General features: G+C 36.3%; 2 protein-coding genes and 1 long non-coding RNA gene across 3 annotated transcripts; all 3 read left to right on the top strand.

Moving 5' to 3' along the window:
- The first annotated feature begins 6221 nt into the window (after positions 1-6221).
- Positions 6222-10517, top strand: LOC143575689 (mediator of RNA polymerase II transcription subunit 17-like). The gene is made up of 7 exons (XM_077059986.1): positions 6222-6354; positions 6443-6556; positions 7429-7514; positions 7584-7956; positions 8399-8779; positions 8891-9181; positions 10194-10517. The coding sequence occupies exons 1-7, from the start codon at positions 6292-6294 to the stop codon at positions 10515-10517; spliced, it is 1632 nt and encodes a 543-aa protein (XP_076916101.1). The 5' UTR covers positions 6222-6291.
- Positions 10518-14856: 4339 nt separating this feature from the next.
- On the top strand, positions 14857-18834 carry LOC143575688 (uncharacterized). Its single transcript, XR_013142816.1, has 3 exons — positions 14857-14931; positions 15271-15357; positions 18548-18834. It is a non-coding gene; the product is annotated as an uncharacterized LOC143575688 (long non-coding RNA).
- Positions 18835-38658: 19824 nt separating this feature from the next.
- LOC143575686 (uncharacterized) lies at positions 38659-43479 on the top strand. Its single transcript, XM_077059985.1, has 5 exons — positions 38659-38701; positions 41445-41637; positions 42968-43132; positions 43217-43268; positions 43393-43479. Exons 1-5 carry the CDS (start codon positions 38659-38661, stop codon positions 43477-43479), a joined length of 540 nt encoding a protein of 179 aa, XP_076916100.1.
- Positions 43480-72089: the final 28610 nt, after the last annotated feature.

The raw sequence follows: 72089 nt of genomic DNA, 5'->3' as shown, positions 1-72089 counted from the left end.
CAAAACGGAATCTTCATTTAAAATGCCTATAGTTATTGATTTGCAGGTTCAAAGATTAGGCTAGAATGCAAGGACGGTGCACAAAAACATTATGTACATAGCTGGCATAACCACTTATGCAACTAGAACATACTACATCAAGGTGAACGAAGACCATTGCTTTAGGGAAAATGGTGGTCAACATGTAGAGGCTTGAACTGTGACAATTGAGGTATGCTCATGAATTAAAAACACATTGTCTTATGTTAATTATTTTGATTAATTATTGTTTTATTTTGTTGGTTGATTGCACTTATCTACTAGATTGCTACAATATATATTAAAGTTTATGTTGGGAGACGGTGTTTGTATCTATTGCATTTATATGGATCAGCCTTTTGGTATACATAGCCGGAAAATGCATTTGGTTGGTGTTTAGTTTTAATTTTTTTTGCAAAATGCATGAAAGCTTTATATAAATTGTCATTGTATTTAATAAAATTTATTTTTAAAAACTTGTTTTATTGTAATATACAACATGGAGAAATTGATGGTCAGTTGGTTCACGACATAGAATAGTTCAGAGGGGTAAACTAGTCATTTTATACAATCATTTAGAGGCCCAACCAAACATCGCTTGCTGATTTAACAATTACTAGCTTAGAGTCTCTTAATAATTCATACCTCTTACTAGTTCAACACTTAATGGCTCAACACTTGCCAAACATCTCCTAAGTGTGCACTCCACACCTAACTTATTTTGATTAATATTTCGATTAATTTGATCAACAAGTTATTAATCCCAGCTACACTAAAACAGCTAACATAGATCTCATCGTGTCGTCACCCCCACGCGTCTATCTACCTATGATTGATCACCTAGCCAATGTTAAAAGAAATGGTGAGTCAATGTTCAATTTTACAAAAAAAAAAGTGTGGTCAAGATGTTCATTTCTATGACTTAAATAGAGATTTATTTGTTCTGTTTTAAAAAAAAAATATACTTGTAGCATATTGTGAAGTTAGATCTTTTATAGGATGGATGATTATTATGATGTTTTGTGTGTATTTGAGTTCAGGGTTTATTGGTTTGTGTTTGTTAAGTTAAAATATCATTGTCTTCGATTGTTCAAGCAGGATTCAAATATAAAATGTTGAACAAAACTGTAGAGTGTACAAAGTTACAACATTAATGTCATATATTCATATTCATAAGTTATATTAATAGTATATTAATACGTGTTGCTGAATATGTGTTGCACGCCAGGTGTTCGACGAAATTACGACTTAAGTTCGGATAAGTTAAAGGTTGTTTACTTGCATTTGGGTGCTTAAGGGGGTATTTTGAGTTGGAGTTCTACCCAATTTGCTTTATTTTGGAGTTATACCTCCGTCCTCTTATGCCTTAGCAGTTGTTGTGGGGTGCTAGATGGGGGGTGAGCAACCCGTAGTTGCTCCCCTCCTTCGAGTGTGAGGGGTTTGGTCTTTGATTCTTGCTCTAACTCATCTCTAGTCGGGGTCTTTAGGGGTCCGGTGTCTTTTGTGATTTGTTTGTTTTCTGTTCTCGTGTGTATATGGCTACCATAAAAAGAATTCGAAACGTAAATACAGGAGGGCTTGGTCCTAACTCCACTTACGGTTTAAGGCCATGCCCCTTTAAGCATTTCCACGAGTGTAAGGATAGTAGACCTGGGTCCTCGGGGTTTTTCCGCCTACTTGAGCACATGCAAAGTACCCATTTCAAAATGGATACGCGGAAGAACCTTTTAAAAGATGCTATCTCCAAGGATTTGAACCTTTTTATAGATGTTGGGGAAGCCCTTTGAGCGGGGGATAAAAGGTTATGTGGGAGGTGCATGACGTTGCATGCCCTTAGCAGGGGGTGCAAGCATGCTGATGGTGTCTATTCTTTTTCTGTGGATTCTGGAGATGCTAGAGAATTCATCGTTGGGATCCAGAAACCTAATTGTGTGTCTGTGGATAAGGACCCAGGTCCATCTGTAGGAGTGGTTGGGGATGTATCCCTTTTAGAACGGGTTTTCTCCCTTCCCATTCAAACGGTTAAGAGCATCCCCCCAAGTTGTCGTTTGGCGTTTGCTCAGACTTTGGCATGCGCTTTACGCAAGGTAGTGGATTCACCAGGCTCGATTGAGAATTGGTTCAAATTACTATTGTTGCCGCGTTGTACTTTAAGGGTGGTGAAACCTTCCACTAGGCAGGAACGCAGGTCAGGGAATCGAAAGTCTTTGCAATTTAGTAGCATTCAGCAAGCACTTGCGGTGTGGAAAGATGGATCTGGTTTTGCTGACTTGGTTCTTTCTCTCTTTGGTAGCGTGGGGGGAAGCACTTTTTCTAAAAGAGAGGTGGGAGGGGAGGAGGGTTCTGAAAACAGCCTCAATATTAAACAATGTCTCAGGAAGTCAGGGATGGTCATTTCACAGCTGCAATCAAGGTATTATGCTCAAGTGGGGTTGCCCCTCTCGGAGATTCAACCATGAAAGCCCTCATTGATAAAACCCAGTGGTGCCGCCTCCGTCCTTGCCTTCTAGATCTGTCGCCCTGCCTACTCTCCCTGTGGATGGAGACTGTGTGCTTCGATGTATCCGATCATTTCCTAAAGGGACCTCATGCGGGAGAGACGAGATGCGGGCACCACACTTGTTGGACGCTCTTAGTGGTGAGGGATCAGTGACTTCCATGGGTCTGCTCTCAGCCATCACTGAAGTCGTCAACTTATGGCTAGGGGGTCTGTGCCCCAAGGTGCTCGCTGAGTTTATTGCTTCAGCCCCCCTTACCCCTTTATTAAAGCCGAATAATGGAATTCGGCCCATTGTTGTGGGGGCTATCTGGCGTAGGTTGGTTTCTAAAGTGGCTATGAAGATGGTTGGGAAGGAAATGACTCGGTATTTAGGGGACTTTCAGTTTGGGGTAGGGACCCCTAATGGGGCAGAGGCGGTGCTTCACAGCGCGAACCGGTTTCTTAACTCCTTTCACGCGGACGGTTCTTTAGCTATGCTTACCGTGGGCTTCTCCAACGCCTTCAATTTGGTCGACCGCACAGCCCTTCTCCGGGAGGTTCATCATTATTGCCCGTCTATCTATCTATGGGTGCAGTTCATTTATGCCCAGCCGGCTAGGTTGTACGTTGGTGATGACTATATAGGGGCTACTACTGGGGTTCAGTAGGGAGACCCCCTTGGGCCCCTCCTCTTTGCCTTAGCTTACACCCTCTTGTACTCCGGGTACGAAATGACTGTAACCTCCCATTCATGCTTGGTACTTGGATGATGGGACTATTATTGGTGGTGCCAACGAAGTCGCTAAAGCCCTAGACATTATCAGCTCGGAAGGGCCATCGTTGAGGCTGCAACTTAATATTAAGAAAACCGAGGTTTTTTGGCCATCGTGTAATGGGGTGAAAGTCAAAGACGGGCTTTTCCCTAGTGGGATTGGTAGACCAGAGAGAGGGGTAAAGCTGCTTGGAGGGGCTGTTAGTCGAGATCCCTACTTTATTAAGGAGTTGGCGAAGCGGAGAGCATCTCGTGCGGTTGATCTTATGAAACTCTTACCTTGCCTTAGGGATCCCCAGATCGAACTCCTCCTGCTTAGGTCTTGCATGGGGGTTGCTAAGTTGCTTTTGGGGTTACGAACATGCCACCCCCATATGATGGATGATGCGGTATCCTGTTTTGATAAGGGGCTTCGAGAAGCCATCGAAGACATAGTTGTATGTGGAGGCCTGTTCTTTGGTGATCTTCAGTGGCGACTTGCATCTTTACCGATGCTCTTGGGGGGTTTAGGCCTTCTTTCGGCTCATGATGTTGGGGTTTACGCTTTTGTAGTGTCGAGGGCTCAGTCTTGGAAGCTACAGAATCACATCTTAAGGAATAGCGGAGTTTTCGACCGGGACTCAGACTACGTGCAGGCCCTGGAACGCCTAAATGGCGCTCTCCCAGACTTTGACGTTGGCGGTTTCTCTAATAAGGACACCGCCCCACCAAAGCCTCAAAAAACTTTGGCGAATGCCCTTTTTGGCAAAATCACTCAGAGCCTGGGAGAAGTTTTTGGGCTGTCCCCCCGACAGAAGGCGGTTATTGAATGCTTACAAGGTCCTCATGCCCAAGATTTTCTGACCGTTATCCCGATTGATGGCTTGGGCCAAAGCATGTCTACGGTCGAGTATAGGGCCATTCTTAAGTACCGTTTGATGGTCCCAATGTACCCAGAAGACGAACATGTCCGATCTGTCGTAAGGCTTGCCTGGATAAATTCGGAGAGCATGCGGTACATTGCAAGGAGATGTATGGGTTCAAATACCGACATGATTGGGTGCGAGACGTTCTTTGGGACATCTTAAGGCGAGCTGGGATATCAGCTAAAAAGGAAGCCCCTGTTAACTTCCTTACAGACCCCACAGAAGGGAGATCCACTCTACGACCGGCAGATTTGCTCGTCTTTGGTTGGGCCGGGGGAAACACGCTTGTGTTGACCTCACAGGGGTATCTCCCTTAGCTGGTTTGAGGGATAATGGGTTTGTAGCTGGGCAAGCAATGAAAAGGGCTGAAACGAAGAAGGTGGAGAAACATGCTAAAGCCTGTGAAGAGAACCAACATGTTTTTGTCCCTCTGGCTTTTGATACCTTTGGCTCCTTGACACCGGAAGCTATTCGTTTCCTAACCAGGGTCCAACGGGTTGTGCATAGCAATGTGTCGACTCCAAAAGGGCAGGGGTATGTCTTTAGCAGGTTAGGGTTTGCAATTCAGAAAGGGGTGACGGCGCAACTTGTTGCCTGTCTACCTGCTATGTTGATGTAATATCTATGTTTATAAAGTTAAACAAAAGTTTAGATTAATAGTACAACACAAGTAATACTAATTCTATAAAGTGTAGAAGGGGGCGGGTTCGGGCACAACAGTTCTACGACAAATGCATTCTGGTCAAACATTCACCATATTCGGTCCATTTATGAAAGAATGTCTCCAAAATGACACATGTATTCATCTCATTTAAAATGATTAATGGGTTGGTGGATCAGATGATTTAGTCCATGGGTTGAAACAGGCCGGGTCGGGTTGGTTGGCCCGAAACAACTTTTTTGTGCATTTTTTATAAAGAATTAATATGCTAAAGAATATTGGTTTTAAATAATCAACTATGCCCTATTAGCAAATAACAGTTCCAATTTTACTCTTGCCTAGTGGCAGTCCCAACTAAAGATACATTGTTTATAACGGTTCGCGACTAACGGATGACTAACTCTGTTAGTTGCGGGTCGCCGGAAATTTTTTTTTGCTGGAACAATCACACTTTTTCCTCGGAAAACTCAACATTTTCGTCCCAAACATCTTTGTAACATTAAATCAGACATTTAGGAATCTTGTTTTAGTAAAAACCCCAGTTATCAAGGTCGCTGGAACCATATTACCACTTTAAAATCGGTTGATGGTGCTTAAGTGGTGGTGGTTAAGGTTGAGTTTTCTGGTAAAAAGTGTGAGTTGGGGTCTATATGTTTTAAGTTTCATATTGGGTCCAGTCCTGGGGGAACCGGGTTTTATCCCCCACGGAAGGCCGATATGAATCAGGCCCACATCCTGTTTATCCAAAAAGAGTAAAAGATCCGAGACACCACCATCCTCTTTCTTCCGATCGGCCGTTGTTGGACCTTATGAATTTAGAATCAATCTAAATAAATAAAACGAAATCAGGTAAATGGCTTCTTCTATCTATTATATTATGAATCAGTTTGCATGTATGAAGTTGTTCTAATTACTTTACTTAGAGGGAATGGACGCTGTTGAATATTAGGGTTTATGAGTAGGTGCTTGTTTAATTAAGAAATAGCCCATTTTGAAGTGATAATTAGTAGGAGAAAAGTTAAGCCTTAATTAGCAGATCCTTCTTCATTCATTTAGGTGTCGCTGTTTTACAATTCAAGTTTGCACTGAATTCAGAAGACAAAAAACTCTGTGAGAAGAAATGGACGATGATTTGAGTATCTCTCTCGACAAACTCCCTGTCAAACGTTTAGAACTAATCGAAGATAACGGAGCCGAAAGATTCCCCCCGTATTAACATCATCACATCCAATTTAACGTAACAGCTTTCCACTCAATCTTTCTTTATATAATATATTTATTTTATTGCAGGGATTTAAGTTATGATGATAATCGAGAAAATTTAATCCGCCGAGTAGACTTTGCGTGGGCCGTACAGAGACAAGATACAAACAAAAAGCAGAAAAAAGGTGAAACAACCGCTTCTTCAAAGGATGCATCATCATCATCATCATGACAACCATGGCCGTGGCAGAACATGATTGAGAATTTACAGTTGGCTCATCAGGAGCTTTCTGTTATTATTGATCTTATTAACACCGTAAGTCAAATTGTTATTGTTAATTTTGACTTATGATATGTGTAGAAACAATGTGTTATCATGTTACATTTATAAGTTTTGTTTGTAGGTTGAAGCTAATGATGCTGTCACGGTGGCTGGCATGACCAGACCAAAACAGTTGCCTAATGAACTCTTGTCTGACCTTGCAGTATCTACCGCTACAAAACTACAATGCTTCCAGGTATAAAGACCAAAACACCCTTATGCATTTTTATTAAGGGTGTAGAGCCTAGCTGAGCTACACTAGGCTCGAGCTCGGCTTATGTATTATTATTTTTTTATACTTTGTAATTATTTTTATATGTATTTTGTTTACAATTTTTCTATATAGCATAATATATGTTTTTTATTATAATTTTAAGTACTAATAATTATATTTTTTTCTTAAAAAGTTACGTACAGCTCAAGCTTAGTAAGTGAAGCTCGGGCTCAGGCTCGTTTGTTAATTATAATTTTAATAAACACACTTATTTTTGGGCTCAAGCTCGACTTGTTTAACATTTTAGAGCTCGAGCTTGGGTCGATTTTATTTATCAGTTTATATAATAATTACTATAAAAATTTATATCTAACATATTAAATATAATTTCTGTAAATAGCATATGTTAGTTTAGGCTCCTAAGCCGATATATGAAGCTAGGGCTTAAGCTTGGCTCGTTAATTGTTCATTATTTAGTCTATTTACATTTATATTTATTAAAATAAATATATATTGTAAGTTAGTTTTCTTCATAATTTTATAAAAAATATTAATTAATATAAATATATATTTGATACATTAAAAGTTATTATATAAATGATAGGCTTGTGAGCCGGCTAGAGCTCGATAGATGAAACTCAAGTCCAGGCTTGTTTACTAGTCAAGCTTGTTTTTAGGCTTGACCTCAATTAAGCTCTGCTTGATTCGAGCTTTTAGCGAGCCAATCTCCAGTGGCTCATGAGTGGCTTGGCTCTTTTACACCCCTAATTATGATTATGCGAATCAAATACCCTCATTTACAAAGCTCATAATAACATGATATATTTGAAAATTTGTCTATTTCTGTATTGCAGCACCTTGGTAAGTATTTTAATCAATCTGCCAAATCATTAGAGAAGCAAGTTGCCAGGGAGGCTCGATTCTATGGAGCTTTAATTAGGTCAGTTATAATTTAACAGTTATTATTATTATTATTCTATTTTTTTTAATATCCTAATTAGTTTAACAGACTGCAACAGAACTGGAAAATTAAAAGGCACCGAATGGCTGCAACTGCTGCTGGGAACGAAGGGTTTTACATTGATTTATTTGATTATACATTATATGATCCAAAATCTGTGTTTCGGCCAACTTCACTATCAACGGTTCGTGTTGAACATGATAATGCTGGAATGCTTGTGTTGAACTTATCTTCAAAACCATGTCACACTCTTCGATTTGGGTTCGTTAATGCAAATTCCAGTAATATTATACAAAGATCAAATACAAGAGTTTCAGAATATACAGAAGATTCTGATAAAGAAGATGAAAGTGACGATGGCAGTGTAAAACAAAGGCATTCTGACCTTCGTGAAGTTCATCGAGCCGTTTTTGATGAGCAGGTAATTAATAATTATATTAAAGTTAAAGTTAGTTATAAAGATGGTCCCTTTGGTATGTCCATATTGCTAGTATGGTCTTTAACTTTGATAAATTACATCTATGGTCCTGAATTGATAGTATGACACAGATGGCCCTTGAAATGGACGGGCTTTAGTTTTTCCAGTTTTAGTTTTTTTTTTTGTTTAATTTCTGTTTTTGAGTAGTAAGGGTATTTTACTATTTTAGTCATTTCACATGCTTATTTGGAGAAACTAACGCCCATCCTTGTTACATTTTAAAATATTTGGGACTGTAGATGTAATTTCTCAAAGTTAATGACCATGCTTGCAATATGGATATACTACAGGGACCATCCGTGTAGTTAACTCTTAAAGTTAATATTAAAGCAGCGAAGATGGATAAAATTTTATACCTTAATTTTTATATGTGGGTTATTTGCAGGTTTTTAATTTGATAAATCAAGAGGCATTTGTCCCATCATTAGGTATGAATGTGACGGGTATTCGAGAAAACCATTTGCAGGTGAACATAGATCAAGAAGCATCTGTTTTTGTTATACTTGTGACATCATCATCTAATGAAGATGATGTCATGCCGATGATTGAAGGTGAAGAAAAGCAGAAACAGTTATATCTTCCTAACAGAATTAGTTCGGAAATTCTTCTGAAACAGCTATTTCATGAACACGTGTTTGTTCGAGCTAAGAACCGAAGTTTGTTTGGTCAACCGCCAAAAGATGGGCCAAACCTTCTCGGCTATTTTTGCATGTCGTTGGCTCACAGAATATTTTCATTCAAAGTTCTAACAAAACTAGAAGATCTGGTAATAGCCTTAATTTATTATTATTATTATTATTATTATTATTATTATTATTATTATTATTATTATTATTATTATTATTTGTTGGATTATATTATTATATGATACATGTAGGCAAGGAGTGTATCATATGTTGGTTTGATGTCTCATCCTACATGGCATTCTCGTACGTCTACGTGGACACTGGTGGTTGATGTTCCTCAGTCGATCTTGCATACCTCATCTTACGTGGCATCCTCGTCACAATTTTTAACCAAAGTTGTGGTAAATGATGATTGCATAACCATAGAAGGGGAAGGTGCTCCAAATGTGGTTGGTCTTTTTAAAGGGAAATCTGAAAACAGTTATTCGATTAACCGATTTGAATGCAATCTAGCTGATCTTCATGTCATACTTCTCCAGCAGGTATGGTTTGTAATGCACACACACAAAAAAAAACATGTTAATTTGAAAAAGTTGGAAACAATCTGTGCCTTTAATCCATGATAAAATTAGTTTAATGTTTAAGATTAGTTTGGTGGCAGTTCTGTAATTATTTGGAAGTTAGTAAAGGCTGGAAGGGTAAAAGAGAAAAGTGGTCACTTGAGCTGACTTTTTGCATGAAATACTAGTTCCTAGGCCTGTAAACCAACCGGACATTCATGTTTGTCTATGTAATACTAATAGCAAATTTCAAGTATGTATATGTATTAATACTTTTATATATTTGTTGTATTTTTTTAAATTTTAGTTTATAACTTTAAATTACAAGCCTATATGTTCGTTTGTCTTTGTTAACATCTGTTCATTTACGTTTGTGAACTGTTTGTTTAGATATTTAGTGAACGAACGTGAACGAACATGAACCTGTTCAATTTCTTTTTCTTAACGAATGAACGGGGACATGTTCTTTAATGAACGAACGTGAACGAACACGAACGCCTGTACACAGTGCGTAGAAGATATTTAGATGTGGGAGGGAAACATGTGTGGTTGCATAACTGTCTTGTGCGGTTCTTGCTGTTTTTAACATATTATCCGTTCTATAACGAATCAATCAATCAATCAATCATGCCCAGTAAAATCCCACCGACAGCAAAGCTATAAGTAGGGTCTGGAGAGGGTGGGATGTAGGCACACCGTACCTCTATCCAAAGGAATAAAGAGGTGGCTTCCAGAGAGACCCTCGGCCCTAAGTACATGTGTATGAAGCACCGTTCTATAACAAATGTTCTCTCTATATGCGTGTATCTAGGAGTGTTAGCTTTAGAACAAATCATATTTAAATGCATTTATACCTATTGTTGATATGAAAGACGGCTATGTAACTGTTATTATTAGTTATGAAACGAACGTGTCCATGTATGTGTCAAGGAAAACAAGATTACTACTTTTGTTCAGAAATAAAATTATGCTCAATTTGTGATTTTGAAAACAGGTTGCGAGTCAAATAATCCGTTGGTTGCATGAAGAAGCTTTGATCGTGGGAATGAAAGCGAGCCGGGATTTTTTAAGTTTATCTTTTGAGTTGGATCAAGGTGAAGTGGTAGGTCTGGTGGCACAGGTGGATCCGGAAGACACTGAAGGCGGCATATCGTGGTGGTTGGTGGCGGAGAACGAGGCGGGAGAAGAATACAAGCTTCATAAAGAGAATTTGGATGGTGAAACAAAGAGATATCTAGGTCATTTGTCTTTAGATGTGTTGTATGCAACATTGTTGGACCTTGTGACTATGTGCAACAACAATGGTGGGAACCTTTGAGAGGTTTTTAATGCTTTATTTTAGAAGTAATTTGAACGTTAGAATATATTATATTATCTTATCTTTTATAATTATTTGGGTGGTGGTTTTGGACGGTGAAATTGAGATAAGAGTGTGGCGCAAGCATGTTATTTGATTGCTTTTTTATCCATTAGCGGTTAAAAAATAGGTGTTCTTGAGTTTTTTTTAGAATGGAAAGGAATGGAGTATGAGGAGTTAGGATGGATCAAATTAATGTATTTTTCCCAATAAGTTATCCTCCCAATAATGAGATGATTACTAAAGATAACTATTTTTTAACGTAGTTATCTTTTCATTTCCTTTAATTTCTTTCCAATTCAAGAATACACCTAATTAAAAAAAAATTCTTCCCTTCCCTTTCTTATCATTCCCTCTCCTTTCTTTTTCTTTTCTTGATTAAAAATCTCAAGAACAAAACGTTAAAGTAGTCTGTTTTTTTTTTTTTTTCAATTGCTTGTCTTCCAAACATTCGGATTTCATTGTTTTGACTTTTGTATTTTTTTTAAATAGGGAAACAATAATTGTTTGAAACTTTAGGCAAATTGACGTTACGGTCTAATGAATTGGGGTAACGGTTAAGGCTTAGGATCTCATGTTAGAAATCTAACTTAGGTTTGGGATAATTGACATCTCATGTTTGAAATCTATTTCAAGGGGTTTTCATAATAATGGTGGGTTTCCTCGATGGTGTTCTTTAATGTGCTAGACCTGGAGCTTTAAAGTCAATATAAACGGTTAACATTTTTATTTAGGAAAAGTCACTTAGGTATTAAAGGTAGTTTAAAACGCTCATTGAATAAAGAAAAACATGTTTTAGATTTGATTTATGAACCAACATGTGTCGTGTGCTCTTGCTATTAAACAGGTCATAAGTCCTTATTTCACACTTCGTGTGCATCGATATCTAACAAACAAAATATCCTCCTTGTAACATGGAAATTTAATTAAAAAGAGTTAAAAAGAATTATAAAGGTATAAATCACAATATGATATTACTTTAAATTTATATTTTGAACTTCTATGTTGATGTATTCTATATGCAACGTGGAATGCTAAATTAAAAGTGTAAATTAGTGGAAGCAAAGAGTCCAAACTTAGTTATTTTCAAACTCCATGTTAAAACTCCGAGTTTAGACCGGGTGTAGTGGTCACGTTGTTGGCCAACGTTATGTTGAAAACGCGGGGTACACCCCCCCCCCCCCCCCCCCCCCCCCGCGTTATGTTGAAATTCTTTTTTTGTGCGTTTTAGATACAACGCGAGAATGGCACGCAGATCTAAAAAAAATACCGTTGGTCTTGGAGCCGTTGGGGTTTTTAAAAAAAAATAATTAATTATATTTATACTATATAAACAAACCAAACTCATATTTTTTAACACATTCCTTCCAATCTACCAATTTACACAAATATTTATATCTTTTACACTAATATTTCTACCATCATGTTTCCAAACAACAACCAAAATATTCTCGGTTTCGGTCAATATGCCCGTCAAGCCAACCAAAATCCACAACCGAACCAATCTACCGCCCCTACGCCAACCGTACCCGTCCCGCAAATGTATGACTCGCAAATGGCCGCGTACTTTGCACTTCTACAAAACTCTATGCCAAATGCGGTGCCCGGTTTCCAAAACCCAATGACAAACATTTTTGCGGGTTCGGGTTCCCAACCCGCCCCGGAGACCCAACCCGAGGTCGAGTTCGTGCCGGAGACACAACCCGAAGGCGGTTCGAGCCAACGCGGACGTTCGAAAAAACACGCAAAGAAGCCCGCCGGTGAACCTCGGGTTAAAAAGACGGTGATAGCGTGGAGTATCGACGAGTGCGTACTATGTGCTCGTGCTTGATGCCAAATATCGGAAGATGCCAAATGCGGTAGGTTTTTAAAATGCATATATATTTTAAAATGCCAAATATTGGTGTTGGATGCCGAAGCCGAAGCCGAAGGTGGTCCGCGTAAAAAAAAGTCTAAAACATCTTCTTCGGTTGATCCAGACACGCCCCGTTCCGACGCTCGAAACTTAACTTAAGCGATAATGACCCTGTGAATACTACCGACATGCCTCGGCCGGGGGGTAGAAGAACCAAAGACAAAGGAAAGGGGAAAGGGGCCGGTTTGTCGTCGGCAACGGGTTCGAATCCCGAATTGGAAAGCCAATTCCAATTAATGAACTCTCGACTCCAAGATTTACACCAACTTGGAACCCAACGACTTCAAGTAAATTTGGACGCCGTCGACCTACTTCGAAGGAATGAGATGGACAAAGATATCGAGATTTTATCAAATGAGCTATCCGAAGACAACCCGATAGTCCAATCTCTAAAAGCCACTCGACGAGCGAAAATTTTAGAAAAATATAAATGAGTTTTAGTTTTATTAGTATTATTTATGTTTTTTTATTTTTAATTTGATGTATTTTTTTTAATTTAGTTTAATGTATTTTTTATTTGGAAGTTTAATGTAATTTTTAATTTTATGTTAATTTATTTAAATGATTTAGTATTTAAAAAAACAAATAAAATTAATAATGACAGAGCGTCACGTGGCGCATAACCCCTGGTAGTGGAGAGTTATGACTACAGCCTGTTTTTGTACAAAATCATAACTCTGACTGGGCGCCAACGTGACGCATAACCCCTGATGGTGGAGCTTTATGACTACACATGGTCTTAGTTCCCAAGTAACTTTACTAGCTTGAGTTTCAACAAGACTCAGACTAGGTTTTTATTTATTTATTTTTTACCTTTTTTTATCAGTATACCTTTTCTAAATACGTGTGGTTACTTTTATTTATATTCGAATATACATATTCTAATAAAGTAAAATGATGACGGACACATGTTGCTTTATGGTTAATTTCTCATAATTATTTTCTCCCCAAAACTAATATATGTTATAGATAAATAATTATTCATTTTTCTTTTACACTATATTTATATTATATTTATAACATGATTAAATTATTCTTTTTTCCTTTAAGCTCTATTTATATTATATCTATACACTTTTATAAAAATAAATATTTACATATTATACTACTATATATACGTTGTTAGAATATATATATTTCACAGCAAACTTGGTGAAATTCAAAAATCAACGACAAACCATGTTTGTTAAAGATTGAAAATAATATAATTTTCAATTTTATAATTATCATATTATACTATGTATATTGTTAAAGACTATAACTAAAAAAAACTCTAATATGTTTCATTTTACGAAGAAATTTTTTAAATTATTAAATTATAAATATATGCTTAAAGGTTGACCCCATTTTTTAAAAAATCAATCCATTTGTCTATAGACTTATTTTTTTTACATTGTCATATAAATTTATAAATTATAAATTATAAATATATGATTTAAATCTGTCCATTTATTTGTTCGGTTAATTCAGTAAGCTCTATATATTAATCGTCGCCGTGTTCAGTGCGGTTATTTTTTGGAGTGATTTTAGGGATGTTTAGGGAGATTATTTGACGATGTTACCCTTTTAGAAGAATTCAGGCGCGTGTTTTGAAATTTTGATCGGACGCTTGAAGTTCTCGCATGCCTATCGTACGATAATACATTATCGTACAGTAACCGCGATATATATATATATATATATTAAATTGCAACATCCCAAGTTTCATAAGTATTTAAATGATTTGAGTTTAATTGAATTATAGAAGATAAATGTAATTATCTAAAGTATGAGGGGAATAAGTGTCATTAGATGAAAAGTTAAACATGAAACCCCACCATCTAATCTAACTATCTATATAATTGTCTACCATAAAATCCTACGTGTCGCTCTCATGTTGTTCCCCACCTCTCTAAAATCACCAGATTTTTCTTTGATTTAACCAAAATTCGCGGGTCACGGGTCTATTGATTGGGGTTTGGATCGGGTCAAACAAAAGGGATTTTGTTTTCTCTCCTTCACGTTCTCCATCACTCTAAAACCCTAAATCACCATAATTTCTGCCGATACCTCTCCTTCGCTCTTCCTTAATCCTCAATCGACGACCTCCTTCGCACATCTGCACCTTCCACAGATCCTTGGTAAATGTTTGAACCCCTCGAAACCCTAACGACGGCTGAAACACATTCAGGCGTCACTAATTTCGCACCTATCAACGCAACAGAGGTAAAAATTCTTAATTGTTTGTTTGAGTGTTAATGCTATGTTTAAGTGTTAGGATTATAGTGGGTTTACTAATTCAAAATCTATAATTTTTTTTATGACGATTGAATGATGAAATCTTCACAAATCAAGACTTTGTTAATTCACTAATGTTTATTTGCATGTTGCTTTTAGGTATGAAAAACTAGAGTTGATTTTATCAGTTTTAAATTGTCATATATGCAATTTCTTTGTTGACTTTTGACTAAACATAATCTGGTGAGATATTTGCTAGACTCGAAAGATGTCATTACCTCATTACAGGACTTTTGTTGTTGTTGTTGGTAACACCCAACATTATGGGTTTTAAAGGTTCTCAAAAGTCAACCAACAAATATTTGTTGTTTTCTTTCATAAATTTATGATATTTTTGTGAAAAACGTTAATGTTTGCTATGTTTTCGCGGGGTCGGTGGTCTAAGCTAACTGCAATTATGAAACTTCAACAGTTTCAACACTTTTAACTGTTTCAGACTTTCAAAACAAAGGTTTGATAAGTGGAATTTGATAGTAGTTTATTTAATTCTTATTTTTGTTTATATATTTATTATTATTTCAGCTTCTATCCATGGATTTTCCATTGGTTCTTTTGTTGACTTAAGTGGGCCTGCTAATGAGCACCATGAACCAGCGCTTATTACCCCAGGTATATCCTAAAACATTTAAATATACTATAATGATCCATCATATAACAAAGAAAAATTGGTTTTAATTGGTTCCAACTATCGTCTTTTGGTCACTACCGGTCCCAACTAACGAATTGGTCACTGACAGTCTCAACTTTTCCCGGCCAAAAACGTTTTCCCGGCGACTTGAAATACCTACAATTTTTGCGTAAGGTAATTCAGATTTAATAATGAGTTTGCTATAGGCCATTTACACTTTTAACATGTGTCATTGTGTCTACCAAGAATTCAGTTTAGATTCCCTGAACAAACATAAATGATAAGCAAAAAACCGGTTTAATTTGTAATAACCAGTGTTAATTTCAAACCCAATATGGTGTTTTTAGGATTATAAGACCTTTTAAAATTAAAAGGTGTAGATGTCTTCACGTAAGGTAATCCCCTCTCTATCATATAGGGTTTCATAATCTCGTCATATATGATATATGTATTTTGGTTTTTAAATTAGGCCTACGAATCTGTCAATTGTTTGAAAAACATCGTTGATTATGCTCAAAGTGATTATTAAGTTGATGTTAATCTGGATAGTTATACTCTAGAAATGACGTACGCCTGAACTGATAGTGAGCAGACCAGTTAATTAATCTACAACTTTGAGAGAGTGGTTACATACCGCACAAAAAGACATACATGTAGCTTCTGAGGTTTGTTTATTGGGCTTTGACTTTCGATTTAGGTATTGGTTTCTTGGTCTATCTAATTTCGTATTTTTTTATGCTTGAAATTGTGCCTCGATTGCTTGCATTGTCTTTAGTTTCTTGATTTTTCAGTTTGTTAATAGTGATTTGTTGCATATATATACCTTACTCAAATTGCAGGTAATAGTCATTTACAAAGTAGTTTTTTCGCTGTTACCAGTATTTTTTTTATTTGCGGGTCAATTTTGTATACACCATATTTATTTTAGGAAGTAATAACTTATTTTGAATATATGTACAGTTGAGATGGATAGGGGAGCCGGACATATTCATATGAATGGAACTGAGTATCAGCTTAATCAAGCACTAGCACATACCTACTGAACACACCATCAATGGTAGAATGTATCAAAATATATATCTTTTAGAACGAACTTAGAATTCATCTCTAAAATTCATTATAATCAGCAAGAAGCTAACTTTTCATCCAACTACAATATTTTTTGAATGCATAGATTTAATCTCGAGCTACACTTAGTTCATCAAAGTATAGACGGAAAGGTTGCTGTTGATGGAATCTTATACAAAATTAGTCGTGCAGATTCATTTCTAACAACAGTATGTTAGTAAGCATTTTCTTTCACCAATACTACAATTACCGTATAATATACCTCTAAGTCATAAAAGTTGATTAGCTAAGTTATATGTATTTTATTATAGAGATATTTGGATGGGTGGGTTGATACAAAAAGGTTCGTGCGTAATATATTCCACGCATGTGAATAGAGAAGGGAACTCAGGAATCAATGAAGAAAGCCTTGGTAACTTGGCGAATGAAGAAGTGCAGACAATGAGTTAAAGGTTCATACTTTATTATTATTATTATTATTATTATTATTATTATTATTATTATTATTATTATATATGTACATGTTTGTGTAATTTGAGGTGCTAAAAGATTTCTTTAAAATACTTATGTATTTTCAGATATATTTCCACCCTTTGTAGTGAATTAAAGGACCTTGCTATCATATAAATTAATTAATTTATTTTTATTGACAGTTTGTAGTAGAATCCACCTTTGTGATCATTGTTGTGAGTTGTGACTACATTTTCACCTTCTGGCAATCTGGTTTCGCTCTAAACATATGTTTAGACAATCTCAAGGTTTGATTTTTAACTTATTAATTGCATTGTTGTTAGTGATTGTTGTAGATTTTGTTCTTATGTACATTAAGATTATACATGTCATGTCTACGCATTAGTGTAGCAAGGTGTACTACTTTAATTTTTGGCTTACTGGTTTACTCTATAGTATATTTATAATGTCTTTATAAGATTTTATTGTGACACTTTTGACACTCAACTGGTCAAACGAGTAAAATTTTTTAAGGAAGTAAAAATTGAAGCTTTGTCCATTGATGGGAAATGTTGTAATATTAAATAGTTTTTTGAATTTTTTTTAAGTCCCTATAGGGTATGAAGGGAAATTTGTTAATAGATTTGACTGGTCAAAGCCATTGGCAAGAAAACAGTTTAATTTAACACTTATAAATGTTGCCAATTTAGAAATTGCGTAAATATTTTTTAGTTCTTTTTCAGTATTGATGAATGAATTAATGTTTGATGTGTGATGTATCTAGCCAAGCGGCATGGTGCTAACACCAAGAAGCCTTAGAAGTTACCACCTAAATAGTATAAGAGGTAATTAAAACCTTTATTCTAAATGTTGCAATATTGTTGAGTCCGCTAACGGGTCAAAACTGGTTGGGTTCGCTACCTGGAAAAAATTGGGTGGGTCGGCTAACGTACAAAACTGGTTGGCTCTATTAACGGGTCAAAAGTGGCTGGGTTGGATAACAGGTGGGTTGTCTAACTGGTTGGAGATGTTGGATTTGACTAACGGATCTAACCAGTTGGCAATTGGCATGATTGGCTAATGATTAGTAATGAATTTATATTCAAACATCATGATTAACTGTTTAATTAATTCAATCTTTTTTATCACAATAGTGAAAATATAAACAAAGAATAGAAGTAAGTTTAGAGCCTTTATGCCAGTCTATTACTAAAATAGTGCACTTGAGTCTTTGTTTTCTAATCATGTTACAAGGGGTAGCTTTAATGTCAGATGATTCTTACATATGTTTCATTCTAAAACAAGATGATCAAACCCAAAATTGTTACTGTTAAATTTTACTGGGTCCCTTTATATAATTGAGTACTTTTGTTTCAATATTGGAAATATGATTTGGTGTTTTAAATGGAAAATGAATTCAAACCTTAATGTCGCAGGTCATCAAAACAAATGAAACAAGGCCAAAGACATAAATACATATAACAAAAAATGTCTACCCGTAGACACATTTATTGTGTTATGCTTAATTGATGTTACATTTTTTTTATTCCACTTTATTTTAAGCTGACGAGAACAAGTTCAAAAAGGGATCAGTAGTTGAGATATACGAATTAAGTTGAAAATTTGAAAGAGAAATATGTCACATTGTCGTAGCTGAAGAAGAAAAAAATGGAACGACTGGGAAGTTGATAGAAGAGAAAGTTAGATGGTCAATGAAGTTCTTAGGCGAAGTACCAAAGTGATTAATTTTTCAGTTAGGGTAGGATTGCTTAGTGTAAAACGTGAGTCTATTAACAATATATGATAATTTTATAATGTATTGTATTTCGTTTAATTAATATTAACAACATATGATGATTTTACATCATTATTTTACATTTTTTAAATGTCGATTTTTGGCAGAGTGTTTGTGAAGCAATTGTGTATTTGTGGATGCTAGTGATATGGACCATATCTCCCTTGAGGATGATCAACTTATGGTCCAAATGTCAGAATGATTACATACTTACAATTATTGTGTAAACATTGATTAATTTTTTTAATTTTGTTAAAGCCCATATCAGAAAAAGCTTATCCACTCAACAACTTGCAGAGCTGGAAAGAAAACATGTTAGTACGTGAACATGTTCATGTTTGTTTAAAACATAACGTACTTCATATACTCATATAATCTTTGATTACAAGAAAATTATATACTCACAATTATAAAAAAAAAAAAAAGAAAAAAAATCTAAAGTAACCCGCGTGACACGCGGGCTAAAAACTAGTCTTCCTATAAATGTAGCCACAATCTCATTCATAACCATCCTAGCCTCCTAACTCCTTTACCAAATTCCTGTTTTTAAGAAAACAACCCACAAAGACACGAGGATTCCCAGAGATCTAACCATCGGATCGGTCTCAAATTTTTACAGAGTATTCATGACATGTAAAAGAAGATTCCCACCAATCAGATCCTTGATTAGATATTGTGAAGTCCAATTTTAATCAAGCAAACCGTAACATTGGAAAATGGAATTTTCGGGCAATTGTTCAGCTTCTCGACGACTGTAGCGGCGTTTTCCGGCGACGAAGAGCTGATGGGTTTGTAGATCGGGGGCGAGACGGTTCCGTAGCCACTTGGATCACTCAGTTCCGAGTTCTTTTGATATGGTTTTGGTCTATTCGAGTGATTTCGAGCATAAACATCAAATGCACGTTTTTGTTAAAAAGGTTTACTTTTCGTGTACGGATTTGCATGAAAATTGGTAGGATGATAGAACGGGCCAAAATTATTGATAAAGTAATGAACTTGCTAGTAAACGGGTTAGTTGGTTCATTTAGGGTAAAACGAGTAGCGTTCAGTTCGTGAAAAGGACGGGTACACGAAGTCGTTTTTGCATTAAACTTGGTAGGATAGTAAATTGGACCTTATTATGTGAGAAAATGTAAAATTGAACACAAACAAGTTATTTGGAATGAAACGGGTAATACGGGTGACGTTTGGACCAAGTTAAAATATGAAAACGAACTTGTTATGGCTCATAACTCGTTTTATCATTTAAATGGGCATAATAGGATGTAAAGATGTGATTAGGAAGAAAAGATACAAAAAAAATGTTTGAATCGGGTTCTGGAGAAACGAATCGAATCGAATGGAAACCATTCGAATCGTATCAAATAGAAACCAATCGAATCGAATTGAGACTCGATTCGATTAGAATTTCAGACTCGATTTGATTAGATTCAGTGATTCGATTAGAATCAGTGATTTGATTAGAATCAATGATTCTATTAGAATGGTCATTCGATTAGAACCGTCATTCGATTAGAACTATTATTCGATTAGAAGTGTCATTTAATTAGAACTGTCATTCGATTAAAATTTCAGACTCAATTCGATTAGAATCAGTCATTCGATTAGAACTGTCATTCGATTAGAACTATCATTCGATTAGAATTGTGATTCGATTAGAATGGTGATTTGATTTGAATTGTGATTCGATTAAAATGATGATTCGATTAGATGATATAGTTAGAGGTAGTTAATTGATACTTATAATTATTACACAGTTAGCCGTGCACAGCTAAGGAATGGTATTACTGTTAACTCGGAGAAGAACATGACTCAGGTGAGGTACTAGCCCCATTTCCTTGTTATGTTTTCGGGGCTGTGTGCATACTCGATGTGATTGTTTTATGAATTATGTATGAATGATATATGAATGCTATAGAAAATATTAAGAGTATGCATGAAAGTTAATAAAATAATATAAGAAATGTATGTATGGTTGTATGGTAAGAGGGTGGCAGACCCTAATAATATTTTTGAAAGAAGGGTGGCATACCCTAATAATATATGTGAAAGAAGGGTGATATACCCCAATAATATATGTGAAAGGAGGATGGAAGACCCTAATAATATATGTGAAAGGAAGGTGACAGACCCTAATAATATCTGTGAGGTTATAGGGCGAAATGCTCTTTAAGGGTGGCAAACCCTAATAATATCTGTGAGGTTATAAGACGAAAGACTCTTTAAGGTTGGCAGACCCTAATAATATATGTGAGGTAATACGTATACGTATGCATGTAAAGTAAGATAAAATATGAAAGTATGAAAGTATGAAAGAATGCAAGTATAAAAGTATGAAAAAATGCAAGTATGAAAATATAGAAGTATGAATGTATGCATGTGTGTATGTATGAATGAAGAAGCAGGTTAAGTATGTAATATGTATTTACGGATACATATAAATATATATGAATCTAATGTATGTTTCCTGATTAACTAGAACTTACTCATCGTAGCTGACTTTTAGTATGTAAGCAGGCAAATAGGATGAAGGAGCTGGCTTAAGGGGACACATGGCATGGGCTAAGCTGACTGACATATAATGAACAAAAGTTATGACGATTTATGTTAAGATAATTTGAAAGATTAAAGACAAGATTTTAATATTTTGTAATGAATGTTTGATGTTTTATATTTTGCGAAAAGTTTTAATTAACTATGATATTTAGAACTATGTTTATGAGTAAATCCAACGTTAATGTAGGGCACCGGGGACTGGGCCTTACATAAATTGTAAGGATATTATATACTAAGCACTTTCAAATATAATAAAGTGTACCATATTTAGATTTTGGTTTTTTTTTATCAAATATTGTTTCGGGTTTTTTGTGGAATTTAAATTTAACTATTACGGGCCAAAAGTTGGTAATTAGATTGTTTTGTACAAATTAACTACATTTGGCTCAAAATTTGTTACGGGTAAAAAAAGGGTAATCTAAATATTTTAAAAAGTTTGAGAATGCAAATAGATTTATCGTCAAACTTTTTACGAGTTCAAAGTTTTTGACTTGAACATGTAAATCAAATGAAAGTTAGAATTTTAAATGTGATTGACTTTCGAATTTATTTTCAAGGACATTTTTGGAAATATTCATTTCAGGATTTGGCAAATTGAATATTTTTCCCACCACTATTAAAATTTAATAAAAAATGACAAACACTTCCGATATGCCACCTCCAAGCCTTTCAATACTTCTAACTTTTATCAAATTTAAAACAATTGTGTCAACATTGACTTTTTATTGAATAGTGATCAGAATATTGTATATGAAACATGTCATACAAAATTATGCTCAAGTGAAGCAAAACATTCACAAAATTGAACGGGTTAACACATTATTTTTTATGTTTGCATTATGGCAAAGCCGAGAAGCCCCTCAAACTTATCAAAATATTTTTTATGGTGTAGCTCAAAACTATTATTGTATGAAAAGTATTATTCGAAATTGGTTCATAACCAAAATTCTTTCATTTATACCTATATGACACTGAGAATTAAATTTCCAATAGATGGAGTATTTTCGGGTATGTTTTTGCACGTGCATTATTATTTTTTTATTAAGTTCATTTTTTTTTGAAAAAAGTCATTTTGTGATTTAAATAAAATTAATTTATATACATATAGTATTGATACAAGCATATATGAAATACATTTTTTCATATACATTATGTATTGCTTTATTTGTAACTTTATTATTAGATCATCACGTGTGTTACACGAGCTCGAAAACTAGTTAGATATATAACAATATATTTTGTAAGTTATATGATATTATATAAGTATTATTTTTACAAGCTTATATATATTTGCGAGTCTAATCAAGCTCAATGCATAAAGCTTGAACTTTTGTGAAATCCCACTAGTTTTCTATTGAGGTTGCTAATAAATATGGTGTTATCGTTAAGCTTGACGCGATTAATTTTTAGCGAGTTGATCTCTATAACATATAACTGATTTGATTCATTTACACTCATAAAAATCACTAATAGTAATTGGGGTTGTACATAATGAAAATACATTATTTGTATTGCTTGCATACAACTCTCCATTACAAACTATGGGATATCATTATGTGGAATGAACACATTCATCACCATGACCACTGGTGATCTGGGATGAAAGCAATGGTGGTCCCTCATTACCTATTAAGTATGTATTAAACTTAAAAAAACAGATGATGATGCCCTCATCTTAAATATAGTGTGATCATTAATCATCATTCTTGTTATTTTGTTTTAAAGTCTAAAATTATTTAAGTTGTTTTTAATGTATTTGATGAAAGTCACGTAAACAAACAAACATATTCAGTAAAATCTCACCTATTATGTTACTGTTAGGGTCCAAGAAATGTAGGACAAGGACACACGCTAGCTATATCCCATGGGTAAAGAGGTTACAATATAGCAAATCATGTGACATAAAATATGGCTACTAGCCTCAAAACAAAAACCAAAAACCAAACAATAGTATCAAAATGACTATAGTAATATATTCATAGGGGATAAAGTTGATAAAAATAAAATATCAACAAATAAAATAAAGAAGCAAAGGGACAATAAACAAAGCACCAACCTCTGAATTACGGACTCCATAAGACATGCTAACTAAGCCTATAACAAGTTCTATATGCTCTCTTAGACACCTATAACCTTAGTCCAATGCCTCAGGTATGATTTCGTCATTCAAAATCATTTAGGGACCAAACACGGTATTTTTCCATCTTCAAATCTGAGATAATATATTTCCGAATATAAGATGACTGTTGGTGTTTTAACAATGCTTATAGATTTTTACAAAGTTTAGTTCATAACTTTAAGTTTAAACCATTTAAAAAATAGTTTATAATTAATTAATTTACCTAAACAACTTTCATAAAAATTTAGGTATGTTTTAAAAGTACTTTTAACTCCCAATACTTCTTTTACATATATGCATTGTAACGTACCTCTAATAGACGTACTTAATGAAAATATTCATACACCATAAAAAATAACTATAACCAACCATATAATATCTTATCTTAAATATATATAAACTAGTTTTTATCCCCCGTATTACGAGGGTTGTTTTATATTGTTTGTCCTAATATTTATTTAATTTTTAAATTTATATTTTTTTATTGTATGAAAGTTAATAATATACTTATGGTTTGATGATAAATTATTTCACAAATAAATGAGATGTTATAACCCGGTTTAAAAGCTATATAGTTTTGATGAGAACCAAGACCTGTTTATTTTTTTTACTATGAAATTGGTTTTTTAATTATAAATAATATTTATGAAAATTAATAATATACTTATGGTTTGATAAGACCCAAGACCCGTTTATTTTTTACTATCAAATTGGTTTTTTAATTTAAATAATATATATATATATATTTTAAAATAAATAAGATATTATTTTTTAGGGTAAAGTTAAAATACAAAGGACAACAAAAATAAAAAGGATAAGAAGGAATCCAGTCCGTTGATCTTAGATTTGAATGGCTGAGATTAATTTAATAAATAAAAATTGAAGAAAAGGGCATTAAGATAATAACCCACATTTGTTGACTTTCTCTCTCCACATGCAAGGCACATGTCAATTCCCCCATCATTTTAAAATGTTCATAACTTTTTCATACGACATTATTTTTTTTTTTAAAAAAATTCACCATAATAATAAGCGTTTTTTTATCTTTAATATGAGTATCATATTGTTATATAAAAATAAAAAAAAATTAATGGGTTTTTTTAATTGTGTTTTTTTTGTTGTTCATTGTGTCATTGTGTAATATGTTGTTTCCATTGTGTTTACGTTTCAAGTCATTGTGTTATACGTATTCACCATTGTGTCTTACGTTTTAGGTCATTGTGTTATACGTATTCACCATTGTGTCTTACGTTGTAGGTCATTGTGTTATACGTATTCACCATTGTGTTTTACGTTTCAAGTTATTGTGTAACATGTATTAAACATTGTGTTTTATGTATTAGATAAAAAGACACATGGTGTGCGAAAAGACACAATGACGAAAAAAGACACAATGGTGTGCGAAAAGACACATTGACGAAAAAAGACACAATGATAAGCGAAAAGACACAATGGTGTGCGAAAAGACACAATGACGAAAAAAGACACAATGATGTGCGAAAAGACACAATGGTGTGCGAAAAAAAACACAATGACGAAAAAAATACACAATGGTGTGCGAAAAGACACAATGGCGAAAAAAGACACAATGATAAGCGAAAAGACACAATGGTGTGCGAAAAGACACAATGACGAAAAAAGATACAATGATAAGCGAAAAGACACAATGATAAGCGAAAATACACAATGGTGTGCGAAAGACACAATGACGAATAAAGACACAATGGTGTGCGAAAAAATACACAATGATAAGCGAAAAGACACAATGGTGTGCGAAAAGACACAATAATAAGCGAAACGACACAATAACGAAAAAAGACACAATAGTGTGTGAAAAGACACAATGATAAGCGAAAAGACACAATGGTGTGTGAAAAGACACAATGGCGTGATTTTTGTTGTAAATTTTATATAACAAAAATCATACTCATATTAAAGATAAAAAAACGCTTGTTATTATGATGATATTTTTTTTTAAAAAAAATATCATACGAAAAAGTTATAAACGTTCTAAAATGTTGGTAGTATTAACATGTGCTTTGCATGTGGAGAGAGAAAATGTGTACAATTGTAACGATTCCGGCAAATTCAGGTATACCCTAGCCGGTATATACTATTTATATGTTATTTATTAACGAATATATGAATTATAATGTGTTTATACGAGTATGTATGATTCACATTACGGATTATACTCGATTATACAGTTAATCGTATTGGAAATACGATTAACCAAATAACGGTCATTGAAGCCCGAACGAGTCGATGATACATTATAGACGAGATATATGATACTTAGTGATGTTTACGAAGTATTAAAGCTTCGGGATAAGTGAATTAAAGCACAGAAAAAGAATTTTCGATTTAATGATACGTCGGTACGTTAAACGAAACCTTTAATACCAAACCGAGCAAGAGACGATCGATCAAGCCGAAAAAGATGCGCAATTATTAATAATATGATGTTTTAAGTTAATGAAAGTCATGGTTTAAGTTTTTTAAGTTTTTAAATTGGTTTTAAATAAATTTCATTTTTTAAGCCGAAAACGACCGTTTTAACCTTGTTTTAAGCCGAATTAAACGTTTAACCGAAAAACGAACTGAACCAAATTATCCAAAACATTATCCAGATTACAGAAATCAAAACATGTGGCTAAGAATGGAGAAGTGGGTCCCACCCCACTCCCCCCTTTACACCGATCGGACCCAAGGGTCCAACCCCATTCTCTCATTTCTTTTTATTTTGCACAAACACATCAAGATCCTCATCTCCTCTCCACTTTAAGATCCCAAAATCCGGAATTCTAGCAAGAAAACCGAGGTAAAAATCGTGTTATTCACGTGTTCATCTTCGTTTCTTGAGTTTGTTTGCAAGAAAATGAGGTTTCAAAGACGAAAACCGATTCTTGCATGATCAAGTGATGTATACGGGTTATACAAGGGATCTTGGTCCAAGAAAGGAGTTAAACGAACCAAAAACGAATTTTTACGGTTAAATCTTTGTTTTTAAAGCATAACCGAAACCATGAAAGAAATGGCTTGATTGTGGGTGTAACTTGATTGGTGTGGTGTTATTGTGCTTGTAGGTGCTGTATCTAGTTGTTAGCAAAGACTAGAAAGCGAGATCCTTACGATTTGAAGCTAGAAACACAAGGTAGTTCGGTTTTTGTACGATGTTTGAGTTTTGGACAGATTGTGATGTATTAGAGTTAGGTCACGAAATTTCACAGAGATGATCTACACATGAAAATAGGAGATCTGTGAAGTTTTGGTAATTTTTGGACAAAGGATGAATATTTGGTGAATTTAATGCTCGGTTTTGGCTAAAAATGGTGAAAAATAGTTAAATATCATGAAAAATTCTGGAAAATTTCAGATAAGCTTTTTATAACATGTATAAGTCACACACAAAATTTTAGGTCAGTTGGAGAAGTCTAAGTAGGCTTATCGGTTAAACGAATTCTAGGGTTTTCTAGCTCGGTTTTAGTGAAAATGGCATGTAAAAAGGGATTTTGGTTCTGGAAAAATTATAGGGGACTATGGGGATGGCAGGGGTCATCCAGGAAATATTTGGGATTTTTCTAAGGTCGTTTGGTATTTACGACATATTTAGTGTTTAAATGGTGTTTAAAAATAGATAAATAAAATTTAAATATAAAAATTAATTCTGGAAACATTTTATAAAATTTCCCACTGTCAAAAAGTGGTTTGTGCAAAATTTCAAGATCCGAGATTAAACGGATAATTATTTGTGCAAAAACAAACTTTTAAAGCTTAAAACGCGTAAACCGGTAAAGTTCGCCTAGGCGAGCTGACTGGTGTATAAAAACCCTAAAAATGAACTATTTTCATATAATTGAGTTAAACAAGTAAAAATAAATCATCCGAAAATAATTCGGATGATTTGAGTAATTTTAACCGACTTAACAGTTTCCGGTACGCTAATGACGGAAACGGGTCCCGCGGCCAATCGGGGCGTCCAAACCGAGCTCTAATTTCACAACTATAATTAAATCATCAATCAACCACTATTTTTGGGTCGTGTGTGACCAAACTCATTTTTGAAACGTAAAAACGGATAACCGTGCTAGGCACGCAAAACGGGGAAAACAAACTATAGTAATTTTGACTGTTGAACTCTAAATGATATCACAATCTGAGTCCGGAGAAGTGTTTCTGGGTTAACATTGCCCCCAGAACGGGTACAGTACTGGGTTAACAGTGTCCCCAGATGTACCGGTTAACACGGTTAAAGTTATATTCATAGTGATTGTATAGTAACGAATTTAGGGATCGTATTACAGATCCGAATTAGTAGCTGTGTATTGTGTTACTGCTTGCTACGTTAAGGTGAGTTTCACGAGCCCCTTTTTCTGAACTGTTTTTAAATATTTTCCCGGGGCGGAAAGCATGTTATTATTGAAATGTTTAAGTACATACTGAACGCATGGATTTGCGTGGATTTATATATATTTTATCGTACGGGAATCGTACGGAAATGTACTAAGATGGTAATTGTCTGAGTTGCTAACATTGTAAGGCCCCGCAACACGAGTGATTAACTGAAAGCCGGTAGAGTGTGAATAGTACTATTGGTCTGACAAACCCAACTGGTCCGGCATGGATTTGCTGATGTTTCCCAGCCAGTTGCACATGTCTATTTTGTTGTTATATATATTTTTGCTATGTAATGTTAGACATAGCGGTTTGGGGCAGGTTCGTGGGTGGAGTATGCCACGGGATTGTTTGTGGTTAGTCAGAGGTTTCACTTGTGGGCTCAGCATAATTACATCGCTAATATATGATTATTATAATGATTTGTCACTGTTGTTTAAATTAGTGAAACTCACCAACTATTCGTAGTTGACCCGTTTTCTTTACATGCTTTCTAGGTACTCCCAAACTAGAATAAGTGCTACATGCTTGATGATGCGTGCTTTTGTGGATACTTAGTGATCATTTTGTATTAAATATGTTAATGTACTGTTGGTAAAACCTATGTGTAACGCCTAGACGGTAACTAAACTCGGAACAATGTAATATGATGTGAATTAATGTAGTGGTGTTTTCTTTATAAGCAATGCTGTTGATATCAGACGTGTCTGTTGCATCCCGTTTACGTTTCCGCTGCGGTTACGGGGTGTTACAGAACTTGGTATCAGAGCCATTGGTTATAAAGAATTAGGATGTCTTTAAAAGATACCTAAAATATAACCAGTAGCTCATGTATTATAGGATCTGAATATCAACTAATAATTTATAGTGACGAGATCTGGATGAACTTGGATGGACAAGTGAGTTATTATGGTCCGGAACATAATAACAGACTTGTCCGCACGAGGGAATTCAGGGGAAGTCACGGGGAACATTAATAGGTAAAATCGGCATCATATGTGTAAGTATATGATAATAATTTTACGTGACAAAGTTGTATAAGTATGTGTATATTAATTTAATTATGATTTACATTATGGAAGGAACTATATGTTTGTTAACTTGTGTACAGGTAAGGATGTCGAGATCACGAAGTCTGTCAGTGGAGGAGGACCCGGAGGAGACCAGTTCCGGGGACTCTAGAAGCTTACGTCTAGTATCCAGCACTGAGCCTAGTGAGACTAGCCGTAGGAGTACTAGCCTGTCCTTCCCTGCTAGGGTTGCCAGATCCCCCACCCCACCCGCACCACAGGTCACCCCTACCCCTCCCAGACCCGGACCCCGCCTCACGGCGCGGTTCAGTGTTCCCTATGTCCCACCTACCTCTACCCCACCCAGACCTACTTTCCACAGGGGCGAGTCCTCCCGCCCCCAGCCCGAGCCTGTGCCTCCACCCGTGTGGGGCACCCCTAGACTGGAGAGGGATGAGTGTCCCTCTTCCGAGGCTGCATGGCTCCGAGTGCTCACCGAGCAGGTGATTGAGCACACCTCCGCCTTGACGGTGGGTATCCAGAGGAGGAATCACTTGGCGGACTGCATACTGGACAGCTAGTATGCGATCGCTCAGCTGAGGAGGGAGGACGCATACTCCCAGTGGATGATTGACCCGATGGAGACACGGATCAGGGGTTTGATGGCGGTGTTGGTGGTGATGGTGGCAGTGTTGGTGTGGTTGGTATACCTCCATGTTTAGTTGTGTTAGGGTGGTAGTAGTCAGGGTCCGCTTTTTGATACTCTGTGTAAGCAGTTTGTGGCGATGCTAACATAGAGTGAATCTTGGGTAGTTATAGTACAGCCACTAGCCCATAGGGGGTCTCTTTTGGGGATATCGTTGTAGATACTTTTGGGCATCATTCAAGCACTGACCCATAGCGGGTTATGTCGAAATGATGCCGATGTAGGACCGATGTATGAAAACTTAATCTATGGGCTGATGTTTATGTAATGTGTACTGATGTTTATGTAATATGTACTGATGTTTATTAATGAATGGAATATGTGTTGTGTATTGAGATTGGAATTTGTATTAATTATATGTATTTTCTTAATGTTGTGTAGAATGGCACCAAAACGGTCAGCTCAAATGTCAAAAGTGGATGTGAGTCGTCTGATTGCTCGACAGTTAGAGGCGGCGATACCGGATAGAGTATCGCGCATCGCCGCTAGTATTAACAATACGACCAATCCAGACCCTGCGAGCAATCAAACGACCACCAATAATGTTGGGGAACAAAATGTTAATCCTCCACCGAACGGTAACCCGATTCCGAGTAATGACGCGCCGCCTAGGGTGGTCGTTACAGGCAGTAATGGCCCTATACCTAGTGTAGAAACGAACCGCACTGAACCGACTCCTGTAACAAAGGGATGTTCAATTAAAAATTTTATGTTGTGCAAGCCCCTAGAATTTAGCGGGTCTGAAGGACCAAATGGGTTGGTTAAGTGGATTGAGAAAATAGAGTCTGTTGTGAACATCAGCAACTGCCCTGAGGATTACATTGTTAAGTATGCTACCTGCACGTTCACGGACCATGCCTTGACATGGTGGAACACAATAGTGCAAACTCGCGATCAGGCAGCGACAAACCGCATGACCTGGGCAGAACTCAAAGCCCTTGTACTGGAACATTTCTGCCCGAAAAACGAACTGCAGAAGTTAGAAAACGAGTTGTGGAACCTGGAGATGCAGGGGGCAGACCACTTGGGTTATACAAACCGATTTAATGAATTGTCGCGATTGGTGCCATGGTTGGTCACCCCAGAGTCAAAGAGGGTTGAGCGTTATATATGGGGACTAACTCCAGTAGTAAGGAGTATAGTCAACGCTGGGGGACACCAGACGTTTGAGGGTGCGGTGACGCAAGCTGGTATCGTCACATACGATTTCGTGAGGAGTGGGTCACTGAAGGTGGCAGGAGAGTCTGCTGGGGGAAAGCGAGGTACGTATGACAATAGGATCCAGGAGAAGCAACAAAATAAACGTGCTCGGCCCGCTGCCCAGAACTATGCCATGACTAGTTCAGGCGGAAGGCAGGAACCGCAGACAAGGACGTTTCCTAGGTGTGGGAAATGTGGTTACCAGCATGGTGGCGAGTGCAGGGGGGTAGTGTGCCATCGGTGTGGCAGGAATGGGCACTACGCACCGAGTTGTAGGACAAACCTGAACAATCTGAACCGACAACCGCAACCTATCCGTGCGCAGCCATTTAGGACCCAACCAGCCCGACAACAAAACCCTCAAGGAAACCAAATGATGACCACCAGCCGTGCTTGCTTTGAATGCGGCAGCACATATCACTTCAAGAGAAACTGTCCGAAACTGAACCAGGGAGGAAATGGGAGGCAAACCGTGGGTCAGGCATCGTCGTCCAATCCGGCGAGAGGCCGAGCATTTGTGATGGGGGCGAACGAAGCACGCCAGGACCCCAGCGTAGTGACAGGTATTCCTTGTCTCTGATCATTACGCTTCTGTATTATTTGATACGGGCGCCGATAGAAGTTTTGTCTCTGTTAAGTTCCTATCGATAGCAAACCTTCCGATTAGTGAACCCATAGAACCTTATACCGTAAAAGTCGCTAACGGTAAAACCATGATAGTTAATCAGATAGTTCGGAATTGCCCTTTTATTCTGAACGATCAATCCTTCCTGATTGACTTATTACCGGTAGAATTAGGTAGTTTTGACGTGATAGTGGGAATGGATTGGTTATCACGTAACAAAGTCGAAATAAACTGTGAAAAGAAAATCGTCAAGATCCGGGTGTCGGATGACGAAGAGGTGTTAGTGCAAGGAGAGAAGTCGGGCACAATGATACCATTTATATCCCACCTCAAGGTGTTAAAATATATACGCCAGGGATGCGTGGCGTATCTAGCGAGCTTGACGGCCACAAATTCTGAGGAAAGACGGGTGGATGATATCCCGGTGGTACGTGAATTTCCACAAGTTTTCCCAGAAGAACTTCCTGGATTACCACCAACCCGACAGGTCGAATTCAGAATCGATTTAATACCTCAAGCTGGCCCTGTTGCTAAAGCACCCTACCGACTTGCACCGTCCGAGATGCAAGAATTATCCAATCAGTTGCAAGAATTGTTGGATAAAGGATTCATACGTCCTAGTCATTCCCCGTGGGGTGCACCTGTATTATTTGTGAAAAAGAAGGACGGGAGCCTTAGAATGTGCATTGATTACAGGGAGCTGAACAAGTTAACAATCAAAAATAGGTACCCTCTTCCCCGAATTGATGATCTGTTTGACCAGCTGCAAGGTGCGAGCTATTTCTCAAAAATCGATCTTAGATCGGGATACCATCAGGTTAGAATTCAGGAAGAAGATATCCCAAAAACCGCATTCCGGACTCGCTACGACCATTACGAGTTCTTAGTTATGCCTTTCGGGCTAACAAATGCGCCGGCAGTGTTCATGGACCTTATGAATCGAGTCTGTAAACCCTACCTCGACAAATTCGTCATCGTGTTTATTGACGATATTTTGATTTACTCGAAAAGTAAAGAAGAGCACGAGCAACACTTAAGAATTATTTTAGAGCTTTTGAATCAGGAGAAGTTGTATGCAAAATTCTCCAAGTGTAACTTCTGGTTACAAGAAGTGCAATTCCTCGGTCACGTTGTAAACCATCAAGGAATACACGTTGATCTGAGTAAGATTGAAGCAATTAAGAATTGGCAAGCGCCTAAAACGCCAAAGGAAATCCGCCAATTCTTAGGCTTAGCTGGATATTATCGTCGATTCATAGAGAAATTTTCCAGCATCGCCCAACCTTTAACTCTCCTGACTCAAAAGGATCGAAAGTATGAATGGGGAGAAGAGCAGGAGATGGCGTTTCAAACGTTAAAACAAAAATTGTGCCAAGCGCCGATTTTAAGTCTCCCCGATGGAGACGATGGTTTTGTCGCGTATTGTGACGCATCGCGTAGAGGGTTAGGATGCGTGTTGATGCAGAATAATAAGGTTATAGCCTATGCTTCCCGACAGTTAAAAGTACACGAGAAAAATTACACTACTCATGACTTAGAACTGGGAGCGGTTATCTTCGCACTTAAGATCTGGAGACATTATCTCTACGGTACGAAGTGCACCATCTTCACCGATCATAAAAGTTTGCAACACATATTCGATCAGAAAGAACTGAATATGAGGCAACGAAGATGGGTCGAGTTGTTGAGCGATTATGACTGTGACATCCGTTATCACCCCGGCAAGGCTAACATTGTAGCCGATGCCTTGAGTAGGAAAGATCGGGTTAAGCCATTGCGAGTGCGAGCACTGGGGATGATAGTCCAGTCGAACCTTTCGAACCTGATTCGAGTCGCTCAACGTGAGGCGTTGAAAGAGGAACAATTGGAAAATGAGGGACTTTACGGCAATGAGAAAAATTTCGAACAGCGCGTGGACGAAATTCTCTATTTCAAAAATCGGATTTGGATCCCGACCCTCCATGACCTTCGTGAATTAATCATGGACGAAGCGCATAGATCGAAATATTCCATACATCCGGGATCGAATAAGATGTACAAGGATGTGAAGGAGTTCTACTGGTGGCCGGGTATGAAAAAGGATATAGCAACGTATGTCGGTAAGTGTACGACTTGCGCGAGAGTTAAGGCGGAACACCAGAAACCCTCGGGGATGTTACAACAACCGGAAATTCCCGAATGGAAGTGGGAGCAAATCACAATGGATTTTGTGACACATCTCCCTAAGACGTCCCGAGGACATGATGCAATTTGGGTAATCGTGGATCGATTAACCAAATCGGCCCATTTTATCCCAATTAGGAATAATTATAACACTGAGAGACTTGCGCAGATTTATATAAATGAAATTGTGTCTCGTCATGGGATACCCATCTCAATCATCTCCGATCGGAATAGCCATTTCACCTCCAATCTTTGGCAAGCTGTCCAAGAAGCGCTGGGAACGCGTATTGATCTAAGCACAGCTTACCACCCTCAGACCGATGGTTAGTCTGAGAGGACCATCCAAACCCTGGAGGATTTGCTTCGTGCATGCGTACTGGATTTTAAGGGAAATTGGGATCAACATCTCCCACTCGTTGAATTTTCCTATAATAACAGTTACCATAGCAGTATAAAGGCAGCGCCTTACGAAGCGTTGTATGGTCAGAAGTGCCGATCACCACTCTGCTGGACTGAAGTGGGCGACACTCAGGTTATTAGATCAGACCTGGTCCAGGAAACGACCAGCAAAATCCTTGAAATTAGGAACAATCTGAAGGCCGCGCGGGATCGGCAGAAGAGTTATGCCGATACCCGTAGAAAACCATTGTCGTTTGAGAGAGGTGATAAAGTGTATTTGAAGGTATCACCTTGGAAGGGTGTAGTCAGATTTGGAAAGGCGGGGAAGTTAGCCCCGAGATATATTGGACCATTCAATATTAATGCAAAAATCGGTCCCGTAGCATACCGATTAGAACTACCCGACGAACTGAGTGCAGTTCACAATGTGTTTCACGTATCGAACTTGAAAAGATGTCTGGCGGATGAGACATCGGTGTTACCCTTAGAGGGTGTCCAAATAAGTGATAAGCTCAATTTCGTAGAGGAACCCATAGAAATAGTAGACGGGAAAATCAAGCAACTTAGACACAATAAGATTTCGTTGGTCAAAGTTAGATGGATTTCGAAAACGAGGCCCAGAATATACATGGGAACGAAAAGGACGAATTTCGAAAGAAATACCCCTACCTATTTCCTCAAAAGGAAGTAGTCGACGCGTAAAATTTTCGAGGACGAAATTTTTGTTACGGGGGGAGAATGTAACGATTTCGGCCAAATTCAGGTATACCCTAGCCGGTATATACTATTTATGTGTTATTTATTAACGAATATATGAATTATAATGTGTTTATACGAGTATGTATGATTCACATTACGGATTATACTCGATTATACAGTTAATCGTATTGGAAATACGATTAACCAAATAACGGTCATTGAAGCCCGAACGAGTCGATGATACATTATAGACGAGATATATGATACTTAGTGATGTTTACGAAGTATTAAAGCTTCGGGATAAGTGAATTAAAGCACAGAAAAAGAATTTTCGATTTAATGATACGTCGGTACGTTAAACGAAACCTTTAATACCAAACCGAGCAAGAGACGATCGATCAAGCCGAAAAAGATGCGCAATTATTAATAATATGATGTTTTAAGTTAATGAAAGTCATGGTTTAAGTTTTTTAAGTTTTTAAATTGGTTTTAAATAAATTTCATTTTTTAAGCGAAAACGACCGTTTTAACCTTGTTTTAAGCCGAAGTAAACGTTTAACCGAAAAACGAACTGAACCAGATTATCCAAAACATTATCTAGATTACAGAAATCGAAACATGTGGCTAAGAATGGAGAAGTGGGGTCCCACCCCACTCCCCCCTTTACACCGATCGGACCCAAGGGTCCAACCCCATTCTCTCATTTCTTTTTATTTTGCACAAACACATCAAGATCCTCATCTCCTCTCCACTTTAAGATCCCAAAATCCGGAATTCTAGCAAGAAAACCGAGGTAAAAATCGTGTTATTCACGTGTTCATCTTCGTTTCTTGAGTTTGTTTGCAAGAAAATGAGGTTTCAAAGACGAAAACCGATTCTTGCATGATCAAGTGATGTATACGGGTTATACAAGGGATCTTGGTCCAAGAAAGGAGTTAAACGAACCCAAAAACGAATTTTTACGGTTAAATCTTTGTTTTTAAAGCATAACCGAAACCATGAAAGAATGGCTTGATTGTGGGTGTAACTTGCTTGGTGTGGTGTTATTGTGCTTGTAGGTGCTGTATCTAGTTGTTAGCAAAGGCTAGAAAGCGAGATCCTTGCGATTTGAAGCTAGAAACACAAGGTAGTTCGGTTTTTGTACGATGTTTGTGTTTTGGACAGATTGTGATGTGTTTAGATTTAGGTCACGAAATTTCACAGAGATGATCTACACATGAAAATAGGAGATCTGTGAATTTTTGGTAATTTTGGACAAAGAATGAATATTTGGTGAATTTAATGCTCGGTTTTGGCTAAAAATGGTGAAAAATAGTTAAATATCATGAAAAATTCTGGAATATTTCAGATAAGCTTTTTATAACATTTATAAGTCACATAACAAATTTTAGGTCAGTTGGAGAAGTCTAAGTAGGCTTATCGGTTAAACGAATTCTAGGGTTTTCTAGCTCGGTTTTAGTGAAAATGGCATGTAAAAAGGGATTTTGGTTCTGGAAAAATTATAGGGGACTATGGGGATGGCAGGGGTCATCAGGAAATATTTGGGATTTTTCTAAGGTCGTTTGGTATTTACGACATATTTAGTGTTTAAATGGTGTTTAAAAATAGATAAATAAATTTTAAATATAAAATTAATTCTGGAAACATTTTTATAAAATTTCCCACTGTCAAAAAGTGGTTTGTGCAAAATTTCAAGATCCGAGATTAAACGGATAATTATTTGTGCGAAAACACACTTTTAAAGCTTAAAACGCGGTAAACCGGTAAAGTTCGCCTAAGCGAGCTGACTGGTGTATAAAAACCCTAAAATGAACTATTTTCATATAATTGAGTTAAACAAGTAAAAATGAATCATCCAAAAATAATTAGGTTGATTTGAGTAATTTTAACCGATTTAACAGTTTCCGGTACGCTAATGACGGAAACGAGTCCCGCGGCCAATCGGGGCGTCCAAACCGAGCTCTAATTTCACAACTATAATTAAATCATCAATCAACCACTATTTTTGGGTCGTGTGTGACCAAACTCATTTTTGAAACGTAAAAACGGTATAACCGTGCTAGGCACGCAAAACGGGGGAAAACAAACTATAGTAATTTTGACTGTTGAACTCTAATGATATCACAATCTGAGTCCGGAGAAGTGTTTCTGGGTTAACATTGTCCCCAGAACGGGTACAGTACCGGGTTAACAGTGTCCCCAGATGTACCGGTTAACACGGTTAAAGTTATATTCATAGTGATTGTATAGTAACGAATTTAGGGATCGTATTACAGATCCGGATTAGTAGCTGTGTATTGGGTTACTGCTTGCTACGTTAAGGTGAGTTTCACGAGCCCCTTTTTCTGAACTGTTTTTAAATATTTTCCCGGGGCGGAAAGCATGTTATTATTGAAATGTTTAAGTACATACTGAACGCATGGATTTGCGTGGATTTATATATATTTTATCGTACGGGAATCGTACGGAAATGTACTAAGATGGTAATTGTCTGAGTTGCTAACATTGTAAGACCCCGCAACACGAGTGATTAACTGAAAGCCGGTAGAGTGTGAATAGTACTATTGGTCTGACAAACCCAACTGGTCCGGCATGGATTTGCTGATGTTTCCCAGCCAGTTGCACATGTCTATTTTGTTGTTATATATATTTTTGCTATGTAATGTTAGACATAGCGGTTTGGGGCAGGTTCGTGGGTGGAGTATGCCACGGGATTGTTTGTGGTTAGTCAGAGGTTTCACTTGTGGGCTAAGCATAATTACATCGCTAATATATGATTATTATAATGATTTGTCACTGTTGTTTAAATTAGTGAAACTCACCAACTATTCGTAGTTGACCCGTTTTCTTTACATGTTTTCTAGGTACTCCCAAACTGGAATAAGTGCTACATGCTTGATGATGCGTGCTTTTGTGGAAGCTTAGTGATCATTTTGTATTAAATATGTTAATGTACTGTTGGTAAAACCTATGTGTAACGCCTAGACGGTAACTAAACTCGGAACAATGTAATATGATGTGAATTAATGTAGTGGTGTTTTCTTTATAAGCAATGCTGTTGATATCAGACGTGTCTGTTGCATCCCGTTTACGTTTCCGCTGCGGTTACGGGGTGTTACAACAATTACCTCTATGCCCTTTTTCTTTTTGTCCCCACATGACACATGTCAATTATTTATGGTTTCTCACAATTCTCATTTTTGTTACCCTTTGTAGAATAACTTGACCCTATTTTTTTATTATATCCTATTTTATAGGATTTTTACATAAATAAATAATTTGGTGAGAATAATTTTTAATTTAATGAGATGTAATAACCCGTTTAAGGAATATCTGGGTTTGGTAAGACCCATACCCATGAATTCGGGTCAAATGCATGAGAAGCCTCCAGTTAAAAATCACGCAATTCTGTCCAAAAAAAGGGGGGGAGCGACCACATCGCGACACGTAGGATTTTTATGTCTTCGTTTATATATATTATAGATGAAACCTCCCTAAATTTTCTTAAGCTACTAGATTGCTTTATTTGTAAATGAAGGTTTCTCGTGCATTTGATACGAATTCACGGGTATGAATCTCACCAAACTCTGATAGCCCTTAAACAGGTTATAACATCTCAGTATATTAAAAATTAATCTAACCAAATATTTGATATGAAAATTCTTTAAAATAGGGATATACTAAAAATTAATATCCGTTTTTTAAACAAATATATTATTTATAATTAAAAAAATAATTTTATAGCAAAAAAAACGAGTCATGGGTCTCACTAAACTCAGATAGCTTTTAAACCAGACGATAATATCTCATTCATTTGTGAAACCTTTTGATCATCAAATTTAAAGTATATTATTAAATTCTTTACAATAAACAAAATTGAAATCCTAAAAGATATATAGGTATTAGAAACGAATAATATAAAACAATCATAATACAGCGAATAATAATATAAATATAAGAAAAATGATAAATATTTTTAAACAATAAAGTAATAATAAAAGAAACATTGTTGCAAGTTATAAGTAACGAATCGACAACCTCTGTTTCACTCAGATTCTTTGCAACTCTTTTTGTTATATGAATTGAGTTGAAAATCAATGTCAGGTGGAAGTGAAACACCGAATATGAGGCAGAGGTACAACCATGGATGTCACACCCTCAAAATCCACTAACGGAGTTTTACCGTCAGAGGGTGTGAACTGGCAGGATCGGAATCATTAGTTATAATCAAACCAAGGAAAAACGTTTAAATGAAAGTAAGTGCGGAAGCGTAAAACCTTAATTCAAAAGTTGCGTCACGCAGGACGACTTAAAACCAAATGTAACTGTTAAAATTAAGTTTGCAGAATAAAAGTGTTTTCATTAATGCATGCTCCTAAACCGCGCGCCCGCCTCGGCTACCTGAGAATAACATACTAAAAGTGTCAACACAAGGTTGGTGAGTTCACAAGTAAAATAAGATAAATCGTTTAGCGTTTTGCGTAACCTCGTTACGACGTTTAAATGTTGCGTAACCCCGTTACGACGTTTGAGTGTGTAATCACGTTACAGCGTTTAAGTGTGTAACCACGTTACAGCGTTTAAGTGTTTTGCATTACCAGATAGTGTTATGTCAAATTATATATCGATAGGTAGCTAATCTATACAACAAGTATCGCTAAGTGGTTCGCGACCGAAGCTGACTGTTTATCAAGTGCCCGTCACCAGGTCCTCCAGACCATGGTAAGTGTTAGCCAAAATTTACACCCACTCAACCTCCAGTTGAGCTTAGCGTCGGGTGGGGTTTGTCAAACCCAGTAGTACTACCCAAAAGTGACTCGCTATTCCAAATATTAACCGGTCCGATGTGTGGGACTTCAAATGTTATGTATGCCGCTTAGCCTTTACAAGTGATATATAATTTATAACAAAATCTTTCATATGCGTTTATCTCAGAAAATATGTTTATCGGAGTATGTTATCTCCCCCAAGTGAAAAACGTTTGAAAACAGTTTAAGAGTGGGGTAAGTGAACTCACTGTTTGCGAAGAATATCCGATCTAGATCACCGAGTGATGCGCGTCGTAGAAAACTCTCTAGCGTTCTAAAATAACAAAGAGATTTTCTAAGTATCGGATTGTTTAACGAGTCTCTAGACTCGGCACATAATACCTATGCACGTAACATGTTTCGTGTTTCGTTTGTGAATCGTGTGTGACTTAAACAAGTAAAATTGTGATACGATACATGAGTGAGCAATTACTTTCGTGTCACGTACTAATAATGTATATCACTAGCAATTATTCCCGTAAGGGCATTTTGGTCAACAAACAAAGACTAACTAACCATTATTCCCCATAAGGGCAATTTGGTCAATTCATGGCAATCAACTAACAACTATTCCCCGCAAGGGTATTTTGGTCAAAATACAACAATTTTATAAAAACTATCATATTTCATGCATTCCTATACAACTCAGCAGCTAGTTTCGTTATGACAGAATTTCTACTTGAAAGATTGCACTAGCTCACCGATCATAACGTCTCAATTAATTCACCAAAAATCACCACAGAAGCATACATATCTTAGGTTTCCAGAACATATTTCATCTTATTTTTATTCCACATATTTTTCTTATAATGACCAAAACATTACAGCAAACTCATATCAGTCAGATTCATGCGCAACAGAATGTTATTTACAATTCCCGTTAAACGAAAAATCCAATAAATGCAAGACCACTTGGGTTTGGTTCCTAACTCAGTGAGTCAACCTCCAGAAGTGGAACCAACCCAATTGGTCTCGTAGTTCATGAGATATAACATTTACAACATAACCTAACAGCAGGTCTAACAGCTCAGCTTTGCATCACGTTTTTGTAAAATCATAAAAGTATACTTCCACTTATCCAAAAATTACGAATTTATACTTCACAGAAACTAGACTCAACCTAGTTTACTGCAGTACCCACAATCTCAATCAATTTTCACGTTTACAGTTCGTTACAGTCAGTTAAACATCGTATATACGTTCTGTCCAGAATCTGTTCACATCAAAACTCATCATAATAACAATCTATGAACTATCATGCATCCATATAACCCTCTAGACACTATAACTACTATCCATGCATATCAATCACACCATACATACAAGATTAGGGTTTTATTTGAACTCACAATCAAGGACACAACAATTAACATGCAATACTATCAAACTAGTTATCAATCATCATCAATTAAATCAAGAATCACATGAATATCATAATACCAAGAAATCAGCCATAAAGGTTTACAATTAACCCAATAAAACTAACAATTAAACATAGAGGATACATAGAATAGTTGTGTATACCTTCCTAGCACCTTAATCTTCAATCAAACTTGAAAGATCTTGATTGTGTGTGTGTGTATATTAATCGATCTCAAGGAAATAAAGGGAGGGGATGGCTGCCAATTTTTGTAGGGGAATAGGTAGGAGGTTAGGGTTTAGGTTTACCATGTATTTATAAAGGAATATGTTACACTTTGGCCCCTCAACTCCTAAGTATTACTTTTTCTAGAACCTTCTATCATAACTTGCACATTAAGTTAACATTAAGTATTACTTTTTCTAGAACATTCTATCATAACTTGCACATTAAATTAACATGACAATAATATTATCACATAACACATAATCCTAACACATAATTATCACATAATTAGTGTTTTAGTGTTTTTCGTTTATTCATCAATCGTTTGCGTTTCGGTGCAAATCCCGAAAGACTACTACACATGTAGTAAGTGTTAAGCGTCATTTAAACCCTAGTTTAAATGTAATGAGGTTTGCGTTTAGATTCAATAATCTAAAGTTTGAATTGACGGAGTTGCGTTAACGGAGTTAACCTGAAATTGACGATTGTCACAATGGATATGCTTCAAGTGGCGATGATCTTGAAGACGATGCGAGTTCGGTTCTAGTGGTTCAATCCCCTGTTTTAACGACAACATGGAACGAGGTTTTTGAGAATGCTGCCTGGATTGTTTGCGCCGTGTATTTAGGTGATTGCCAATCAAATTTGGTTTACATCTTGTTTCATGATGATAGAATAAGAAGGTATAGATGTTATGCATAGATTGGTAACAACATATTGTACTTACCGGTGTTAGTGTTAATCGTGTCAGGTTGAATTGTTTAACCCGAGCCAAACCCATGTCTTATTTGTGTCAAACACAAAGGCTTAAAATCATGCAACCTGATGATGACACGTTTAGAGCATTTATTTAAACGTGTCAAACGGGTTGACTGGTGTCACCCAGTTGTAATCGTGAGTTGGTCCGTGGGTTGTTCGGGTGGTAATTTCTGATGAGCACCTGCTAACACGCCACTGAACTTAGTTAAATAGTTGTAGATTTAGGTTTAATAGGTTCTGTGTCATACACAGATCGACACGTTTAAGCGTGTCTAAACAAATTATACCTATTCATATATATTTTTAAACTTTTTTAAAAAATATACATATTTATATTACTAAAACCCTAGCCGTTTCTTTTATTTAGTTAGTCTTATACTCCACTACTTCCTTGCTTTATGCTTCTATGATTCTACACACCTATTGCTTCTTTTATGGACGTGTTGTGTCACTAAATAGGTGATGTATCGTGTTAAACTGGTAGTATCATGTAACATATATGTTTATAAACAGGCTCTTTTTCGTGTTTGAAGAATATGATACGATTGTTGGGTCAATTGTTGTTTGGCCCAAGTGTAAGGCCCAACCCAAGAATTAGGGTAATATTATATTTGGTAATGTCTTAGCTAACAAGTTAGGGTTAGTCTATATAAACCGGGTAATGGTTAGACATTAGAGAGAAGAGTTTGGTGTAACTGAGTTAGGGTTCATCAAGAGTCAAACCGAGTTAGGGTTTGAGGGTTTGTAATCAGTTTTTAGAGTGATATTTTCTGATTAATATAAACGAGAGTTATTCGTTTAGTTTGTGTGTTGATTATCGATACGGGACTTGAACGATTAGTTTATCATGTCGTGTTCACGTTTAGCACCAGTGTTAATCGTGTTGTGCCGTGTCTGACCCGATTAACATGTTTAGACCTTTTTGCCGGCTCTAGGTTGTAAAAGATACGGGTTGAACAATTCATAAACGGGTTAGTGTATCGACCAGTTTGGTTAAACATATCAACTGGAACACGGTCGGTTTAAATGGGTTTGATATGCCAGCTAAAAACTTGATTATTTTCAAGTCGTGCTCGGGTATTATTATACCGTACCTGGTGTATTATTAAAGATGATTAAAAGGAGAACCTTTACATACCATCTTATAAAGTTTGATATGCATCACATTCAAAATATAACTACAAATGCATGATTATATCTATATGGTTCACATTTCACAACATAAACATATATAGTTTTATGATACTTTTGCAGATTGCATATGCATGTTGGGCTACTTGGGGTTATTTTGAATATTGTTTATTTCTTGTATACGGGCGTGTTAGCATTGGATGTCCGAAAATCAAGTCAAAACTGGGAGATATCGACAACGTTTGGTTTGACATTTATCACCATCCTCGGACTTTTGTCTTTTTGTCTGTAAGACAAACAACCTTCATAGCTTTTCTTAAATGTCAAAAGTTCTAGTTTGTGTTTTAATTTGTTATAACATTTTGGTTGCAGACTCTGTTTTGCTTTATGGCCGATTTGGAGTTTCTTTACTCTTCCTCTCGTGGTACGTTAACTTGATCGACCGATGGAAGCTTTTTTTTTTTTTTCTTTTGTGTTATATTTATTGAGCATGTTGTTTCATAAATGATAAAACAGATATGTACTGACCAGATTTCTATTTGTCACAGTTCACATTGTTAATGGCTTCAATAGTGATATTTTCTAATTTGGTCATCAGGCAGCAATCATCATCAGATATTCTCCGTTTAGACTAAAATCCTTTGTTCAAATATGAGTTGACCCTTTTATATTCTTTTATATATGTCTTTCTGCTTGTTATAAGTTATCTAGCATGCTAGTTTTCTTATAGATGAAGACACATTGATTGATATATGAGTATATATATTTCTTACTTATGTTATGCATATTTTCTCAATTGGTAACTTCTAACATTGGATGGGAATTGTTTGCCTCTTGTTCTTTAACCTTTTAGCAGGTCAGATCGGATTTTTTTATCGCATAGGTTCTTGTTGTTGAGCTAGAATGGATTATATAAGACTAGGTTATTAACCCGTGTACGACACGGGTGGAAATATTGATATTTTCGAACAAACACATATCATTTGAAATGACAACATAAGTTGTTATATGTTATTCGGGACAACAACATACTTAAAGTTGTAAATGATAATGGTATGGAAATAAATGATTGTGAAACACAAAGATAAACCCAAATAACATTCAAATTACAATATTTGAAAACATAATCAAAGGTTAAAAATATAAAATTTATAAGCTACAAAAAAGATATCCTTATAAACCATATTTATTCTTTATTTATAACTTTGTCTTCCTTGTTTAATATAAGAATTTTAACACCACTCTTCGCTCTTGATAAATTTACATAGAGTTGTCTATGTGTAAACATCGGGTCTTTGAGATATATGTCAACTCTTGCTAGAGATTGACCTTGACTTTTATTAATATTCATTGCAAAACAAACTATAGCTGGAAAAAACTACATTCTCTTCAATTTAAACGAAAGTTTCTTATCTGAAGGTGTTAGACCACAACGAATTATATAAGTGCGATAACCAGTATTAGCACCTGAAATAACTTTTACTTCAACAAAACGCCTACCCAAATTAATTACTCGCAATTTAGTTTCAATACACAAACCGTTATTCTGATCCATATTGCTTAGTAATATTATTGGCACACTGACTTTTAGAACCAATTTATGAGTCAAAATAATTTCGGTCTTTTTGATTTTATTTAGCATAATGTGTTTATGAAAGTTTTAGTTCAAATTAAAATATAAAAAAAAACAACTGGTATGATCTTACTTAAAAACCAAAAAACTGTTTTTGTTTATATAGACCACAACTAAATTTGTGAATTTTGTTGCTGAGTATGGAAAACAATATATATTGAGTAAACCAAATATAAGTAAAAAAATAATGGAGAAAATATCTTTCGTCTCTAATTAACAAAAACTAATTTATATACACATCTTAATTAAAACACATATTTTAATTGGTTTTTAAGAAAATAAAATAATATTGGATAACTGAAAATTATGTTTCGTATCATTTCTAAAAAAGAAAATAGAAAAAAGAAATGTGTAAACATACAAAACTTTGTTTATCAAAAAGGTATAATGTAATTAATAATAAATATATTAAAAATCGTTTATAATTTTCTGTTACAAGTGCCTAATTTTTTGTTAATAACATATTAATTTTTATTTACTATATTTTAGTTAATAAAAAATTATATTAATACAATATAGTGTATTAACACGTTTAAAATAAAACGTTACTGTTAAAAATGCTAATAAGTAGTTCTCTCGGCGTTGAAGCTGCATGTTTAAAAAATTCATTCTTAAAAAACATTTAAAGGGTAACTAAAAAAATATTAAAATGACTAACCGTTTGAATAACTCCTCTTATTGGAAGACGTTGATCGACCCCAAAAATTCTGTTTCCTTTAATTTTGAACAAATCTATAATATAATATAATATGGTTAGCATATGAAAATGATGAACAACATAAATATAAAAATAGAATTTTATAGAGCATGATGTTTTAATTTTGCTGACTTAATGATAGATTTTACTACATAAATAAGAAAAATTAAAAAACTGGGAAACCAAAATACTATTAACTTTAGTGACATTTGTAGGTTATTTATATTTGGTGTTCATAAAGATATTAAAGACATGGAAATTAAAAATATTACATAGGAAACAACAATAACACAACTTACTCCACTAGATATGTAGACTATCGGCTAACTTGAATCGACTTAAATGATCAGAAATTCATTTATGTAAAAGTATCTAACCCACCAATATATTTCTAGATTAGTAGCCCATGTTAGACATGGGTTGAAAACATATAACAACCATAAAATTTCATAACTAACATTTTAAACCAACACAAATATTCAACATAAGTTTGTAACCAAAATATTAAGCATTTAACTTGTGTACATAAAAAGTTAATACTTACACAAACTTACTATACACCTAAATTAAAAAAACCAAACGAAGAAATGAAGATGTTATAATCATATTAGCCCACCATCAACTTTTTCGACATTTCACAAAAAAATAAAAAATAAAAAAAAATCATTTTGCTTCACAATCTAAAACAAAATAAACCATAACAGCCTGATTAAATATACAATTAAAGTCTTAAGGTATTATGAGTTTCATTTCAACATTAATAAAAAAATAAATAAATAAATAAATAAAGGTATATTTTATTATAAATTATTTTGTAATTAAACTTTTTTTTATTTCGATTCAAAGACTTTTTAGTTAAATGTATTACGTTAAATCGAAGCAATAAAGTTTTATTCTTCTAATTTCACTAATTAGTTATAATTAAAATAATATTTAAATAATTAAAATTAAAACGGTTAATTTTAATTTTATTACATAGAGGTTATTCCCTAATTAAAATTTAATTAAAGTGACTGCAATCTGCAGTAAATTATGTTTCAAACTCTTTAACATCATTACTTTATTTAAAATCAATTTCATTATATAATTTTTTTTTTCAATTGTATACATTAATCTTGACATTTATGCGTAATTAAAAATTGGTTAAATATAAAAGATGGAAAGTTTGATGACATTGAATAATATTAAAAACTACAAAAGATTGCTGTAAAAGTCGTCAATTTCGGTTTTGTAAAAACAAAAATAAATAAATTAAATATTATTATAAATAACTTTCCATTTTTCTTGAAAATTCAATAACTAAACAATATCCTATTAATTTTGTTAATTATCACAAAATTATTGTCAACACTTTAGCATCATTACCTTATTTGACAATTAATTCATTAGATAATTCATTTTTCAATTTTATACATTAATCTTGACATTTATGCCTAATTAAAAATTGGTCAAATATAAAATATGTAAAATTTTTATTTTCTATTTAGTTTATTAGTTTATTTTTTAATTTGGTCGGAATAATTTAGGCGAATCGGTAATTCTTGACATTTATGCCTAATTATAAATTGGTCAAATATAAAAGATGTAAAGTTTATTGAGATCGAAGAATATTAAAACTAAAAAAGAGTGATCAAATTCGGTTCTTAAAAACAAAAATAAATTAATGTATAAATGATTGGAATGTATCAGTAAAATTAAAGATGATGAATATTTTAAAATAAATAAGCAATTACAGTAAATATCTAAGATTTTTTAAATATAAATTTGAAATAAGTAATACACCACATATTAAATTGGTTAAATAAATTAATGACTTTTTAATACAAAACTTATTAACTTTCGAGTTAATCAAAAGCAAATTATTTAAAATTTCCAACTACATTAAATTTGTCATTTATGCTAATTAAAATTTGGTCAAATATAAAAGATGGAAAGTTTGTTGAGGTTGAATACTACTAAAAACTACAAAAGAAATTGTTGCAATAGTAGTCAGCTTTGAATTTTAAAAACATAAATAAATAATTGTAAATATTATTATAAAAAACGTTCTATTTTTTTGAAAGTTCAATAACTAATTGTTAAAACTTTCAAGATAATATTCAAAAATTTTTAACACAGAAAATAAAGATTGTTGTTCATATAAAAATGAATTAATTTACATGAATTGTCTAAGCTACATAAAATAAAAAAATGATAGAAAATTAACAACTAAAATACATTCGTAATGATCAAAACAAACATAATCAACCTAATCTCCATCAAATACTTTTTCCATGCAATTAGCCAATCTACCAAGTTGGGCGGCCATAAATTGAAATTACTAAAAATAAATTAATATTAGATACACTGAACTATTAAAAAAATTAGTAAGAATTATTAATGGATGTAATCGGAATAATTATCATAATAATTTCGATAAGGATACAAATCAACAATATTTTCGCATATCTCAAAACCTTGAACATGTCTATTGAATCTTGGAATGACCTTGTGAAACTTTGGTGACCTAGTCCTACCATGGCTAGAGTTAGTCTCCAAATGGTCCTTAAACTGTAAATATGAATAGAGGGAGCTCTCAACATATAAAAATAAAACTGTAAATATGAATTTCAAGAAATCTTACATCAATCAGAACACGCATTTGGTGGCTAGGTCCTACCATGGCTCGAGCTAGTCTCTCTCGTCAAACTTCCTGATCTGACCTACCTAAGTAGCAGCAAGATGTGTGCAACATATAAGATGAACTGCAAATAATACCAACAATTCAAATAATTAAGTTTCATTCAAGGTACACCAATAATAAGAACAAAAGAAATATATTTAAGTAGAACTTGTTTTGGACAAAAATCTGCTAAGGATCAAGTATCCAAATCTGTTAAGTGATGTAAGGTGCTAACTTGATAATAACATGTGTGTAATCGAAATATTAGTGAACACAAAGGTTTGATCACGAGGGTAAAAGCCCTTAATCAAGATAGTCTTACTTCGGTCAAAACTTATCAAGGCAATCCTTGGTAAAATAACTTCAGTCAAGGATTAATAAGATAATCTTTGGTCGAATTATTTTAGTCAATGATTAACAAGGTAACCTTTGGTCGATGAGTATATGATTATCGTGATCTCCGGCACAAAAAACCCCCGGACGGTGAAAACTATCACCTCGATTATATTGATAATAAAAGGTGGTTACAAGTGTTGTGGAGATATGATCAAAGATTACAAAGAATATCTAAGTGTGTGTGTGTGTGTATGAACTGTTAGAGAGAGTTCTTGGTAGAGTATTGTCAAATGTCTGCAGCTAATGGGTGTGTGATCACCTAATTGAGATCATAATCTCAATATAAATAAAAATAAAGGCTAACTAACTCATATTTTTATGGCACTACTCCCACTAGCTTAGTCTTCACTATTGACCACCTGCTGGAGGTGCCTTGTAGCATAATATTAGGTAGACCACGTCCTTGAGCCGTTACACATGATAAATATCAGCCTTCATATAAGAAACAACCGTTAACAACACCAAATACCGAGGATCCATGATCCTGACATAGCTCTGGAACTCTTCAGAAGGATAATTGATCTAGACATGTCTTCAAGAATAACATATCCTCAGCACTCAATTATTTGTGACTCAACAAGAAGTCCTATAAATCCGCCACTTCTCCCACTAAACGTGTTACAGCCATTTGACCACGTGTTTGACAAGTTCAATAACGAGATATCCGGTGCAATAAGTCTTGGAGCCGTTATACTTATTAAATGACAACCTACCCACAAGAAACAATTGTTAATAATACCAAGTATTGAGGACCACTGATCCTGACAGGGTCTGTCTAAGGATAACTGATCCAAGAACATATGTCAGGATAACGTATCCACAGTGTCAAATTTCCGTGCCCTAACAATTGCCCCCAAAATGGCGGTTGTGATAAGATCACAGCTGTCATTTTGCCTTTGAATTCAAACTTCCTGCAAAAACTGATGAGATTTGACAAGCTAGATATAATTATTATATATCAATAGAGTTTCCATGGGAACTTCCCTTCAAGCTATATATCCGAAACCTCTAATTCTTCCTGCAAATCATGAATAGCTAGTTATACTTGTTTAACCCGGGTAGATGGTCCATCTTTCGAATGGTGAAATCTGGGTTAAGATTTTTGGTAATTGCAAGTAAGTTTAATAAATAGTATCTTTTAACTATCTGTTGATTGTCTGTTATTTTGAAAGTTTGTCTGATATAGCTTTAGACTGTTGAAAGTTTTGAAAAATATTCTTTAGTAAAAAGTTTTTAGGATAAAATATCCTTGCAAAAATCAACCAGGATCTTAAATCCTTATAAAAATAGATTGAGAATAATGAATCCTTATATCTATAAAGATATAAACTGAAATCAAATAAGTGTAAACCGATAAACTGAAATCATACCGTAAGGTCTAATTCGACCTAGGTTACCATCAGTAATGATCCTTCTGTGATCCTGGTAGAAGCAATTTAAGGATTTTGAATCCATAAGTCTTGATCTTCATAATGAACTTAGAAACTCTGTTGCAAACAACTTATAATGTTAACTGGGATTAAACCCAACAAGCTAGGGACAAGCCCAAATAATAAACTGGGGACAAGCCCGTGCAACTGGGGACAAACCCATGTAATCTGGGGACAAGCCCGTGTAATCTGGGGACAAGCCCGTGCAACTGGTGTTAAACTGGCGACATGGCCCTTGAGAAGAGGTGAAAACCCCTTAAACCTTAGGATTAAACTGGCGACAAGGCCCTTGAGAAGAGGTGAAAACCCCTTAAACCTTAGGATTAAACTGGCAACAAGGCCCTTGAGAAGAGGTGAAAACCCCTTAAACCTTAGGAAATGGTACGTCTACCATTATTCGTAGGATCCTCCATATAGCCGGAGACAACGAAATTTCCAGCCACTAAGCGTGTACTGGTCCCGCTGCCCCGAACTATACGTCGGATAGCGTGCGCAACTGACGATCGTGAGAAAGGTGAAAACATTTAAACCTTAGGGGATATGACCATCGGGGGTCATACCCAATCGTGGGCAAGGCCAAGGGAAATAGTAAAGTACCTTATATGTAAAGGAGAGGTGGCCAACCTCTTAGACATTGAACCTCTTATTGAAATCTGCATTGTTACTTAAAAACTTGGAAAAGATAAATATTAAGAATATATTATCCTTAGAATAACAAGAATATAAAATGGATAAGTAATCAGATAGATATTACCGATTTTAGGATCCTTGATCCTTTAAGGATAATATATCCTCTCAGGATACTGGATCCTAATTAGAAAAAAGTACTTCTTTAGGTGGATAGCATTCCATGCTATTGGTAGTCTATTGCCTTCCATTGTGAGCAAATGATATGCCCCTTTCCTGCTTCCGACTCAATCTGATAAGGTCCTTCCCATTTGGGTGCTAGCTTCCCATCGGCCGGATTTGTCGTGTTTTGGAAGGCTTTCCTTAACACTAGAACTCCTTCTTGAAATCTTCTGATTCTGATATTTTTGTTGTATGCCCCAGCTACCCTTTGTTGATAAGCTGCTATTCTGATCTTTGCTAGGTCTCTGAGTTCTTCTATAGTATCCAAGTCTTCAAGAAGGATTTCCTCATTGGCTTGAGGATCACAGATGCTCTTTCTCGCCGTAGGAACCACCATTTCTGTGGAAATTACTGCTTCGGATCCAAACACCAATGAAAAGGGTGTTTGACCTGTTGCATTCTTTGGGGTTGTCCTGTATGCCCAAAGAACATAAGGAAGTTCTTCATCCCATTTTCCCTTCTTGGATCCTAGCTTCTTCTTTAGATTGTTGATGATGATCTTGTTGCTAGACTCTGCTTGACCATTGGCTTGAGGATGAACCGGAGTGGAAGTAATCATTTTGATGCCCTAACTGTCACAAAAGTTAGTGGTTCTATTCCCGATAAACTGGGAACCATTGTCACAAACAATTTCAGCAGGAATACCAATCTAGTTATAATATTTCGTTTAATAAAAGATATTACTTCCCTTTCTCGGACTTGTACAAATGCTTCTGCCTCAATCCATTTGGAGAAGTAGTCAGTCATAGCAAGCATAAAGACTTTTCCACCGGGTGCTTTTGGTAGCTTGCCCACAATATCCATACCCCATTTCATGAAAGGCCATGAGGAGGATATAGGATATAAAGGCTCCGCTGGCTGATGAAGGATGTTTGCATGTCTTTGAAAAGCATCACATTTCCTTGAATACTCCACTGCATCCTTCTTCATTGTTGGCCAGAAGTATCCAGTTCTAAGTATTCTAGAAAATAATGCTCTTCCACCTGTGTAATTGCCGCAATCTCCTTCATGAAAATCCTTGAGTACTTCTTGGATCTCAGGATTCTCGATGCACCTCAAGTATGGACCTGCAAGAGATTTTCTATATAGTACATCATCTAATAAAATATATTGCGATACCTTGAGTCTGAAGGATCTTGGATTCTCCGTAGCTGGGATCTCTCCAGTCTGAATGTATTTTTTGATCGGAAGGATCCAGGATCCTTGATAATCCGAGGATAATGGTTCCCAAAGTACAATTTGCTTATCACTTGTTATTTCCCCAACTTCTTGCTCTCATATTGCTGGCGATAGTATGTGAATAATTGGGATCTTCGTATTTTCTGGCATTTTTAGGGATGAGGCTAAATTTGCTAAGGCGTCTGCCCCAACATTTTCCTCTCTTGGTACCTGTACTATACTAAACACTTCGAAGGATTTTGCTAATTCCTTCACAATTTCTAAATATTTGATCATATTTTCACCTTTTTCGATATAAGAACCGTTAAAGTGGTTAGTAATGAGTAGTGAATCCATATAAACTTGAAGATACCTGATCCTCATACTTTTGGCTAAATGTAAACCTGCTATGAGTGCTTCATATTCTGCTTCATTGTTGGTAGCTTGGAATGCACATGCAATGGACTGGGGTATTATGTCCCCCTGTGGCGATTTCAGTAGGATCCCCAATCCTGTGCCTCTTACATTGGAAGAACCATCAGTGAAGAGTATCCAAGGATCCTTGATCTTCTCTAGTTGCTGGACCTCCAAGTCAGCTTCTTTTTATAGATCACTAGTGAAATCAGCCACAAAGTCCGCTAGTGCTTGAGACTTGATTGTTGTTCTTGGCTCATATTGGATATCATATGCACTTAATTTTACAGCTCACTTGGCCATTCTACCTGATAACTCTGGTTTTCTAAGAACATTCTTCACAGGATAATTAGTTCTTAAAATAATAGGATGAGTTTCAAAATAATGTCTTAATTTAGTAGAAGCCATAATAAGTGCAAGAATTAATTTTTTAAATGAGAATACCTGGCTTCCGCATCTAGAAGACTTTTACTTACATAGTAAACGGGATGCTGTTCACCTTCATGATCCTTCACAAAGACGGCACTTACTGCGTTATCTGAGACGACTAAATACAGGTATAAGGATTCTCCATCCACAGGTTTCATTAGGGCTAGAGCTGAGGATAAGTAATCCTTCAAGGCTGTAAGCGCAGCCTCATGCCTTTCCGTCCATTCAAACTTTTTATTCTTCCTAAGAATGTCGTAGAAGTCATTGCACTTCTCGGAGGATCTTGAGATGAATCTATTGAGGGCAGCTATTCTTCCTGTGAGCCTTTGGACATCCTTTGTATTTGTAGGAGATTTCAAATTGAGGATGGCTTCAATCTTCTTGGGGCTTGCTTCAATTCCTCTCTTTGTCACCATATATCCCAGAAATTTTCCAGCCTTAACACCAAAGTGGCATTTTGACGGATTCAATTTCATGTTATATTGGTCGAGGATGTTGAATGCTTCCTCGAGGTCTCTAAGGTGATCCTCAGCTTTTTTTGATTTTACCACCATATCATCTATGTAGACCTCCATGTCTTACCCAACTGATCCTTGAACATCATGTTGACTAATATTTGGTATGTTGCCCCTGCATTTCTTAGTCCAAACGGCATAGCAGTATAACAGTATATGCCGGTAGGAGTCATGAATGCTGTATCCTCTTGATCAGATGGTTCCATCTGAATTTGTTGAAATCCAGAGGAAGCATCCATAAAGGTAAGCATTTCATGTCCTGCCGTTGCATCCACCATGGAATCTATATGTGGTAATGGGAAAGGATCCTTGGGGCATGCCTTGTTTAAATCAGTAAAATCGACACACACCCTCCACTTTCCATTCTTTTTTGAAACAACGACCACATTAGCTAGCCATCGAGGATATTGAACCTCTCTGATCATACTGGCCTTAAGAAGTTTTTCAACTTCTTCTTGTATGATCTTATTAATTTCCTTCGCTTCTGATGGACGAGTTTAACAGATAAATCAAGGCCGAGTTTATGAGTGATTACCTCTTTTGAAATACCTGTCATGTCTGAGTGCTTGAAGGCAAAAGTAGATCTCCTTCGCCCTAAGAAGGATATTATATCCTCTTCAATCTTACTGGGGATACTGGATCCTAAGAACACCTTTATTTCTGGATCCTCGGGGTCCTTTGATACTTCTTTAAGGTCTTTCTCCCGAGCTTCCAGCACGTCCCTAGGATGTTGCTGTAGTTGCTATGCTATGGCTGGCTTGGCTGTTGGCTTCATTGATGATGAATAATAGTTCTTGGCCTCCGCTTGGTCACCCACTATCTTTACAACTCCCCAAGGAGTAGGTAGCTTGATGCACTGGTGATAAGTTGAGGCTACAACCTTCATTCCATGGAGCCAAGGCCTTCCTAAAATAACATTGCAACAAGAAAGGTTATCTATAACACAAAATTTTTGGTATGAATTTAACCCTTAGATATAAATTGGGAGGTTGATGTCCCCCAGAGTCTTCTTGGTTTCACCAATGAAACCAACCAACACCGAAGTTCTAGGAATGATTTCTGAATCCGGGATGTTCATTTTCTTAAGGACATCATGTTGGATAATGTTGACCGAGCTGCCGCCGTCTACTAGGATCCTGCGTACATAATGGTTAAAGATAAACAAAGTAATAATCAAATCGTCGTGATGAGGATCCTGTATGTTCATTTTGTCTTCCTCATCGAAGAAGATTCTCTTGTCTGTTGTTAGGGTGGTTGACACTATTGGTTGATCTCCGTTATCCATCTTTATCTCTTTAGCGAGTCTTTTTGCTGCAGAGAAAGAAGTCCCACATATGTCTGAACCTCCTAAGATGAAATTGACCGTTCGCACATCCAGCTTGTCTTGGTGAGGATCCTGGATCCTTGAATTGAAGAAGATTCTCTGATCAGTCACTCAAGTAGTGGGGATCAGCGGTCTTCTCTCGTCGTCCAGTTCAAATTCTACTACAGGATCTTCTTTTATGGCACAAGAATCTTGAAATAATTCGTAGTCTCTGGAGACAAAGTTGATCACATGAGCATCTGGCGGTGGCAGTGTTGCTTTCTGTGGAAGGTCTTCAGAATCTTGGATCTTGGATTTCTTCCTTCCCAAGAGTTCTTTAAAGTGACCCTTGCTCAGGAGGTAACCAATTTCCTTCCTTAAGCCGATGCATTCATCTGTTGCGTGGCCAAAATCTTCATGGAAAGCGCACCACTTAGACTTGTCCTTGAAGCCGACAACCTTCTCATTTTTTCGGGGCCACCTTGCTTTTTCTCCCAGATCCTTCATGGCGCAGATCAAGCCATGAGTATCCATAGAGAAACAATAATCGGAGATGCAAGGATAGTCTTCATCGTTATCTCCTTCTTCAACTGCCCGCACGTTGTGATTATTGGGCTTGGAGTATGGCTTTGAATTGTTGTTCCTTTCTAGGATCCTTTGTTCTTCTCGGGAGTTTCTTGTTTCGTTTGTCCTCCAAGACGATCCTGGATCCTTTTATCTTCTTCTAATCGGATGTATCTTAATGCCCTGTTTCTGACTTCATCTAATGTCCTGCATGGAGTCATCACTAAATCATCATAAAAGGGGGAGCTTTTCTGAATTCCCATCTTGAATGCTTCAACAGCAGTAGTCATGTCAAGATTTGGGATTTCTAGAGCTTCCTTGCCAAATCTGGTGACGAAATCCCTAAGGGATTCATCACTAGGTTGGACAACACGATATAAATCACTGGTTAACCTCTCAAATTTCCGACTACAGGAAAATTGAGTGTTAAACAAGTTAACTAAGTGAGAGAAAGAAGTAATTGAAAAGGGAGGAAGACTTAGCGGCCATTTCAGAGGGGCTCCCGTTAGGGTGGATCCAAAGCCCTTGCATAGGCAAGCTTCTTTGAGTCTCTCCGGAATAGGATTGATCTCCATCCTTTCCCTATACTGTGCTACATGTTCTTCAGGATCAGTGGTCCTGTCATAAGTCTTCATATTCGGAGTCTGGAACTGCTTCGGGATTTCAGCATCATAGATAGGCAGAGCGAATCTGGATACTCTGTGGCTTCCCTCAGGTATCTCAGGAATTGGTCTTATGACCCCGGGAACACTGGATATCATATCCTTGAGCTTCTGCAGCTCCTTGGCCATAGCTCGGTTGATACCTGCATCCTGCATGGAACCACGGTTAGCATCTAAGGATAAAGGATCGTACAAGTTACCTCTTTGCTGAGTGAAGGTTGGCATCTCGGATGAGTAGATGGGATATGAGGAGTCTGCGATAAGAGTTGGTCCTCCAGAGGCTATAGTCTGCATGGGGATTATGTCTCCTTCATGGACTTCGGAGGATCGTTGATGTTGGACGGAGGATCGTTGATGTTGGACGCCTGAGGATCCTTGATTCGGAAAGAAGGATCCTTGATTCGGGATGAAGGATCTTTGATGTTGGGTACCATAGGATCCTTGTGGAAGGATGACTGATCCTTGCCGATAATATAAGGATCCTTGATTCTGCTGACCCATGGACCCCTGTTGAAGGATAGATGATCCTGGCTGAAATAGCGAGGATCCTTGAGTCTGTTGACCCATGGACCCCTGTTGAAGGATAGATGATCCATGAGAGAACTGAGCCATGGATTCTGGACTGGTGAAATCTAGCATCCTTGGCATCAGGTGGGTGAGATCCTCTACTGGCCTCTTGTTCTTCTTGAGATCCTCTATCTCACGTAGGATCCTCTGATTAGTCTTGTTCTGCTGCTCCATGTATGCTTTAACCTGCGAAAACATAGATGAAACATCACTGTTAGTATTAACCACCGGGGCAGCAGCAAAATTTTTCAAGCTCCGGAAAACCGGTAGTTGCTTTTAGCTCCCAGCAGCAGCAGGCCGTTGCGTTCATTGGCGGAGGAATCGGTGGCAAAGTCCTTGATGAGAGAGGAATCGTAGCCGGCATGGTTGATGAAGCAGAGGTTGATTGAGAGACCATTGTTAGTGATATGGGTATGAAGAAGTTGAGAATGATAAGGATAATATGGATTATAGCACCAATTGTCCCACGGATGGCGCCAAATTGTTTTGGACAAAAATCTGCTAAGGATCGAGTATCCAAATCTGTTAAGTGAGGTAAGGTGCTAACTTGATAATAACAAGTGTGTAATCGAAATATTAGTGAACACAAGGTTTGATCACGAGGGAAAAAAGCCTTTAATCAAGATAGTCTTACTTCGGTCAAAACTTATCAAGGAAATCCTTGGTAAAATAACTTCAGTCAAGGATTAATAAGATAATCTTTGGTCGAATTATTTTAGTCAATGATCAACAAGGTAACCTTTGGTCGATGAGTATATGATTATCGTGATCTCCGGCACAAAAAACCCCGGACGGTGAAAACTATCACCGTCGATTATATTGATAATAAAAGGTGGTTACAAGTGTTGTGGAGAAATGATAAAAGATTACAAAGAATATCTAAGTGTGTGTGTGTGTATGAACTGTTAGAGAGAGTTCTTGGCAAAGTATTGTCAAATGTCTGCAGCTAATGGGTGTGTGATCACCTAATTGAGATCATAATCTCAATATAAATAAAAATAAAGGCTAACTAACTCCTATTTTTATGGCACTACTCCCAGTAGCTTAGTCTTCACTATTAACCACGTGCTGGAGGTGCCTTGTAGCATAATATTAGGTAGACCACGTCCTTGAGCCGTTACACTTGATAAATATCAGCCTTGATATAAGAAACAACCGTTAAAGCACCAAATACCGAGGATCCATGATCCTGACATAGCTCTGGAACTCTTCAGAAGGATAATTGATCTAGACATGTCTTCAAGAATAACATATCCTCAGCACTCAGTTATTTGTGACTCAACAAGAAGTCCTATAAATCCGCCACTTCTCCCACTAAACGTGTTACAGCCATTTGACCACGTGTTTGACAAGTTCAATAGCGAGATATCCGGTGCAATAAGTCTTGGAGCCGTTATACTTATTAAATAACAACCTACCCACAAGAAACAATTGTTAATAATACCAAGTATTGAGGACCACTGATCCTGACAGGATCTGTCTAAGGATAACTGATCCAAGAACATATGTCAGGATAACGTATCCACAGTGTCAAATTTCCGTGCCCTAACAGAACTGACAATACAGAAATTTTAACTTGAATCATTCACCTAACCAGTTTGCATACATCTAATTCCCAAGCTAACCTGCCTGCATAACAACCAAAAGACCAAATAAGGACAACATAATTAAATTAATATGTGAATTTCACTTACAAACAATAACAAACGATAGAAATTTGAATACAAAGTCGTAGTTATAAGTTATAACAACTTCAGAAGAGTGAAAATGATGATATAAACAATTGAATATGAAATACCGAATTTATAGAAATGATTGTTAGAATGGTTTTTGAAGTATAAGATGAGGTCAAATAAGTAGTGGAAATTTGAAATTTTAACAATTGGACATCTGATACTTGAGGATTTGACAATAGCTATTACACGATTTTTATTTTTAGATGATTTAGATTTAAAGCAAATACATTCAGTAAGGATATGAATTAATTATATTGTTAGTTTTGGTCTAAATTTGAATATTAAAATTGAATATTCATTGTGTTAGTTTCGGTTTAAGTTTGAAAATTAAATTTGATTATTAAAATTGTCGGTTTTAGCTAAAAATTAGTTTATAGATGATTTAAATATCTTAGTATGTGAATTAATTGTGAGCTATTGATTAATTTAATTAATTTTAAATTATTTAGTTGTTAAGAAAATCATAGAAGTGATTGTTATATATATGTAAATAATAGAGTTTATTCAATAAAACTTAATTGTTTTAATATATATATAGATGTTACCATCTTTTTTGTTGGGGGAATTTTGTTTATTTTCTACCTTATTATATTTTTGTATTTAATTGAATTTCAAATTTAAATTCCATACCTTTTGGAAGGATAATTTTTCTAAAATTAGGGTTTTGGTCCTTAAGGAGAATGAGAATCCCAAAAATTTGGAAAATATATGAAACTATCAACTAAATAAGGATTCATGGGAATTTAAAGGCTAACTGGATAAATTTTTTTCTTTTTGAACGACTAATAAAATATCTTAATCACTGGCCAGCCGCTAATCGAATAAAATGTAAACCAGACTCCTCTATGGCTCAATCTAAAAATATTTAATTTATGATCAAAATATCAAAATTAATATATGTACATAAGTAATTATATTTTGCAACTTTTGAGAAAAACATCGGTGGAAGGAATATAGCACCTTTTGGGTCCCATTGGAAAATGGTTTTGGTGAATTACTGTCTACACTCTCTTACCCTTGTTTCTCTCCAAGGAGGCAAGGACACATGGCTTTCTATTTGACCATAATTCTGCTAATACTTTTTAGTTTTTGTTCCTTTTGTGTAGAAGTATAATATAAGTTTTGATAATTATTGTTGTCACCACCTGCAACTGCTGCCACCATCTTTTACAACTAAACCACCACAAATATGTATATAAAGTTATAAACACAAAATCGTAAATCTATCTATAAACAAACTCACAAACAACACCGCCATCATTCCATCAACCACCTATTCTTATACTTTTATGCTATCCATAGATATATCAATCATTAGATAATGTATAAGGGATGAAGCTTATTTGTGGGCGTTGTGCAACATGTGACGTCACGTTCATAAATAAGCTTTTTGACTAAAAGAGGTGTAGTGGATGGAGTTTGAGCCCCTTACAATCATTATCTCATCATTATTTTTTTTTCTTTTTTATTTTAAATAATCAAAATGACATTTTTTAAATAAAATAAATTAGAAAAACTACATTAAAATTAAAACAAATACATTAAAAAACATCACTAGTACTAAAAATATATATTACTCGTCGAGCATATATTTTTTAATAATTTTATTCCTTTTTATTTCCTCTAGCCTCCGGGCATGTCCGGTAAGATGGTTGATCGGTTCCTTCAAAAACACGAGATCTTTGTTCATTTGCCTCTCATTCAGTATATCGGCAAACACATTGTTGGGCTCATAATTTTGTTGCGTCATATGAAAAGGTTGACTCACAAGGTCGTGTAAATTGGTGAGTTAGCGGTTCATTTCGGTGAATTCTTCTCTAACTTTCGCACTTGTAGCAGCCACCGCCGACGAACCCGCCCCTCTCCCCTTTCCATGACTTCTTCTGCCGCCTGGTCGAGGCAACTCCACATACTCTTGCTCGCTATCACTGACTTCTTCCTTGTTTAAGTCAAAGTTTCGAGCATCCGACTGCGGCGCTTCAGGATCAACCGAGGAGGAGGTTTTGGACCTTTTTGCTTTCGCTTACTTCCGGACCCGACGCGGGGTACAACGTTCTACTTAGCGTGATAACGAAGAATATTCCAATAATTCATATATATAAAGTTTTCCCGATCACTTTGGTACTCAGTCAACACCGTCACAATAATTTCACCATCACTGACACCACTACCCCACGATTTATAAAGTCAGTTGTATACCCCTTGAAAGAGCATGCATTTACTATTTATATTAGACCATTTTCCTGCTGTTGAATTGGTCATTCGGTAGTCGTCTCCTTTGCCTATTTCATTAAAAAAAATCACGAACACTTTTCACAAAAAAATTCTAATGTTTCATAGTTGGTTAAAAAAAAGAAAACATATTAGTAGCCTTTAATATTTTGAACTTAAATATACAAAAATTATTACAGCACTCGGGATCTTCCGAGACCGCGCATTACGCCCGTGGAAGGGTCAAATACTCCTCGGGGGTCCATAGTTGAGTTGTTTTTTTTCCACGAGACTCGGTCACGCCTTTCTTTTTATGTGACCGTCCTCGTCCAGATTTGCTCGAACCGGGTTGTGTCTCTGGATCGTCCTGAAGCGCCAGATCGAGTTGCGTCTCCGGCACCGTCTCCTCTAGTGTCGGTGAGAAGTTCGGTGGGAAGCTCGGTTGAGTCGGTGGGTTAAAACCAACGGGTGGTAGGTTAGTGGGCATTAAATATTGCATGTATGACAACATGCTAGGGTCGAAATTTATACCGGCCGGGAAGGTGGGGGTTAAATGACTCACTTGGGTGATAATCTGTTGAGTCGATTGTGGGGTGTTCGGGTGTTGGCTGGTAGCAAATTGACTGAAACTGAACCTAAAAGGATTGAATGGATTCATGATGGGTATAGAGTGAAATGATTTTGTTTTTGTTTTGATTTGATAGAAAATGAAAGAATGAGAAGATGTGTTTAAAAAAATGGTATGTTTGATATATATATATATATATATATATATATATATATAGGATGATAGAAAATAATGTTTTTTTTTAAAGTAGCCGTTATGAAAAAGCTAATGGGGAAATCAAGACCAAAATAGAAAAGTTCACCGGCACTGTGTGGGAAGCGCGTTCTCCCCTTCAAAACGCCAATAGCGCCTTAGGGTGGTGTTTCCGGCGCTATAGGGCGATTTGGGGCTCATGGCTCCCCGCTACGGAAGGTTTTAGATATATATCAAGCGGTATTTGACCACCGGCAGTTACATGGAATGAGTTGAATACTAGATTAGAATTTTCAAATATTTAACTTGATGAATGTTAATATTTTAAGAGCATATATAAATATAATGGTGGTTATTAGTTTTTGTCATATTGTTTTTACCCCACTCTCAAGACTTGTATAATTGATAACACACCTAGAAGAAATTATTAATAATGGACCTCTTTGGGTGCTAAGGTTGATAACAATATCAACCAAGCATCGGGTCCTTATGCTTTCAAGACATCTGACCAGGTTCATCACTGGCTAGGTTCTCTTTGCCCCCTGCTAATGAAAAATCGTGTTTCTTGTAAATGTATATTTATGAAACTGAGAATGAAATCTATAATAGACTTCATGCTTTGAGTGATGACAGTCAGTGTCGTCTGAACACTGACACATATCTACATTGATAAACGTACTTGAACATTGCAACGAGTTGGTCAAACTTTTTTGAACTGCTAGAGATCTCATATCCTCTGTTGAGACCCCTAGTTTTAGTGTATGCCTTTGTGGTTCTGATAGGATTCGTTCATACGACCGACCATTTGGTGGGACCCTTGGGGCCATTATTTCTGATGGTGACCAAACGTATCATCAGTATGACATTGTTATTCGTCATATGATGATATAGTACAACGAATAAGAAAATTACACCTATTGTACATGCTATTGCAGTACCCATTGCTTTTCCCGTATGGGATATTGGATGGTCACCGAGTCTTACCTTACGTGTTCCTGATGGTACACAAACGGTTTACTGCCAACATTTACTATAGTTATGTCTATCATGATCGACACAATCTGTAAACATTACCTTTGAGAGGTGGTCGTATGATGCAACAATATATCGTCGATGCTTATGCATGTATTGAGGAAATCCTACTAGACTATATAAGAAACAATCAAAACATGTTCCGTACTGAGTTCCTTCAAGGCATACATGATGCAGTACAACGTGCTGACATTGAAGTTCAAGACGTCGGTAAACGCACACTCCTCCATCTTCATTTACCAGGAGGGACACATTATATGTATAAGCATTATAAGATGTGCTGGCCATTTTTAGAGTACAATGGTATTCCACAACATTTCCAAATTTTCGTTGCTAAAACCACAAGATCGTCCTGATATCATTGCTAGGGTCTTCCAAAAAAAAGTCAAATCGTTCATCAATTTCCTTAATTTGAAAAAGCCTTTTGGTGAGGTTGCTGTTAGTTGGTAGCCCCTCTTACTATATGTCTATTCTTAAACTATGTTCAACCTTTAGACCATAATGATCTAACCTAGCCTTCATTTTCATGATTTCATAGATGTTTACATGAGTGAGTTCCATAATTGAGGTATTCCACATTGCCACTTGCTTCTGTGGGTAACTAATGCATACAAGATTAATATATATCTGATGTTGACCAATACAATTTATGGACAGATTCCAGACCCTTCTGTGGTCCCTCATCTACATACTGATCCTATGATACATGGCACATGTGGTTTGTTAAAGCCGAAATCACCATGTATGCCATTAGGCACATGCTGCAAGAGTTTCCCTTAAGCTTACTAACAAGAGACAAATTTTATGACAACAGTTATGTACAATAAAAACGTCCATCAGCTGGTCCTACTGTAGTCAAATGTGGCATAAAACTTGACAACGGATTCGCTGTCCCATATAATGGCACTCTTTCTTTGCATTTCATGGCTCACATTAATGTTGAGTATTGTGGTTGGAGCACACTTATCAAGTACCTTTTCAAATAAATATCTAAGGATGTTGATCGTATTCGTTACACCATAACAAGTACACAATGCCCGACAAACACTTCACGACAACAACAACACCTGTCACATCAAAATGAGATCCAAAACTTCGTTTATGGTCATTTCATATGCCCGCATGAGGCATCTTGGAGGATTTGTAACTTCTGTATTCATGAAGGACATCCAACTATTCAAACACTCACTATTCATTTAGAGAATATGCATAACATAATCCTCAAGGGCAATGACCTTGTTCATAACATTTCGTCCAACCCTTTCAACAGACGAACCACATTGACAGAGTGGCTTCGTAACAACATGTATGACAGCTCTAGCTGTCACCTAAGATACATAGATTACCTTACAGAGTATTCATGGAAGTTTTAATTGAGATCTTTGGTTAGACGTTCATTAGACACTCAACCCACAATCAGAAGACTTATTTACAAGCACCCAAGCTGTGGTGAAACTTTCTACTTGTGTATGCTGTTAGGATACCAAAAGGGATGTCAATCTTACGATAGCATACGCACAGTGAATGGCCATTGCTATCCAACATTCCGTAGAGCATGTAAAGTTCTAGGGCGTCTAGGAGATGACAAAGAATGGTTATCTAAAAATGATAAAGCATCATGTTTGGCGTCTGCGTCATAGTTGCGTGCACTTTTCGTACAAATGCTTTTGTATTTTGATATATCAAACCCAATAGAACTCTGGAATAAGCATTGGAAAAAGATGGGGGATGATAGTCAATGCACATACGATATTCGTAATGAAGATGACTTAACGCAGTACATCCTATACGAGCTAGAGGTCTTGCTATAGTCAAGTCCTTCTGGAAAATCGTTGAAATATTATGACCTTCCAATGCCAAATTCATTCATGTTACAACGTCTTCAGAACAAGCTACTTATGGAAGAAAAAAACTATGATCGACATTCGTTAGCTACTGGACACATATCCTCCCTACAACTACTCAACCGACAACAAAGGTTGGTAAATAATCATGTTATGCATGTTTTGTCATTAGGCCAACAAGCATTATGCTTCGTATACTGTCATGGTGGAATGGGCAAGACATTCTTATGGGCAACGATTATTTATACCCTACGTTCCATAGGAAAAATTGTTTTGGCTCTTGCAACATCTGGTATTGCGTCAATACTACTTCCTTCGGGAAGAACAACCCACTCCCGGTTTAAAATCCTATTGGACATAACACATGAGTCAACATGCATTATCAACAGAACACCTAAATTTTTCAACTCATGCACGATTATCTTCAATCATATGGGACGAGGTACCTATGAATGATAAAAAGTGTTTTGAAACACTAGACATGTCACTTAAGGACTTAATAACTGTCACCAACCATTTAGAAACATTACCAGTAATACCTAAGGTATCAAAGACAACTATAACAACATTTTACCTAGCAAGGTCCCACCTTTGCCACACTTCAGCATATAAGCTGACAGAAAACATGTGACTTCAAATACCCAACCTAACAACTGAGCAAGAGATCTTATCTCCTCTTTTATGTCAAGGTTGGTAGAGATAGCTGACGGAAATGTAGGAACAATGGATCCTGCTGAACCCGAAGGTACATAGAATATTGAGATCCCTACACAATACCTAGTACCAAACAAAGAGGATGCATTAACCGATATCGTCAATTTTATCTATGACAATGAGACTTTAAAGAACCATCCGCGACAACATTTTCATCTATAGATACTGTCCTTCCTAAGAACGAAACGATTCATGAACTAAACTCATCAATCCTTGCTATAACTCCTGATATGACACAAACATACCTCAATATCGACTCAGTAGTTGTACAACCAAGAGACCACAATGACAACGAATCGATATACCAAATTGAATGTTTTAACCCACTTAATATTAAAAGTTTACCAACAAAGATACTAGAACAAAAGATTGCGGCGCCAATAATACTTCTTAGGAACTTAAACCCTCTTAACGGCTTTTGTAACGGTACACGACTAATCATCATACAACTCCTACCAAGAATAATCGAAGCCCCCATTATGACATGAGAGTTTATAGGACGTCGCGTCTATCTGCCTAGGATTACACTAACACATAAAGATGAAGAGTTACCATTCGATATGAAACACACTCAATTCATCCGACTTTGCTACGCAATGACACTAAATAAGAGACATGGAAAATCCCTAGACAAAATATGCGTATACCTACCACATCCAGTATTTGGACACAGACAACTATACGTGGCGTTTTCAAGGGCAACCTCACCAATAAAATTTTTGATAGTTTCACAAAACAATGAAAAACCCCAAGTCATCAAAAACATAGTATATACTGATTTCTACATGAAAAAAAACATGAGATGCACCTAACAACATATACAATATAATTGTGACCATAAGCATAGTCATAACATATCATGACCACAAAATTAATTATCACTGATACACACACCAAATAAAAACAACTAGGATACACACTTTTGTTGAGTATCAAATTTAAACATATACACTTTAGTCAAATTATTTCATTTTTTCCTTCTTCGAATTCTCGTTTATTCATAAAGGAGAACCATACGTATCTCCGACATAAAAGAAGGACAAAAACCAGGGGTTATCACTATACGTGTCCTAAAAATGGATATCAAAGGGCAAACGTCTAGAACTGTGCTACTTATTTGTTGACCGCCATGTAGGTAACAAACAACATTGACAACCTTATATGTCAACTTAAATATTTTATTACCAATAAATTAGACAATATCGTACACAGCTCAAAATAATATCATTTGTTATCTTACCGCAGGGTGATGCAATAGACGCTATCACAGACTTAAATACCAAGTCACACTTTGAATCATTGATCAACGTTCAATCATGCTACAATATCACTGACTACGTCGCAATCCCATCAAGAAGATCAACGTCTGTTACTTTACGTAACGTCTCCATATGAACCAGACTCAAGGTTGAATTCGAACTCATACATGATGACACCAGTCCAAAGTCCTATTACATCTCTGTAAGGCACAAGTGCAAAGTCCTACTACGTCTTGGATCATGGGAGATACTCACAAATTACCATAAACATGACAAAAAAAAAAAGAATAAAAAATATCACACACCACCTTAAACACTCTTAACCAAAAGATGCAGATTACATCGGACGTATCATGAGCAACAACCCGTCGGATGTCAAAGTAAAGAACAAGAAAGAAGCCATAAGAAAGATAAAAATAAAAGAAGACATGTAAACATAAGTAATATTTCAAGCCATTTTATGTAGGACTACCAGCAACACATTTAACTAACTTGATTCAAATGTCAAACAACAACAAGGAGGTTCTCATAACCTTATGGCCAGACAAGAGAGACCTGGTTGACAGCACAACTTCTTTTGGGGATATAATAGCAATCACATCAGCAATAGTGACAAAATAGGTGCGAGGATCGATTTATCACTCACTATCAACCTCGTAACCAACAGCTTAATGTTGACAAGACGATTACGATTAAGCTAATTTAAAGACCCAATGAATACTAGAGCGGAATCAATAGTAATCAAGATGTTGCTAAATTAACACAAAGATGAAAAATACACAAGAGACTTAAAAGGTTTCCATTGATATTAAACAATAATACAAGGAATAACTTTAGGGTTTCTAGGTAGAATGTTAGGTGCGGCTACTTTCCGTACAAATATATTCACTATGCCAAGAAAGTGTCTAATCAGCCGTAATTCACCGTTTTAATAAATGTGACATAATATTTCCTTAAATAGGCACACCTGACACCTTCTAGAAACCCTAATGATTGTTAAAACATATTCAAACACATTCAAAATTAATACAAGTGTAGAAACGTCTTCGGGTAAGATTTTGTATTTATCAAGTAGACCTTGTAATCCATGAGTGTGTTGGAACAGTTCTGCGAGCAAGCTTTTACTTAGAATTTCAAGAATACTTCAATCTTCATGATATAATCAAACTTTTCTCGATAGTATCCTACGAGCAAACTTGTTCTCCTTTATCTCTTCAACCTTTCTTTAATAACTTATTCTTGCAAACTAAGTGTGTTGGTGGTATTGTAGCTTGCTCCATGTTGAACCTTGCTTGTAGAAGTCCTTAGTATAATTACATTAACTTCCTACAAGTGTGCTTGAGATCAAGCTTATTGAAACCTTGCTCGACCCACCAAATTACTTGGTTATAGCTTGGATATGGTCAAGAGTTTGCTCTGAAACAAACCTTGCTCGACTGAAGAACAACCTTTCTTGATGAAGTGTAGTTTGCTCGAACTAAACACTTAGAAGAATTCTAGAAAATAACCTTTCTCGATGTAAGATACCTTGCTTGAATAAGTGTTAGGCTTGATCGAAGTGCCTAGTTTGCTTGTACTCCATACTTAGCTAATTTCTTGAGGAGGTTGAGAAGATTCCAATCTTCCTTGATCATTTACTTATCCCAACAATCTCCCCTAGATTGGAACAAACTCAGATGCACCAAAATACTTGTAGATTACATACACTTGTCTAAAATACACATCAAATTCTTGAAAGCAGTAAATTACATTACTTAAAAGAAAATATTGTATAATCAAAATTCTGTAACAGGGACATTACATTCAAAATACATAAACAAAAATTAATTATCTCCTTGAGCTTCTTCTTTCTTCAGTTCTTTTATCCATCCTTACTGCTGCAGCCTTTTGCTAGAATATTGATATCTCCACATGGAATGGATGTTCCTCAAGGAGGTCCCATCTCATGATGTCATGTAGATCATCCTCTAGGAGATACCCCAAATTAGTGTATTCTTTTATGATTCCCAAGGCAAGGCCCTCAGAGTTTCTCAAAATGAAACTGTTGGTCTTCTTCTCAAAGTGAATATCTGAAATTCTTCCATTTCTTTGTACCTCTGATTTGGGCCTGCTCATCCTTTTTCTCATATTTATACACTCTTTCATGTTAGCATAAGGGTTTGTGACTTTCCTGCCAAAAGACAATTCAGTCATTCTAATGTCACTTAGTCTTCTCTGCATTTTTCTCTTCTCAGCTTCAGTATATTTAAATTTTCTCTTCTTGCTTAACAAAGGAAATCCTGGCCTTGCTTGTTCTTTTACGTATTTTGATAGATCATTCCTTTGTTGTCCAGCAAATCTATCTCTTAGCTGATAATCAAAGAGACGTAGATCTGCTAGCTCTTCATGTTGCTCTCTGTTCAAATCCCTAAAATCTTCCTTGAATATAATTGTTTTGAGCATACCACTTTTCATTATCACCTTTAGTGTCTTGGTCCTAGAATCATAGTACATATTATTTGGTAGATCCACATATTATGGTGGCCTTTGTTCTCTCTAAAAGCTGGACCTAGTGGTAGGGATGGGAGCTCTAGATGCAGAAGCCCTTGATGTGTAATGTCTTTGTTGTTGGGGCCTTCTTACATGTCCCTTGGACTCAAAGATCTTGATAATATCAACTTTCTTCATCATTATGAGTGACAAGTAGTTGACACCTTCCCTGGACAAAATACTTATCATTTCTATAGTTTCCTTGTCCATTTGTTCTTGTGATGGTGATTTTTCTCTTTCAGCAACATGCCTCTTGGGACTTGGCTGTCTTGACATAACTCTCATATGTTCATTTTCTACTTCATCAAAATAAACCTTTTCTTTTTCAAAAACTTCCTTTAATTGTGATCTGCCCAAGTTGTCAAAAACTTTTGCTGGCATACCCTTCTTCAGCATCACTTGCCTCAAGATATCAATATTTTCTCTGTCTTCCCATGGCTTCAAGTTTGTTTTCTTTTCAATTTCGGTTGGCTCTTTTTTGACTTCATCAACTAAGGAGGGAGTTGCAGCTGGTTCTTCAATTCTATGTGATTCTTCAACTCCTCCTTGTATTTAGCCAACTCTAACTCATATAGTTCCTTCTTCTGAGTAGCAGTTATCTTATTTATATCTCCCAACACTCCTCTGGCTTCCATTAATCTTTCAAGTAGCTGCTTTTTGTCCTTGGATAGGGAATCTCTCTTTTGTTTTGGAATTCTTGCTCTTGCTCCGTCTGCAAGTATTTCTCTTTATCTTTCTTCTTTCTCTTTCTCCTTTAACTCTTTCATTGTTCTTTGTTATAAGTGTTCAACAGTTATCCTTTCATCATCCCTGATTTTCTTTGTCAGCACTTTAAATTTTTCTTCTACTTCTTTCTTACTCATGGATTCTACAATGTCAAAGCCATACTGTAAATACACGGATCTAGCTCAGATCTATAACGATTAACACTTAGATTTAATTCCGTGAGGATCTAGTTCATGATTACTCTTTAACTATATGTTATATTAGTTGTATATATGTGTATGTAATATATTAATACGTTATATAAGAAGCTTTGATTGAGAGAATACTTGGACAACAATTCGATAAGATTAAACCAAAACTTAAATTAAACAGAGGATGAATACCTCTATATATAGAATAAGGATTCTAGTTCGTTACACATCCTGTAACGAACTAGATCCACTTCGGTACATTACAATAAATAATAATAGACTTAACGAACTTCTCCCTAATTCGTTAAACATCCTTAATGAATAAGGGGGGAACTTAACTTAACATCTAGTTCGTTAAACATCCTTAACGAACTAGATAATTCTTAAAGAACTATCTTATACAAAAATAATTCTTTCATTAATAAATACAAAACATTAATACAAAGACTCGAGACGCAAAACCGTGCACTAACAGACACCCCCTCGTCTTGAGCTCTTTGTCTTTAAGTTATTTGAAGCGCTTGGACTGCCAGTCTCTGCAGCTGTGAATCCCATGCTCATGACACACACAAACAACACGTTGAAATTGCATTGCTCGGTCATAGTCTTCACGACGCTCTATAAATATTTTATTCTTGAATAGCACGTCATTGTCGGTCTCTGTCAAGTTCACGAGCCACATCGGATCAATGATCTTTATCAGCTCGGTCTTTACGCCCTTACCCAAAATAATAACGGCCTCGCCAGTTTGATTGTCATAATACCAGCGGTTGAAAGATAAATACATGTGTTGATTCAGCGTCTTGACTGGTACAAGCTTCATCGTCCTTGGCGGCTTTACTTTAAGCACTAGCTTCCTCCAACCCGTTCTTGGATCGATCTCATCAATACGCTTTCGAATTGGGATCTGCGGCTTAAAGAATTTAAATCCGTGGTTCACCTCAAACAGCAAATGTTGGTGAAACCAACTTGCTTGGTGATTCCCGCCACGGTTAATAAAAGGACGGTACGCAAGAGTACGTACATCCCATCTAGGAAATGAGAGAATGTCAGTCATCGTTTCATAATACTGAGCGCCGTTCTCCCATTTGATGATATAAACTTTCAACTCAGAATCAAAAAGCCATGAAATAATATCACCTCGAACTTTTGACACAGCCTTGAAAGAAGTCATCTGATTGGCTTTGGCACGTGCAGCGACTTCCACTTTTAACTCTTGATCAACGTATCTGTATGCATCAATAATATTACGAGCCCTCTTGTCTCTGTGAGCAAACCAGCCTTGAATATCTTCAACGGATGGATCAGTCTTCGAATCAAATCTTGTATCAACAGTTTTGCCCTTTGATTCCTTTCCAACTGATCCTCGGCTTCTTTGACAGTTTCTTCAATAAATACCGGAGCACCCTGATCAACGTTAGAGTGTTGAAATAAGTCAGGATACTCCTCAGCCGTTATATCTTCAACCTCAACTTCCTCGTCTTCATAAATGAAAGGCGTGTTCATCTGAATGTTCGGATCATCAAAGACCTCTTCATAATTCTCGACCTCCACATCCTCCTCAGCCTCTAACACGGTTAATTCATCGTCATTTAGACCAAGCAGTATAGAAATCTTCTCTCGTGTTAAGGACCGTTCAACAAACTGCGCAACCTTAATCTCATCAGCATTTACAATGCTTTTTATCACCCCCTTATCATCAACAAATATAACAGTGTCAGCCTTTATCGACTCAATCGGCTTGACATTCGTCGAATCATGATAAACAACCACCTGCTTACTCGAATCACCAGCACCAGCACTAGTACCTGCACCAGATGATGAGTCGTGAGTTTGTTTCGTCTCACCTCCAGCACCTGACTCATTAGGATCTTCCTCATCGTTTCTGAGCTTCTTGAGCTCATCGTCTTTGCATGTAAGCTGCACAATTATATCCTCCTGTTCTTTTAACTTCACCCCCTGAGACGTAACAATCTCACGAAGGACTTTGGTCTCTTTTTGGCAAAAGGAGACATAACTCAGCAACTTCTTTTGATTCTCCATCAAACGTTCTTGATTAAGACGATCAGCAGCCATCTGATTTTCATACAGATGAAGTAAGCTCAAGAGCATATTCATCTGTTGATCATGTGTCATGGCATGAAATGAAGGAGGAACCAGTTGAACAGGACCCTGAGGACGATTGAGCCTCATAAACGAAATATCCATCGGCGGTGGAGGCAACATCATCGGTGTTGGTGAAACCACCGAGGTAGTAGTTGTAGGCATTGGCAATGTGGATAGAATTGACTATGGAATCATGCCAAGCCTAGGATCAGAAGTAAGAGTGGTCGTTAACGTTAGTTCCGGAGTGCTAGTAGTAAGCGGCACTGCCAGGGCGTTGAATAATAGACGACCTTGGAGGCTGGACTTCAAATGAAATCCCAGCTCCAGCAGTCAATCGACGTTTCAAGGACCCTTCACCTGCCACCGCTTTCCCCTTTCTTTTACGTTCACCAACTTCAACAATAGCTGCCTCAGCCTCAACACGTTGTTGTTGAGCAGGATCACCATCATTACCACCATCATTATCATCACCCTCATCACCATCGTTCCCACCAGGTCCTTCCTCACACTTAGAATCCGAGTCATCGTGGATCCAGCGATCATTGTTAGGACATACATAATCTGGATTGGATACATGACCAATCAAACGCTTGAATCGTGGAGGAGAAGTTTGACGATATAACTTCATCCTCCATATAGTATCAGCTGTCATATTCTCCAACTTTAATTATCATCGAGGCTTGTTGGATCGAGCACCAAATCGTGGATTGCATCTTGAACATACAGTTGAATAAATCGAGGATACATTAAAAACGTTGTGTGTCGTTTCACAACAATACAATTCTCTTTGATCATCTCCGATAAATTGAATGGTTTGTTCAGTATTAACGCAACAAACGCCGATTGAAGCATGATACG

Source organism: Bidens hawaiensis, unplaced genomic scaffold, assembly GCF_021521415.1.
Source record: "Bidens hawaiensis isolate Kalapana, Puna unplaced genomic scaffold, B.hawaiensis_p1.1 tig00027581_1, whole genome shotgun sequence".
NCBI classification, from domain to species: Eukaryota; Viridiplantae; Streptophyta; class Magnoliopsida; order Asterales; family Asteraceae; genus Bidens; species Bidens hawaiensis.
Note: the sequence above shows the minus strand (reverse complement) of the source record. Positions and strands in the feature narration are given on the sequence as shown.

Coding starts and splice junctions, on each gene's coding strand:
- LOC143575689 (XM_077059986.1), top strand. CDS start 6,292: ATGATTGAGAATTTACAGTTGGCTCATCAGGAGCTTTCTGTTATTATT. Junction 7,957..8,398: donor GAGCCGTTTTTGATGAGCAG/GTAATTAATAAT, acceptor GGTTATTTGCAG/GTTTTTAATTTGATAAATCA. Junction 8,780..8,890: donor TAACAAAACTAGAAGATCTG/GTAATAGCCTTA, acceptor TGATACATGTAG/GCAAGGAGTGTATCATATGT.
- LOC143575686 (XM_077059985.1), top strand. CDS start 38,659: ATGTCAGGTGGAAGTGAAACACCGAATATGAGGCAGAGGTACA. Junction 38,702..41,444: donor GAATATGAGGCAGAGGTACA/ACCATGGATGTC, acceptor TTGACGATTGTC/ACAATGGATATGCTTCAAGT. Junction 41,638..42,967: donor CATGATGATAGAATAAGAAG/GTATAGATGTTA, acceptor ATACTTTTGCAG/ATTGCATATGCATGTTGGGC.